The 51,622-nt window shown below is 59.9% G+C and overlaps 5 protein-coding genes across 15 annotated transcripts; 3 read left to right on the top strand and 2 right to left on the bottom strand.

Annotated features, from left to right (window-relative positions):
* The first annotated feature begins 469 nt into the window (after positions 1-469).
* ARF1 (ARF GTPase 1) lies at positions 470-18,557 on the top strand. Of its 3 annotated transcripts, XM_070571707.1 has the most exons (6): positions 492-608; positions 13,976-14,021; positions 16,530-16,713; positions 16,788-16,898; positions 16,975-17,099; positions 17,272-18,557. In XM_070571707.1, the coding sequence occupies exons 3-6, from the start codon at positions 16,566-16,568 to the stop codon at positions 17,431-17,433; spliced, it is 546 nt and encodes a 181-aa protein (XP_070427808.1). In that variant the 5' UTR covers positions 492-608; positions 13,976-14,021; positions 16,530-16,565; the 3' UTR covers positions 17,434-18,557. The 3 variants fall into 3 exon arrangements, with proteins under 3 accessions (XP_070427810.1, XP_070427808.1, XP_070427809.1); XM_070571709.1 differs by lacking the exon at positions 13,976-14,021 and having other exon boundaries at positions 470-608; XM_070571708.1 differs by lacking the exons at positions 492-608; positions 13,976-14,021 and adding an exon at positions 1,132-1,844.
* Positions 18,558-19,400: 843 nt separating this feature from the next.
* On the bottom strand, positions 19,401-23,304 carry C13H1orf35 (chromosome 13 C1orf35 homolog). 2 transcript variants are annotated; one of them, XR_011525752.1, is made up of 9 exons: positions 23,130-23,304; positions 22,792-22,942; positions 22,627-22,672; positions 22,446-22,528; positions 22,259-22,331; positions 21,986-22,077; positions 21,220-21,357; positions 20,186-21,140; positions 19,401-19,755 (listed from the first exon to the last, which is right to left on the bottom strand). XR_011525752.1 is itself a non-coding variant. In XM_070571706.1 (8 exons), exons 1-8 carry the CDS (start codon positions 23,221-23,223, stop codon positions 21,065-21,067), a joined length of 753 nt encoding a protein of 250 aa, XP_070427807.1. In that variant the 5' UTR covers positions 23,224-23,304; the 3' UTR covers positions 19,401-21,064. The 2 variants fall into 2 exon arrangements, 1 of the variants encoding a protein (XP_070427807.1); XM_070571706.1 differs by having other exon boundaries at positions 19,401-21,140.
* Positions 23,305-25,849: 2,545 nt separating this feature from the next.
* MRPL55 (mitochondrial ribosomal protein L55) lies at positions 25,850-29,853 on the bottom strand. Of its 4 annotated transcripts, none has more exons than XM_008542050.2 (4): positions 29,561-29,853; positions 28,747-28,834; positions 26,430-26,631; positions 25,850-26,068 (listed from the first exon to the last, which is right to left on the bottom strand). In XM_008542050.2, exons 2-4 carry the CDS (start codon positions 28,770-28,772, stop codon positions 25,919-25,921), a joined length of 378 nt encoding a protein of 125 aa, XP_008540272.1. In that variant the 5' UTR covers positions 28,773-28,834; positions 29,561-29,853; the 3' UTR covers positions 25,850-25,918. The 4 variants fall into 4 exon arrangements, with proteins under 4 accessions (XP_008540272.1, XP_070427811.1, XP_008540271.1 ...); XM_070571710.1 differs by having other exon boundaries at positions 25,850-26,120; positions 28,747-28,837; positions 29,561-29,850; XM_008542049.2 differs by having other exon boundaries at positions 28,747-28,837; positions 29,561-29,850.
* Positions 29,710-38,255, top strand: GUK1 (guanylate kinase 1). 4 transcript variants are annotated; one of them, XM_070571704.1, is made up of 9 exons: positions 29,757-30,008; positions 30,373-30,453; positions 35,754-35,867; positions 36,051-36,092; positions 36,543-36,639; positions 37,406-37,544; positions 37,629-37,713; positions 37,833-37,918; positions 38,017-38,255. In XM_070571704.1, exons 1-9 carry the CDS (start codon positions 29,948-29,950, stop codon positions 38,050-38,052), a joined length of 741 nt encoding a protein of 246 aa, XP_070427805.1. In that variant the 5' UTR covers positions 29,757-29,947; the 3' UTR covers positions 38,053-38,255. The 4 variants fall into 4 exon arrangements, with proteins under 4 accessions (XP_070427806.1, XP_070427804.1, XP_070427805.1 ...); XM_070571702.1 differs by having other exon boundaries at positions 29,868-30,008; positions 36,411-36,639; XM_070571705.1 differs by lacking the exon at positions 30,373-30,453 and having other exon boundaries at positions 29,710-30,008.
* A 1,030-nt stretch (positions 38,256-39,285) lies between these two features.
* On the top strand, positions 39,286-48,511 carry GJC2 (gap junction protein gamma 2). 2 transcript variants are annotated; one of them, XM_070571697.1, is made up of 2 exons: positions 39,286-39,430; positions 46,222-48,511. In XM_070571697.1, exon 2 carries the CDS (start codon positions 46,240-46,242, stop codon positions 47,494-47,496), a length of 1,257 nt encoding a protein of 418 aa, XP_070427798.1. In that variant the 5' UTR covers positions 39,286-39,430; positions 46,222-46,239; the 3' UTR covers positions 47,497-48,511. The 2 variants fall into 2 exon arrangements, with proteins under 2 accessions (XP_070427798.1, XP_070427797.1); XM_070571696.1 differs by lacking the exon at positions 39,286-39,430 and adding an exon at positions 45,057-45,163.
* Positions 48,512-51,622: the final 3,111 nt, after the last annotated feature.

Below are 51,622 nucleotides of genomic sequence, written 5' to 3'. Positions count from 1 at the left end.
ACTGGACAACTTCTCTGTGGGACCTGCGGCTGTTCGCCCCGGTCGGTTCTCGGGCGTGGGGCCGCGCGGGTCGCGGCGGGCGCCCCTGAGATCCGCTCTCCACGGTGGCCGCCTGCTGGTGGCAACGGAACACCCTACAAGGGGGCTGACGCCCGGAGAGGCTTTCTGTGGCCCTGCCGGGACTCGTGACGACCGCCTGGCCAGGGACGAGGCTGGCACCACGGGCCGCCGCTCGCGCACGGGTCTCAGTCTCCGCACCTGCGAGATGGGCGAGCCGGCTCAACACCGCTCTGCCGAGGAGGCACGCGGCGCAGGCGCAGACGGACTCCGCCCTGGGCGAGGGAGGGGTACGCACGCGCAGCGGTGGGCGTGGCGCGGCCCGGGGTGTGGCCTCGTCCGGTCCCCGAGCCCCCCCGGCCCCGCCCCCCCGCCAGGAGTCTGCGCGTGCGCGCCGCGCCGGAGAGTGGGCGGGGCCGCGGGCGGGCCACCCCGTTCCCCAGCGTCCCTCGCGGCGGCAGGCACTGACGTGGCCGCCGTCAGAGCCGCCATCTTGTGGGAGCGAAACCAACGCCTGGCTGGGAGCAGCAGCAGCGCGGCGGCCGCCGAGGGTGAGGCGGGCCGGGCCGGAGCGGGGGCTGGGGCCCGGCGGGCACGGCCGGGCTGCGCGCGGCCCTGCGCACTGCGGGGGCGGCGGGGCGGTGCGGACCGAGGGGAGGCCGGGCCTGGGGCCAGGGCGGCGCGGGGCCGGGCGGCGGCCGGGAGGGGGTCGCCGGGGCCGGGGCTGCGCGGGGCCCTGTCCACCGCGGTGGCGGGGCGCGGGCGGGGAGGCGGGCCCGGGCGGGGGCCGGGCGAGGCCAGGCCGGGGGGGGGCCGAGGGAGGCCGGGCCGGGGTCGGCGCGCCGCCGGCCCCTAGAGCTCCCGCCGCGGCCCGCGCCCAGAGCGGCCAGGGCTGCGCCGGAAGTCCGACCGGGCCGCGGGCTGCCCCGGAAGCCCCGCTTCCCGCTCCCCCTCGGGCCTCCCGCCTCGGGGGCTCGGGGACCAGGAAACTGAGGCTGCGGCCGGGACGCGGCCAAGGTCACGCGAGGGCCGGGGTTTGAGGCCGGTTCCTGTTTGCTCTGCGGACGGGGCCGCGCGGGCGGGGCCGGGCCCGGGGTCCGAGCGGGGCGCCGGTGGCGTGCTGGCCCGCAGTCCCCGCGGCCTGGACGGGAGCGCTCCCCGAGCGGCGAGCCTAAGCTGCTGGGGCCCGGGCCCCGGGGTCGAGCCGCCTCCCCGCCGGGCGCCTCGCGCTCGCTTGTCGCACGGTCCGGTGCTCCGGCGGATGAGGTCGCAGCTGTTGTGGAGCGCGGACGCCGGTGGGCAGCTCGGACGGCGCCTCAGAGCTGGGCCCCGTGCGCCGGCACGAGGAGTCGTGGCGGAGGCTGCGCTTCGGCTTCGGGCGGCCCGGGAAGCCGCGGTCTAGAGCTGGCGTCGGAGCGGCCGGCTCTAGCTCTTGCCTCAGCACCGGGGGCCAGCGTTTCGTTGTGCCGGCGGTTGGCCGACGGGTCCTGCGTCCCGGCGGGGGCTGTGCCTCGGAAGGAGCGTGAGTCGCGGCGCGCGGTGCCCTCTGCCTGGCTTTTCCCAGCGCCTGGGGCAGGGACTCGCTCAGTCTCCAGCGGCCGCCGGAGCAGCCAAGACTGAGACCTCGCAATGCGCAGCTTCTCTGCCGGGGCCAAAATTCAGCGTGTGCTTGTCGACCGACCGCCGGTTTGTTGGGCGTGCGGCCTCCGCTGGAGGTCTCGCTCTCAGCGGGCGGAGCCGGGGCGCCTCCTCACCGGGTCACTGTCTTCAGGATCGTCCTGCGGGAAGTAAGTCCCTGTCCCCTTGGCGTTAGAAACGTGCGGTTTCCCGTGAGGGCTGTCTTCAGAGAAGGATATTTAGAATTGCACCCCAAGAAGGTTTAAGATAGTTGATCTGGATAGGAGCTGGCTCGCGTGCTGTGTGCTCGTCGTTGAGAAAGTAGGTAGAAAGCAAAGCTGGTCTGTAAACCCTGCGGTCTAGCTGTTTGCTCTGCGTCTTGCACAATGTGAAGCGGACGCGCAGACTTGCGAAGCCGCCTCTGCCGAGGCCAGACCGGTCGGGCTGGAAACTGCAGGAAGGTAGACTTTGACTTTGCTGTTTGCTTGAGTGGAGTTCGCGTGCACCGTCAGCCGCTGTGGGGATCTTCAGTCAATCGATCATACAAAGAAACCTGATGGGAAGAAATCCTTCTGCAAGTTACCTTGGTTTGAGAGGGTTGAATTAATTTTTTTCCCATTCTCACACCAAATGTCGTCTTGACATGTGACTTTAAATCTGCTCTTGATCACAGGTCAGGCTCAGCAGGTGTTTCTGCAGCCTTCTTGAGGGCTGTGTCCTTTACTGAGCAGGTGGCTGTTCAGACCTCGGCTAGCCTGGGCTGCCCATACCGTTTGTGACCATCCTGTGCACCTTGTCCTGTCGATAGTCTCCTCGTTGCCCTTCCAGCCTCCGTGGAACTGGGAGAATGGAGAATGAAAGGAAACAAGGCACGCCTGTCACAGGTGGTTGGGAGGGAAGCTAGAAAAAGTTCCCTCGGTTGGGATCTTAAAATCAGATACGAGCTGATCTGTTGTGCTGTGTGTGCAGCTCACTGGCGTGGATGGTCCTGCGGACGTGTTCTCAGCACCGTGTGAAGTGGTCTTCTGGATACGATTTTGACATAGTAGTGAGTTGGGTATAAGCCTTCCTCCTGGCCAGTAAAGGACAGCTTGGGAGTGTGTGAGTGTGAGAGTGTGGCGGTTGATTCCAGGTGGCATGTAACGTCTCAGTTCATTTTCTTCATCTTGGGTTCTCATCCTCCTGTGATGTTATAAACTCTTTAAAATGTAGTTGCACCACCCCTGTTACAGCTATACAGCTCTATCACTGTTCTGGAAGGCATTATCAGATCACAGGGCCTGATTAGCTGAAAAAAAAGTGGCAGAACTTAACACAGAAACATCGAAACTCCTTATTCCTAGGAGAGTCTCTAAGGCCCTCACCCAGAGTCCTGTCACCCTCGCATCCCTACGTGACTTGGAAAGGATGGGAGGCTGTCTTTTTCAGGGACCTAACGTCCATATCCCTGACCGACGCTTCTTTCCTGGTTTTGCACACAGTGGCAGCAGGAGCAGGGCAGCCTGTCTTGGCAAATAGAAGGGGCAGAGGTGGGGCTCCTCGCTGGTCCTGACTAAAGGGAAGAGACGGAGAAACGGAGAAAAGTGTGAAAGGCAGGCAGATTTTCATGCAGCACCTGGGAGTGGTTCCGTCTGGGAGGCAGACGTTTCTGCACACCTCCGAGGTCCTGAGGGGGCTGAGTATACGGCATGGGCATGGTTACGACCAGGCACTTTTTCAGAAGTTAGAGCACATGGCATATTTTGGAAGCATTGAGTAGTGTTTAATCAGAACTGAATAAGTTTTGCTCCTCGGGGATCCTAACAGGCTAGAAGGATTCGTTCTCAAAGGGCTAGTCATACATAAAGGAGCTAATGTCTTTCAGTTTATGTTATACATCGAATTATTTTTGCAGTGCTGTAATATGGAAGTTAAAGAGGAAACTTAGTGGTTCTAGTTCTCTAAGGTCTTGAAAATGTTTAATGTGAAGTTTTTTGAGTATCCTATCAGTTTGACTTAGGTACAGATGGCCAAGAAAATTGTTTCAAAGGTCTATCTAGACTCATTCACAAAGAGTAGGACTGAAGGCAAAGTTAGATGTGCCAGCATTTTGATCGAAAGATTCAGAACAAAGGATGTCTTTTAAAATTGCTGTTAATTATGTTTTCCTGTGACGTTTCCTGTCGTTTGTAGATGAGTGTGCAGTTCCTGATTAACACATCAAATCCATTAATTTTTATTTAAAATACATCTTTTGTTGATTTTGGTGGTCAAATTTTGCTTAAATTCATTACAGCTTTTAGCCTTTTGCTTCTGTCAAAGTGATACAAGGTCTTGCCAGTTCCTGGACAGATGGATGAAAATGTGTCCTTAGTCACCAGTGCAGGTACCTGAGGGCAGGTGTAGGAAGCATGTGCACGCACCCCATGGTGTTGGACGTGGCTGAGATGCACACGTCTGCCCCAAGTGGCTAACAGGATCTCTACAGAATGTCAGGAGTGTCCAAACTGCACCACACTCATAGATAATTTCAAACCAGCATGAAATTCATTGTTGACTTGATAGGTTTCTCTGGGTATACTGATTTTTAGGAAAAGTGTATTTGTAGACGTGTGTGATTAACCTTTTTACTTTTTAACCCCGACGGGCCCTGATGAGTGTTCTTTTCCTGTCCTTCCTTGGGTGCAGCAGAGGAAGATGGGTGGCGGTGGGGAGGAAGGCAATTTCCAGGCAGAGGAGGCCACTCTGGCGGAGTGTGAGGCCAGGTGGAAATGCAGGGCCAGGGCAGTAAACAGGAAGGGAAGGCAGGCCCAGAGGACACAGGAAAAGGGGTGGGCGCTGAGTGCCGCGAGGAGACCTGTCAGGAGGGCGCAGCGGGACTGGCTGGTTGAGCAGATGTCGGGGTGCTGGGGGAGGTCCTGTGGATCTGTGGGAGAAACAGGAAGCAGCTCCCAGGCAGGGGAGCAGGAGGTGTGGCGGCCCAAGGTGGGAGTGTGCTTGGTGGTTCTGGAGACCTGCCAGGTGCAGGGTGGGTGAGCGGGGGAGGGAAGCCTGCTGGCTGTGCCAGTGGTCCTTGGACAGGCTAGCCCCCAGAAGGGGTATTCCGGAATTTGTGGGAGCATTTTTGGCTCTGTCAAAGGTGGGAGGCAGTACGGGCATTCAGTGGCAGTGCAAGAATGCATTCTGTATGACTTTGACATAGGTAGGTAAAAATCTGTTTATATCTTAAACCTGCTTCCGTTTTTTGTATAAGAAACAGCATTTTTTTTTTGCTTGGTTTTAATAGATGTTTTGAATTTTCCAGGAATGCAGGTACCTTATAAATCAAGGGTGATTGTATTTTGTTATCTGCAGAACCTTACCAAGCGTTGTGTTTTGTTTCGAGGAATGAAAAGAATGGCTTCATGGATACAGTGGGTCCTGAGTGTCTGAGCTGCTGTGTGCGCAGGCAGTGGTGTCCGTTAGCTGGTTCTCTGACCAGGCAGGGCTTGTGGTGTGGTCGTGCCCTGTACCAAGCATGTGTTTTATTGTAAGTAAGTGCCTTCGTTTCCCTCTTACGTCACAGTTGGGGCAACATCATGGCCTGGTGTATGCACCAGTCTTGCAGTCCAGTGTGTGTGTTGATTGTGTTTTCTGCCAGCTTCCCTTCAGGATAGCAGAGGCGGCACTGTGAAAGGCCATGGGGTGACGGCTCTCACCTTTGTAAGGACCCTGACTTGGCACACGGTGATCCTTCTGTTGTCCTACTTCTGGCTTTTCCTGACAGGCTCCTCTCCTGGCCTTGAGAACACCTTGTAGGGTGGAAGCTACAGGCTTTTGGGACACCAGAGGGGAGATAAGGGGGCCAGGGCCAGGGCAAAGGTGGGTCGTGGTGGGGATGCACCTTTGAAAGGGAGAGATGGTGGGATTTGCTGGTAAAGCAGACAAGTTTGGGGATGAGAGGGACAGAGAGAGGAATTGTGGGTGTCCCTAGGGTTAGGGGGTAAGGAACGGGAAGGAAGTTGCCAGCGTTGAAGTGGGGAAGGGCGGGCCCTTTATATTTGAGGGTTAGTGTGGTTTGGACCTCTGGTCACCTGAGGGGCATGACAGGGACTGCTGGGAGCTCTTAAGCATGAGCAGGTGTGTGAACGAGATCTCCATACACCAAGGCTGCCTGGGGTCTGAAGTGTGACCAGAGGTAGGAAGAGGCTGGTTGAGAGGTTGCTGTGGCTGGCCGTCTAGGCTGGACGTGAGAAGATCCCAAGAGGATGGTGGCCCCAGGGCAAGACCAGTTTCTTGGAGGGTGAGGCAGAGGCTGTCCCAAGTCCCCTGCTGAGTGCTGCAAGCTGGCACTGGCTGCTACCCGCCACCCTGACAAGGGGGGTCACAGAGGAAGGGCAGGTCTGCTGGGGGGTAGGGGAGTGCCCCAAAGTGGGGGGATCTAACAGCAGAGACTCTCATCCCCCACTGCACTTACTTCCCTTTTCTGTGTCCACTGGAAGCCAGTCTCTCAGAAAAAGAGATGGGCTTAATTCTTTCTGTTTTGTTTTCAACATGAAAGTTCACCAAAGGCAAAAATCAAGTTCTGGAGACCGGCTTCCTCACTCTCCAAGCCCCTGTGCTGAGAAAGCCTCAGGGGCCTACTGCCTCTGTGCACATTTGAGGAAGCAGCTCGAAGTTGCATTTCCCTTTTCCTCGAGGGTGTGGAGAGGGATCTCAGTGACCCTGGCTCCCCCAGAGCCCCACCCTTGTGCTGGGAGATGGCCCTGCATCTGCACGGTGGCTGCGGGTGGCCTCTTTGAGAACGCATCAGAACAGAAACTGCAGAGGATTTAGCACATCATTTGTGGTGACCGCATGATTAAAGACGAGGAGTGACAAAAACGAATGAGATTTACTTCACAGCAGAAATCAAAATCCTGAGTCCCTTCACTGTGTTCTTACTGTGGGAACTGAAACACCTGACCTTGTGTCCGTCCTCTGTCAGGATCCTGGGGATGGAGGCTTAAGCAGCTGTGGGTGTGTGGATGTGCTTGTGTCTGTGTGCTGAAGCGTCTAGCTGCATTGAGAGGGCTGCAGCGTAACTGGATCGGCCTCGATGCTGCCTGACCCAGAGGCCTCTAAGAACCAGGTGACCTTTAGGGGACATGAAGTGCGCGCAGTGTCCTCCTGCACTCCCCTTTGGTCATCCATCCCTTGGAGTCACTGAGTGTTGCTGGGCCTCTGTTCTCATTGCACAGCTACTCCTTAGGTGAGTGTGGCGACTTAGCCCCACAGTGTGTCGAGGATGTGCCAAGAAGAAAGAGGAAAAAGGGCCAGTTCTTGTGGAAGGGGCATGTGCACCTGGCTTCAGACTTGAGTGAAGGGCTCGGTGGGCATAGCTTGGAGAGTTGGGTGTGGAGAAGGGACTCAGAGCCTGGCCCCAGCGACTTGCTGAGGAGCTCCAAAGCGATCCTAAACTGCAGGTCGTCTGGTTCCTGCAGGGTTGGATTGAAATACATTTCTAATCAACTTCCCAAGGACCGCTAACTGACCTACCTGCAAAATTGGTAAGGGGTTGGTGGTAGGTAGCTCACTTTTCAGGTGTCTGGTGGTTTAAAGTTGCCTGGGGTTTCTCAAATCCTGCTTTGCATTTTAGTCATAAATTACTTTAGTTTTCCCATTTTCACTTTAATTTCTTGTGCATTTTAATGTTTTGGATTGATGCAAATTTGTGTTTTTGGTGTTTGATTTTTTTCCAGGACCAAGTCCTTCAGGCTTAATTGCATTTGGGGTCAGATACAGGATAACTGTGCCCTTACTGCCAGGATGCCCATTAGGGTTCAGGGTGCTGGCTGTTCCATGGTTGGGGACCCAGGCACCCCCACCAGGCCCGCAAGACCTGGAAGCCTTTCTGTCACTGTCGCCCAATCCCACAGGCTAGAATACTCAAATGGGCTTGCATGGCTGCAGGGGAGCCCAGAATGTAGGTTTATTCTGGAAGGCCTCATGCTCAGGGACAAATCAGGGAGAAGATAATACGGAGGCGCAGCCATTGTCTGCCACAAGGACAGCTGTGCAGAGCTGTGAGAGATGCTCCTGGCACAGCATCCGAGTGAGACCTCACCTTGTGTGTCTGCTCCATCCTTGTTTCACTCCAGCTGGAGGCCATGTGATATTTCTGTTCAGTGGTCCCACATGAACTGTTTTCATTTGGGCTAGCCTGTCTAGTCATTTGCTCCCCCCCTGTAGATTTTAGAAAGATGTGTGTTTTGTGAAGTGCTTACAGACAGTTATGTTAAAAAACAATAAGACTTTAAGACTGTGAATAAGGGGGAACTATAAAACATAAATATGTTCACTGATTAAATGCTTTGGTTTTTGTGTGTGTGAGGAGTACTGGCTCTGAGCTAACAGCTGTTGCCAGTCTTCCTCTTTTTGCTTGAGGAAGATTGTCCCTGAGCTAACACCTCTGCCCCTCTTCCTCTATTTGGTATATGGGACCCTGCCACAGCATGGCTTAATGAGCAGTGTGTAGGTCTACGCCTGGGATCCAAACCCATGAACCCTGGGCTGCCGAAGCAGGGTGTGGGAACCCAACCACCACGCCATCAGGGTGGCCCCTTCAATGCTTTGATTTTTGTAGTGAGTGGTGAGGAGGATTAATTGCAGTTGCGCTCTTCCACGCATGCCCTGTGGTTGGTGTGCTTGCGTCATTAGACAACGGACAGTAGCTCTTGGGCGTTCGTGTTACTATAGACAAGAGCTGTATTTGTAAATGAAGCTCATTTCTAGCTGTCGGTTTAAGGATTTCATCCTGAATCTTAAGCTGGCAAAGAGTGATCTAAATTGAATTTCACTGGTTGCCCCTCCTAAGAATCAGACCTGACAGGTATCGCCTTCCTCCTTTGCTGTAGGAGGCAAGGTGCAAAGAGATGATGTGGTTGAGGACTGGCCCTTCCATGTTTAGGGTGCCGGCCTCCGGGTTTCTGGGATTCACCCTCCTTCCTTGCAGGGATGAGAGCTCTGCATAGAGGCCAGCCCTAGAGCTAGTTGATTCCTGCAGAGTGTCCTGAAAGTTTTGTTCTGAAAAGCAAGCAGCCTCTCACTGGCACTCACCTTTAGATGCAGACCAGAATGAAGCAGTTGTGGAACGTGTCTGCATGTTTTTTCCTTCATTCTTTTCCTTCCTCTTGCAGGTTCAGGGTCGGGGTGGGGGAAGGTGGTCAAACGATGCAAACTTCAGTCATAAGATAAATCAGTCATGGGATGTGATGCACAGCATGGCAACTGTAGTTCACAGTATGGTTTTGTGTCTTTGAAAGTTGGTAAGAGAGTAGATCTTAAATGTTCTCATCACAAGAAGAAAATTGAAACTGAGGGGATGGATGTTAACTAGACTTTTTGTTGTGATCATTTCACAGTATATACACATATCAAGTCTTTATCTTGTACACCGGGGACTAATATGATGTATATGTAATTATATTTGAGTAAAATTGAGGGGAGAAAAGAAAGTCAACTTCATGAGACCCGCTGCGTGTCTCAGGCTGAATACTCTCCCTTTTGATCATGTTGTTGATTCATCTTTGCCACAGTTGTGTCAGGCCTGTGAGGTGTATCTGCTTATCACTAGCGTTGGCATGTTCAGTTTTCCTTTTACATGAATTTTCATAAAATAGTGACAAGATGTGATGTTCTACTCAATTCCAGAATGACGTCAGGTATAGAGATGGAATGTGGGGCTAACAGGCAGGGTAATGGTTTGAGATTCAACATACTGATGAGCTGGAGTGCTGAGTTGATGCGCAAAGAGCATTTTGCAGCAGCTTATCATGCGCTCATATCACCCAAGAGAGGAGAGGACCACCTCACCCCCGTAAAATTACATCCTCCGTGCTCTCAGGGATTGATGAAAGCAGGGATTGATGAAAACACGTGTGACGGCCAGAAGGCAGCGGCTCCCTAGTGAAGTGCTCAAGGAGGATGTTTTGTAATGTGTGTCATTGCCTCCAGGAAATCTTCGCTTTGTTAATTCTTCTCAAATTGGGTATTAATACTGAGATTCTAAGGGGCCGGGCCCATGGCCGAATGGTTGAAGTTCGTATCCTCTGCTGTGGCGGCCCAGGGTTTTGCTGGTTCAGATCCTGGACGCAGACATGGCACCATTCATCAGGCCATGCTGAGGTGGCATCCCACATAGCACAACCAGAGGCACTCACAGCTAGAATGTACAACTATGTACTGGGGGCTTTGGGGAGAAGAAAGGGGGAAAAAAAGATGATTGGCACCAGTTGTTAGCTCAGGTGCCAATATTTAAAAAAAAAAAACAGATTATGAGCTATTGAGCTGTACATTTTTACCATGTGTAACTTATACCTCAATAAACTTGACTTTAAAAAAGGCAAGAAGAAAAAAAGCTCTGTCACCCAGCTTTTCATTCGAGTAGGGGATTCATCTGTCTGAACCTCCATTTACAGAGGAGACCAGAGCGCCCATTGAGTCTGCAGCCCAGGGTGGAACCCAAACCTGCATTTTTTGGCTCCGTGGGTCACATTTTCGTTTCCCAAGCTGTGCTCCAGGTGATGGTTTCTTCTTCCTGGTAATTCCCAACAGGTTGGGTCATCTTGAGATATGTTGTTACAGAGATTCTGTTAAACGCACCAGCTCTGATGGTTTCAGAAAATGTGACAAACCTTCTTTCTGCAGAGGCAAGCCACACAACTCTGAATGTAGACGAGGGCTGTCCCTTGCTTGTCCTGAAACCTGTGGGACTCGTTCGGAGACGCAGAGGGCACAGTGGAGGTCATGAGTACATTTCCTTTTCTTCCGCTAGTCCAGTCACATTGGACTCATTTATGGGAGTCGGACGGTGTGAAGTCACGGGACGGGCTGGCTTCCACAGGGAGGCCCGTTCTTGGCCTTGGCCTATAGCTGGGTGGATCCTTGCATGCGGGAATGTGGCCCACCAAGGTGTGTCTTGATCTTAGCTTTAGTGCAGAAGCCACCTGTTGTTTCTGGTCCTACCAGAGAGAGGGAGAAATTGTTCCTCATGGGCCGTGTCTGGTCAGAGCTTTCTGTCTCTGTAAAGAGGCACCCTTCTTGCTCTGTCTGCCTCTTCTGGACTGGTCAGGAGCCAGTGCAGACCTAAGGGGGCGGTATTCTGAGAAAGTCAGTGTCTTCACTGCTCCCTAACACGCAGGATCATTGCAGGATCATTACGATGAACCTGAAAAACTGGTTTTGACTTGAGTACAAGAGATTCTGATGGAGGAAAGGGTGGAATAGGGCCTGGGCTGGGCGTCCTGCAGGTTAGAACCCGTGCCTGGAGGCCATGGCATGACTCCAGTGGTCTCTGTGGAGCATTTTTGGTGTGACAGCTGTTGTGTTGAGTCCGGACCTCTGACAGCAGTGGACGCTGAGGGGACGGGCCAGAGCCACCAGGGTCCCTGGTCCAGGTGCAGGGCCAGTGCTTGTAGCGGGGAGAGACCAAGTGCTGTGTGTGGCTGTGTCATAAACCCAGGATCTCATGCTTATCTCAGTCCTGGTTCTGCCACGAGCATGTCGCCCCTTCCCCCTTGGGGCTCCAGGACTTAGATCGCTCTTTTCTTTTTTAAAGATTGGCACCTGAGCTAACATCTGTTGCCAGTCTTTTTTTTTTCTTCTTCTTCTTCTCCCCAAAGCCCCCCAGTACATAGTTGTATATTCTCGTTGTGAGTGCCTCTGGTTGTGGTATGTGGGATGCTGCCTCAGCATGGCCTGACGAGTGGTGCCATGTCCATGCCAGGATCCTAACCAGCGAAACCCTGGGCCACTGAAGTGGAGCGCACAAACTTAGCCACAGGGCTGGCCCAGATCTCTTGAAAAACCGCGTGGTGAGGACTGGACCACATTGGTAATCAGGGCTTGGCAGCCTGCAGAGGTGGGCCAGGGACATCACAGGTGAACAAGCTGGGCTTTGGGGACTGACAAGGGTGGGTCTCAAGGAGGAGACTCATGGGTTGCTCAGTGCCATGGCCCACTGCTTGCTGAGGCCGACACCCAGGGCCTGGCCTGCCACAGGGCCCAGTTTACCTGTGTCTGTCTGCCCCGTAGGGTTGGGGAGGGTACACATGTTTTCACCCGTTAGTGCCCAGGTTTCTGTGTCGATTTGTATGACAAGATGCTTTAACACTAAAAAGAGTATAAATAGCAGCCCTCCATCTTGCCTACCATGGACAGTCCTGTCACCACCTCACTGTTAGCTCTGGATTTCTAAATGGGTTTGTTGGCTTTGGACCGTGAGTGTTGGCCCTGGACACCACCAGTTCTGGGCTCAGCTCCCCGATACCCAGCGATAACCATAACAGTATCGGGACTGAGTAAAATATTGTTTGCTGCTGAGCCAAGTAGTGACTGGCGTATGTTTTCCCACAGGAAATCTTACAATGACATTTTTGGGTTTGTTTTCCTCCTTGGATTTTTCTATGTACTTGCCATTTTTTCTCCCAATTACCCTAGAACTGTCAGACCCCAAGTTTTAAACCCTGTAGGTAATGTGTCCCCTTTTCCTGGAGCTCCAGCCTGGGCTGGCTGCTGTGCAGGCCTGCCTGTGTCCCCCATGCCCTTGGGGGCTCCCCTCCCCTGTGGCAGCCTTGCGAGGAAGGCATGCATGAGGTGTTGCGTTTCTAACCTCACTTTGTCCGTACTTGGGCTGGCGTAGGACTACAGGTGGAAGCCCTGCCTGCACCTCATCTTGGGCCCCTTGGGAGTGTTTTGACCCCGTGTTCTCCAAGTGGGTCTCTTTCACTCGTTGTGTTTGTACTCAGGCTTCTTCAGTCTGGAGATTTCCCTTCTCCCATTCTGGAACATTTAAGAATTTCTTCCCCATAATTTTCCGTGTTTTTTGTTTTTGGAGCTTCTATTAGTCACATGTTGATTTTTTTAAAAGAACTTTTGTCTTTTTTTTTTTTAATTAAAGATTTTAGTTTTTTCCTTTTTCTCCCCAAAGCCCCCGGTACATAGTTGTATATTCTTCGTTGTGGGTCCTTCTAGTTGTGGCATGTGGGATGCCACCTCAGCGTGACTCAATGAGCGGTGCCATGTCCGCGCCCAGGATTCGAACTGACGAAACACTGGGCCGCCTGCAGCAGAGCGCGCAAACTTAACCACTTGGCCACAGGGCCGGCCCCGAACTTTTGTCTTTTTCTTTAAAAAAAAAAAGACATTACTTTTTGGAGCAGTTTCAGGTGCACAGCATAATTGGGGGAAGGAGCAGAGATTTCTCACGTACACACAGCCGCCCCCTTTATCCACATCCCCACCAGAGAGGTACATTTGTTACAGTTGATGAACTGATATGGGCACGTCATTGTCCCAAGTCCATGGTGCACATCAGGGGTCACGCTGGGTGTGGTGCCTTCTGTGGGTTTGAACAAATGCACAGTGACCTGGATCCACCATCGCAGTATCACACAGAGTGGTTTCACTGTCCGGAAAGTCCTCTGTGCTCCGCCATTCATCCCTCCCTCCCTCAGCCCCTGACATCACTGAAAGGGTCTTGCACGGTCTCCCTGGTTGCCGTTCCCAGAGCGCCACATGCTTGAAATCGTGCAGTGTGGAGCCATTGCAGACGGGCCTCTTTCATGGAGTCCTGTGCACTTCAGCTTCCTCCGTGTCTTTTCATGGGCTCACAGCTCATTTCTGTACAGCGCTGAAGAATCTTCCATTGTCGGGCTGCAGCACAGTTCACTCTCTTATCCATTCGCCCCCTGAAGGACCCCTCGGTGGCTTCCAAGTTTTGGCAGTTATGAATAAAGCTGCTGTAAACATCCGTGTGCAGGTTTTTGTGTGGACGTAAGTTTTCAGCTCCTTTGGGTAAATGCTAAGGGGCATGCTTGCTGGAGTATATGGTAAGAATATGTTTAGTTTTGTAAAAACTGCCGACCTGTCTTCCAAAGTAGTTGCAGCATTTTGTGTTCCAGCAGCAGTGAAGGAGAGTTCCTGTTGCTCTGTGCCCTCACCAGCACTGGCTGGTGTTTTTGGTCATTCTGGTATGTGTGTGGTGGTAGCCTGTCGTTACATTTGCATTTCCCTGCTGACATGTGATGTGGAGCATCTTCTCATATGCTTATTTGCCATCTGTATTTTGTTTGGTGAGATGTCAAGGTCTTGGCTCATTTTTTAACTTTTAAATTTAGTTCAAACTTGTTGAGTTGTAAGTGGTCTTTGTATATTTTGGATAAAAGTCCTTTATCAGATGTGTGTCTTGCAAATATTTTTTCCCAGTCTGTGACTTGTCTTCTCATTCTCTTAACAATATCTTTGCCAGAGTAGAAGTTGTTAATTTTAATCAAGTCCATCTTATCAATTCTTTCTTTCATAGATCTTGTCTTTGGTGTTGTATCTCAAAAGTTGCCCCTATACCCAAGGTAAGAAGTTGGATTTGGCTGTCAGGTCTGCCCTCTGTTTCCTGTGTGCTAATGCCCTGTTCTTGTTTTGTGGGTGCCAGATCTCCACCTTGTTGACGTGGGGGCTTTGTGTGGGTTGGGGGTTTTGTTTGTTTCTTATTGTTTGTTCCTTTTAAATAGTCTCTGTTTTGCTTCCTTCCAAATTCCTTGGGTTTTGGTCTCTCCCATCATGGGCTTCCTAAAGGGACAGGGGGCATAGCTGTTTGTGGGCCTCCAGATGTGAGAATCCGTAGGTCATTGGTTTGCAAGGTAGCATGCCTCCCTGTCGACGTCTCTGCATCCCTCTGTTTCTAGCACTGGGTGCTGGGAGCGGAGTCAGAGCCCCTGGTTCAAGTGCTCCAAGAAGGTCCCTTCCCTCTCCTGCAGGGCTGAGGACTGGCATGCTGTCAGACCCTGCCAACGCTGCATTAGCTTCTGGATTTGTCTCCCCCTTTTTTCTGTCCTTGGGGGTTAGGCATCACTTTTGTTTTTTTCTTGGTAGTGATTTCAGGAGTGTACTGAGATAAATGTGAGTGTTCAGTCCATTCTGTGTTCCATAATTTTTCATCCTCTATATTTAGGAAAATAGGCTGTCTGCAGAAAAGGACACATTATAGTAAAGATCTTTTAAAGTTTTAACATTTAATTTTTTGGATAGGTAATATTGTTCAAAACCAGAAAGAATAAAAACGTGCCAAAAGGACACTGAACCCAGCAGGAAGGGGCTCCACTGGGCACATGTGGGCCATTGGAGCATCTGATTTGCAGTGGGGTGGCTGGTTCTGACCCACTGAGTGAAAGAGGGATGCGTGAGCTTGCGCCCATCCTTACGGTAGAATGCTGACCAACAGCTACAAAGAGTGACCTGTAGGAAATCAGCATTGGACAAGTCGCCATGGTGGTAATTCAGCCAGGAAGTGTCAGGATGAAGCTAGAGGGCAGAAGTTTGATGAGGAATGGGATGCACATGTAGTCACCCAGTGCTCATTGACGACTAGGGTGGAAAGTAACTTAACAGTGGAGACCTGGCAACTCCACCTGAGCCCCTCATCAGAGACAACGAGGTGGGGGTATGGGCGTGCCTGCGCTGGGCCCATATCGGCATCTTCCAGGGACTGGCCTCTGATCCCAGCAGTGACCGTCCAAAGTCCACAGACGAGAGGTCGCAGTTACTTCTGCAGGCAGGTGCGCAGGGCCAGGCTCCTTCCTGGCTTGGACAGTGGCTCCTGCCAGCACCCTCTCTGAGGGGCAGGTGCCCGCGCTCTCCTCCTACCTGCTTGGAGCACGTGCTCTGTGGCTCAGTTTTCTTCCAACACCCACACAGAGCTCTCTCTTTGAAGGCTGCCCACCCCTGGCTACTTGGCTTCACCTTAGGTGCTAAAAATCCAGATTCCTAACAATCAGCATTTGAGAAAGTGACTGTTTTTCCCTAAGGCCTTGACTGGAAATAAAAGAGTTGAGGAGTGGAAGTGTTGGAGCTTGCAGGGGCCAGGCCTGGGCAGCTCCAGTGCCCTGGGGGCCATCTGGGAGAGGAGACCCCTCCACGAGCCCCACTCTCGCGGCCGTGTTTGCTTGTCCCTCCCTGCTGGTCTGGGGCCAGGCTCCGACCTTGGGTCCAGCCAGCTCAGTGGTGTCTGCGTTTCTGCTGAATGAGGGGAGCTTGGGGTGAGAGTGCAGCCTGGACCTGGTGTGTGTGTTCTCACGTAAGGCCGTGCGGGCCTGCCCCTCTCTGGGAGGGATGGCAGTGAGCACAGCTGGCAGGAAAGCACCCAGACAGGTTCTCCTGGGGCCACTGCTGTGGGCTCACTTGGGAGTTAATGCCTGGTGTGCTGCCTGCAAGCCTGGGTTCTCAGTCCCAGTCCTGCCTGCAGGGTAAGCGCTGAGCTCTCAGCATGTTAGTCAAGTCAGCCTGGGCCTGTGCTGGGCCGGGACGGGGGTCCCTAGCTCCCCATGCATTAGGCATCTTGAGTTTGGGCCGTGTTCCACTGGACTTGGGGGGCAGTTGGGAGACACAGTCAGTCCTTGGGGTGGTTGTTTCTGGCCCCTTGGAAAGCTCTTTGTTAGACTGTGGAGGATCTGGCATGTATCTGAAAGCCACAGCTGTCGCAGGGTAAACAGCCCTTCTTCCCGAGTGTCTCTCATTGTGCCCCACAGCGGAAACTTGAGTGGGACTTAGGGGCAGGTTGCAGTGTGGCCTTGGGCAACACTTCCTGAGATGGCAGCAGCTGTCTCAAATTCCAGTCAGTCCTGTTCCTAAGATTCCCAGACTCTCCCTTCTAAGGGTTATGTGGGAGTTCAAGACGCTTTCTGTTGCCAGGAACTGGAATTTCGTCAGCTCCTGCCCTGTGAGCTTTCAGGAGGAGGTAGCAGGGTGTCTGTCCATCAGTCTGTCCGTGGGTGGGAGTACAAGGCTGGGTGGTTTCCGAGTTGCTCCTGTGGTGCCGGCTCTGGGGAGCACAGAAAGAGACCCCGGACTCCCTGTCTCTGCAGGTTTCTCTGGCCAGTGTTGCTCCCACCGTCTGCAGCATGGGGAATATCTTTGCGAATCTCTTCAAGGGCCTTTTTGGCAAGAAGGAAATGCGCATCCTCATGGTGGGCCTGGACGCTGCGGGGAAGACCACCATCCTGTATAAACTGAAGCTGGGTGAGATCGTGACCACCATCCCCACCATAGGTGAGAGGCTGGGCTGCTGGGGGCTGTTGGGCAGCTCCAGGGCAGGGGGGCTCACCTTGGCCATGCTCCTGCAGGCTTCAATGTGGAGACCGTGGAGTACAAGAACATCAGCTTCACTGTGTGGGACGTGGGCGGCCAGGACAAGATCCGGCCTCTGTGGCGCCACTACTTCCAGAACACACAAGGTGAGGGTGGGCCCGTGGCCTGTGGGAGAGGGCAGGGCTGTCCTCGGTGCCTGCACTAATGCCTGCTGCCCTGCAGGTCTCATCTTTGTGGTTGACAGCAATGACAGAGAACGTGTGAACGAGGCCCGCGAGGAGCTCATGAGGATGCTGGCGGAGGACGAGCTCAGGGACGCTGTCCTGCTCGTGTTCGCTAACAAGCAGGTATGCATGCATGCACACATGCGTGACCAAGCCACTCCATGTGCTGGTGGTGGGCGCACATTGGGCTGGTGACCAACCATAGGGGACTTGGGGGTCTGAGGGGTCACAGGTTGAATGAGGAGGAGTCCGCATGTCCCACTGACCCACAACTGCTGTGCACCCCTCCCACCAGGACCTCCCCAACGCCATGAATGCGGCCGAGATCACAGACAAGCTGGGCCTGCATTCTCTGCGCCACAGGAACTGGTACATTCAGGCTACCTGTGCCACCAGTGGGGACGGGCTGTATGAGGGACTGGACTGGCTGTCCAATCAGCTCCGGAACCAGAAGTGAGCCGCACTCCTCTCCCCCCCTCACTCCCTCCTTCTGCCCTCGCTTTACTCTCATGTGGCAACGTGCCCCTGTGGTGTGAGTGCCCGGAGCTGTCTCCACGGTCGGTCACAGTGTGCTTCACCATGCTGTAAATGTGCAGACGCAGCCTGCAGCCGGGTTATTTAATGTAAATAGTTCTTGTTTCCGACGAGGCAGTTTCTGGTACTCCTATGCAATATTACTCAGCTTTTTTTATTGTAAAAAGAGAATCAACCCACTGTTCAGTACTGAGAAGGGACTTTAGGCACAGGGGGCCTCCAGGAGTCGCTGTGTCAGACGAGCCCGACGCTCCTCCTCTGGGCTTTAGATCTGTGTTGAGATCCACTTTGGTGGTTGGTTTTTAACCCAAACTCAGTGCATTTTTTAAAATAGTTACAAATACAAGGAGAACATGAGCACACAGAGGAGAGACGTGCCTGGTGGGGTTTCTGCAGTAATGGCCAGGTCCAGTCCACCCGTGGTCTGTCCCCCGAGAACGTGAGCCGGCAGAACCAGCCACGATGCACTCTGCATGTCACATAGGGCCCCTGCGACTCACTGTCTCGGGTCATCCCGCATCCCGTAGCGTTTGTGCTTGTGCTGACACGGCTGCCCAGGGGACGGATGGGCTGAGCACTGCGGCTGCTGCTCACCAACCCTTTGGAGGGACCCGGCCTTCCCTTGGGTCGGTGTGGGCGCTCTGGTGGTAACACTCTGGCCGGAGCAAGAGCCCTATGGTCCCCGTGTGTGCTCCAGGGCATCTGGGGTCTCACCAGCGGGAGCACGTGCAGGCCGGTCATCCTAGAGCCCCAGCCCCTCGGAGCCCCCGTCCACATGTGCTTTCACTCCCTCAGCCTGCAGGGGTCAGATTTGCCATCAAAACGACGACCTCTACTTTTTTCTTTTGTATTTTGATAAACACTGAAGAAGCTGGAGCTGTTAAACTTTATCTTGGGGAAACCTCAGAACTGGTTGATTTGGTGTCGTGGAACCTCTTACTGCTTTCAATACACGATTAGTAATCAACTGTTTTGTATACTTGTTTTCAGTTTTCATTTCGACAAGCACTGTAATTATAGCTATTAGAATAAAATCTCTTAACTATTTCACGGCGTGCCACTGACCTGCAGCCCGCCTCCTGTCACAGGGGTATGATTGGCGGGGGGGGGGGGGGGGAGGTTGAAACGGGGTGGCCACCTGCTCATGACTTGGGGAGTGTAGCCAACCGCTGATGCGCCCCAGGGGGAACTCTCTCTGCCCATTCCCCCCAGGATCTGCCCCCCGCCCCACCAAGTGAGGGAGGACCCTTCCTGTGCGCTCCCCCTCCCAGGCTCGCCTTGGCTGAGGACAGGTGTGTTCCAGAGCCCTTGTGGGGCCCTCCTTGTTGGTTTCCCCACTGGCAGTCCAGGCGCTGGTCCTGGTCCGTCTTGCTGGTGCCACACTGAGGGACAGCAGGGTCATCACATGAGGTGTGCCTGAGAGGCCAGGCCCAGGGCTCGTGTGTTGAGGCCCCCCCGCCCTTCCTCAATATCCACACATCCACCACCCTCCCTCCATGGCACCTCCAGGCCAGCCACCTGTGCCCACGGAGGGGCAGGGCCCCCTGGCTGAGCTCCAAGTCACTGCCCTGGGAACCTTCACCACAGGGGTACCCTGTGCCCTGCTGGGTGCTTGGCACTGCCAAGGGTTCGAGGACTCAATTCCATGTGGGGGCTTCCCCACACGAACAAGCAGCTTTTGGACACCGACTCAGTTCTGACACTGCCTACCCTCTAGATAGATTCAGATCCAACAAGTACAGGGCTCAGGTTCACAAGACGACCCTCCAGTGCAGGATGCCAGTGGCAAGGCCAGGTTGTCACCTGTACTTCTGAGTGACTGCCTTTAAATCCGAGGTTCCCACAACCCCTCTTCAGATTTGATTAACTTGCTAGAGTGGTTCACAGAACTGAGAAGCACATTTACAGTTTATTAAAGGATATGATAAAGGATACAGATGAACCACCAGATGGAAGAGATGCACAGGGCAGGTCTGGGAAAGGGTGCCGAGCTTCCACGCCCTCTCTGAGCACACTGTTCTGCCAACACCTCCACGTGTTCACTGACAAGAGGACCGATGAGCCATCTTTCGGGGTTTTCTGGAGGCTTTGTTAGAATCATAACTAAGTTATTGGCCTTTGGCAACCGATTGAACCTCAAGCCCCCAGAACTCGGGGTGGGACTGAAAGTTCCAATCCTTTGATCACATGGCTGGTTCTCCTGGCAACCAGCCCCGATCCTTGAGTGGGGTCCAAAAGTCACCTCCTTTAACAAAAACAAGAAATTCCAAGGGTTTGGGGAGCTGTGAGCCAGGAACTTGGGACAAAGACTTCACCTTTATGAGAAACGTCTCGGCCATCTGACCGAATACATCGTACTTGTTATAAATTGCAGGATCACAGCTCCCCTCTACCATGGGCCGCCTCCCACTCCTTGAGAGCCGTCCCTCTGACCGGGAGCCCTTCTCGGTGCCCCTGCTCCCACTCATGTGGCCATCACAGGCAGAGCCAAGGTCCAGGTCTCTCTTTCCCCTGGGAAGCAGCCCACCCTGTGCACATCCCCTGCCCTGGCCCAGGCCAACTGGCCTGAGGTAACTCGCTTCTGTTGACAGGTTGAAAACCAGTGCCAGGATACTAGACAGAAACGTCTTCATTTGCCACTTCTTTTAAAATCAGAACCAAAACAAGGAATATACTTAGGAAGGACGAATCCAGCCTCGGTTTTGTGTTTACTCCAAGTCATCTGTAAGATTCGGTTTTCATTTCTTCTGTGGACAGGGCTGTGAAGGGCCACAGATGCCTCCCAGCAGAGGAGACAGGAGGCCAGGTGGAAGGGGCTGGCCCTGCAGCCTGGAAGCAGCCAGCAGACCAGACTGAGGAGGCAGATGGGGGAGGTGTGGGACAGTGGGCAAGAAGTCCCTTGGTGGCCTGGGGGGATGAGGGTGGCTCCAGGCACAAGTCCACCTGAGTCCCCACCATGACCTAAACACCCTGTCTGGCCATCCACCCTCTCCACGCTTACCCACCTCGGAGAGACCCACCTGCAGCTCAGCACGTTCTGGCCCCTCTGCCCACCCTGCTGGCCACACATGATGACCCAGGGCTCCTGGTAGACCTGAAGTCACTTTCAGGGCCAGGCCCACATGGGACCTCAGGATGCCAACCACCAGGACAACTACCCCCTCCAACAGAACGTCAGATGGTCTCACTGGAACCCAAAGCAATCTCCCCATTTTCACCCTTCGCCTTCTACTGTGACAGGTAACAATGACCTTCCCTGAAATACAAGACATTTTCCCCTTAAAATAAGTTTATTTACATACAAAGAGTGAGTCAATGTGAAGAAAAACTTAAGTAGCCCTACTTAGCCACAGCTAAGCTGCTCAGGGGACCTGGGGTGGCTGAACCTCCCAGGCAGGCAGGGCCTCCCCGGGTGGGTCTGGGGCCAGCTCAGGGCTCAGCCACCTCTCCTCCTTCAGGGCCCCCATGTGCTGGCTATCCAGCTCCCTGGGCCGGAGGCTTCACTGAGGGTGGCCCCTCCAGGGCTGTGTGGTGGGGGTGGTCCGGGCAGGGCCTCAGTCACTGTCTTGCCGTCGCCGCCTCTTGCAGCAGGGCGAGGAGGAGTCCGAGTCGTGCCTGCGGTGTCCGGGCCTGGGGAGACCAGGGGATGCCGCCAGTGTGAGGGCTGCCTGCCCATCCTGCCCGCCCGCTGAGCCAGAGCTGTGCCTACCGGGCAGGAGTCGGGGGCTTCGAGGAGGCTGCCCCAGCCCTGTGCTGTTCTTTCTTCCTCTTCTCTTTCTTGTGTTTCTTCTTCTCCTTCTTTTTCTTTTTCTTCTTCTCTTTCCTCCTCTTCCTGTGGCTCTCGGGGCTGCAGGGGTATACAGTGCAAGGAGGAGCCGCTCCAGCTTTGGGACTCACCAGGGGGCAGGGCCCATAGGTTATGTGCTGGTTTCCATGACAGCCCTTGACTACATGTAGCTATCACTTTCACATCACCAAGCAAAGCTCCTCAGTACAACCTGAGCGAAGGGCTGCCGTGGTGGGCAGTGCAGATACAGGTGTCCCCATGGTGGCAGATTTCTGCCCAGAAGCACCAACCCAATGGTCTCACGGCCCTTCCAGTCTTCCCTCCCACCCAGCTTGCCTGCACCCCCCGTGACAGGCACTAAGCCTCCCCACACACACCACAGGCCACTCCTGGGGCCACCGGGACAATAGTAAAGGGTGGGGGCCCCCTGAGACCTGGCTCCAGTGTCCCCTCTCTGGCGACCTCCACCAGGGTCCTCTGCCTTGCTGGCCCCTGACCCCTGCAGCTCTCACACAGTGGGGCCACCTACCCCTGCTATGCGCTGGGGAGCAGTCATGGAACCACTCCCGGCTCAAGACCCCGAGGGGCTCTCCAGAAGGAAAAGAGCCAGAGCTGGGAACCTCACTAACGCAAGGAACAGTAAAGTGCAGACAGAACCCCGGTTCTGTTCTCCTGGGAGGCCCCTTACCCCGGCTCTGGCTTCTCCTCCGATCGCTGCTTCTTCCTGGCAGAAGTGGAGGCCGGGGAGGCCCCTGGTCGACTGCTCTCGACACGGTGGTGCTGCCAAGGAAAGCCACTCTAGAGGCGTGCGGGGCACCGAGATGCCGACCACGGAGAACCAGCCCCGGTTTCCAGGGCTAGGAAGCTGGGAGCCCCCGGAGAAGATGACCCGTCCCTACCCTCAACAAGAAGAGGTACCCAAATCCCCCCCACAGGATCGCGGATGTTTGGGGGTGAATACCGTGAACACGGAGAGCCCCAGCTTAGCAGCCTCCTTGTCTTCTCGGGACAGCGCCACTCGGCCTGCAGAGCCACTAGAGGGACACGAATGAGACCCGCCCCACGGTGAGAATGCCAGCCCCCACGGTGAGGCCCCCCCAGGCTTCCGCTGCGCATCCTGAGTCCCGAGAGGACGCCCGGCCCCGCACCTGGAGCTCCCCAGGCCCAGGAGCCGGTCTACTCCCTTCTCCTCAGGGTCGCCTCCTTCTCTCTTACAGACCTCGACAAAGTCCTGCAGGGAGCGAGGGAGGGCGGCGGGCAGGGCTCGCAGCAGCGCGGGGTCAGCCCCTACCCCTGCCCGCGCCCCCTCCCAGAGGACCCAGCCCTCACCTCCTTGCTCAGGCCCGTGGGCTGCTTCCTCACGTTCTTGTAGCCTCTGCGGGGGCCGCGCGCGAGCTTCAGGGGGCAGCGGGCCTCACCTCGGCCCCCGCCCCGCCCCGCAAGCACCCTCCCCGCGCCCCCGCCCCGAGGTCCCTCTCACCCCCGCGCACTCACAGAGCCGCCATGAGCGCCTCCTGCTCCGCCTGCCTCACGGCCGCCAGCTCCTGCTCCCGGCTCAGTCCCGCGCCGTCCGCCCGGCCCTTGGCGTACCAGGTGAGGTCGCGGCCCTTCTGCCAGCGGCCCACTGGGGCCATCAGCGAGTTTCCTGCGGGACGGAGCGCCGAGGACTGGGCCCGCGCCCACGGCCCCGCGTGTCGCCCACCCCACGCGTCCCAGGCCCCACGCGTCCACGGACATCCGCACCCACCGCCCCCTGCGTCCCCGGCCCCCGCGTCCCCAGCCCTCCGCGCCCACGGCCCCCCCTGCGTCCCCGGCCCCCGCGCCGCGCTCACCCAGGTAGTTCTCCCTTTGCTTGTCGGTCTTCACATCTTCCCAGCTGAACTGGTCCTGCCCGCCGCGCACACCGCCCCGGCTGGAACCGAACATGGTGCCCGGCCGCCCGCCGTCCCCAGGCCTCCCGCCCCCGGCCGGCGGCGCCCTCTCCGCTCCCGCGTCGCGCGCCGTGACGTCACGCCCGCGCCGGCCCCGCGCGCCTGCGCACCGCCCCTGCGTCCCGGAGGGCACGGAGGCTGCGGCTCAGCGCCTGCCCGCGAGGCGGCTGTCATGGACGGTCACGTGCGCGGTGACGCCGGGGGCCGGGCGGGCGCTGGGGAGCGCGGACGGCGGCCAGGGCTCAGCGCCGGGGACACGCCGGGGTCCCTGGTCCCCGGGCGGTGTGGAGAAGGGCGGTGTCGCCCGGGTTCCCGCTGCCGTCGTCGAGGGCGCGGCGCGTCCCGGCGATGACGGCCCGGAAAGCTCGGCGGGGCTGCGGCCCGCGGGCACCGGGCAGGGTCTCGGAGGTACCAGGACAGGGTGTCGCACAGCTGCTGTAATCCCTACGCTACGTGCAGGCGCACACTCACAGCCTCGGCATTGCCCGGGGAGTGGGGAGGGAAATGAGAACAGGCGGTCCACCCCTCTCCGACCCCCCTTCTCGGACTCCCCCTGCTGCCTTTTGCGTGCTTTGGGGCTCCCAGCCGTGTTTGTCGTGCCCTACCACTGAGCCCTCTGGGGGTGGAGGTAAGGCTTCCCCACGTGTGGCCCGGAGAGCACAGCCTCGCCTGGTGGGCGTCCAGACTGGGGACTCCAGACCTGCCCCTGCCCTTGCCCTGCATGGCACAGCAGGTCAAAAGCCACAGGCGTGCCTTCTGCGGGGCCGCAGCTCAGGAAGACTCACAACCGAGTCACTTCGCAGGGCAGAAGGAGCCTAGTGTTGGAAGGAGGGTGTGGGGCCCCAGGTGATGGCAGCTGGGTGGGTGAGCCAGGTCCTAGAGGCAGCGCTGTGATGTTTGACAAGGACTAGATACTGGATGAGGGGAATGAGCAAAGGACGGGGGAGGAGCAGGGTGCTATCAGTGGCTGGGATCTGGACACTGTGGGTCCTCAGCCTAGGCAACATTTGAAGTCCCCAAGGCAGGTTAAGTGACCAGGGTCAAGGGCAGACCTAGGAGGCCATCAGGAGTCAGGGGCTCGGGGCAGCATCAGGAGGTCCCCACGGACTAGAGGGAGCTGGCACAGACAGGATTCTGTTTGACTGCTCTGCTCAGGCTCCCCGAGCCCTCCAACCAGGCCTTGGGCCTGTGTCTGTCTCTACATCACCTGGTTCTGGCAGGAACCTGGCTGTCAGTTCACCCAGAAGCCCCACCCTCAGTATCTCATCGGGCGCCTCATCTCCCTTGGACAGATGATCACCAGCCTTTCAGCAACAGTTGCATTAGGTGGGTTTAGCTACAACTACTCTCCCATCCAAATGAGCCCTCTTAGTACCTATCACCAACCCCACCCTAGCTCTGGGCTACAAATCCCCACTGTCCATGCGGTACTCAGTCTCGCCCACTGCTAGATCCCCACAGTGGCCCCTGCACTCATGGCTGTGCCCCCACCTTGAGCAGTCTGCCTTGCCGTCTTTAACAAGCATCATGAACAATCTGGTCCTGAACAGCAAGTGGTCCTGAACCACTGCTGGGCGTCTCCCCCAGAGGTGAATGGGGGGTGGCAGCTGAAGGGATGAGGGCTCCAGGGAGGTCTTCCAAGTGGGAATGAGGCAAGAACTGCAGGAGGGATGTCCCTGAGCAGGTGAGAGCAGTGATGGGAGGGCCGGCAAAGCCTGGAGGGCACAGACGCAGGGGCAGTGGATGTCCCCATGCAGCTGCACGTGGCTGCTGTGCTCAGTGGACCAGCAGGACTTGGGCTGCAGGAGGAGTCCAGAGGTGGGTGCTCAGCCCAGCATCCTTCGCCGCCAACAGAGATGAGATGCAGTCACCTCCCACAGGCTGCTGGCTCCTGCCTCCCTGGTTGTGTCTGGAACGCTGTCCCGACTGTCTACATGGCGGTGACCTGCAATGGGCTCTCAAACTTACAAGAACAAGCCTGACAACCAGGTCCCACGATCAACACCCCAGGCCTGGCTGGGGCAGCTGCACTTAGAAAGGTTGGGAGTTACCCCCTCAGGTCTTGCAGGAAGCCCAGCCAGGGTGAAACCGACCCTTGGAACAAAAAGTCTTGAGGGGACCGTGGAAGGCTGGCTCATTGCAGCTTGCAGTGGGCTGCAAACTGAGCAGAGTTAACCACAGGGGCTGGCGGCTTCCCTTGGCCCCTCTGACGGGGAGCAGTTTCTGGCTGTGTCCCAGGTAGGGCTGAGGGAGCCCAGGGAGGGACAGGGCAGGCCAGCTGCAGGCTGGGCAGGGCATCCTTGGATCCCAGATACCCTACTTCTCCCACCCACTTCCCACAGCCGCTGTACCTGGCCAAGAGAGCCCCAAGTGCCCTGAGGCTGAAGGCAGCACTGGGGGCAAGAGGGAGCTGACTCAGGGTCGTGGGTGCTTCCTGCAAAGGGAAGAGCACCCATCACCTCAGTCTCATTTCTCTTATGTCGATGGCTCACGTGCCCTTTGGGCTTCATCCTAAAACCACGAACTGACCCAATACTAGGCCCTCTAGTTGGCTGAGTCACAGAGAGCCCCCTTGGGGCTGGGGCCAGGGCACACAAGAAAGAAAGACAGGCAGAGGCAGCTTCCTGGACACATGATTTAAAGACATGCCCCCTCCAGTGTCCCCAGGCCAGGGCAGCTTGCAGGAGTGGTCACTTTTTGGTCCAAAACCGCTTGTACCGCTCCACGTCAAAGTCATCAGCAAGCTCTGGCTGCTGCTCCTTCTCTCTGAGCTGGGCCTCGCGTTTCCGGAATCGTGCCCGCCTCTCCTCCGGGGACAGCGCGTCCAGGTCCACAGGCATCTGCAGGGAGGGCAGGCGGGCACCAGGATATGCTCCTGTGTCTCCTGTTCTCCTCCAACGCAGGAGTCAGGGTCAGGAGGCCTGTGGGGTTTTCTCTCCCTTCGAAGCTTTGACTCTTTAAAGAAACTTTTTCTGCTTGTGCTTCCAGGACTTGGTTTTTTTTTAAATGCACAGCTCCCTGCTGCTGTGCTATCTCAGTGTGTGGAGTAAGCTCCAAGACCGCCTCCTCCCTCTTCAAATAATCCTTGTTCACGCAACAATCCTGCTCCATGACCCATGCCCCCCCACCGCCCCGTCCAGCTGTGAGGTTTCAAGCCCACTAGGACCTGCACCCCAAGGAATGCAAGGGAGGGACGCTTACCCCCAGCATCCGTCGAGGCTCCCGGTAGCGGATGTGGATGGTGGAGCCGTCCTGCTTGACCAGGAGCACAGGGTAGAGGCGTGCGTAGGTCTGCCGGCGTACGCGTGTAAGCGAGGCTCTGCTGCTGTCAGCCCTCCAGGAGGACGTGTGCAGGTGGCGGCCCGTGGGGGTGGCCCCTGTCACCGCACACTGCCACAGGAGGCTGCAGACACACATACACTGGTCAGTGGCTAGTGCTCGGACCACAGCGCCCATGTGGCCCAGGCCAACCAGCTCCTATGGGGACAACTGGGGACCCAGGCTGGGGCAGGATGTGGTCAGAGCAGCTCCTCCACCACATCCAGGAAGAGGCCACGTGGTGAGCACATGAAGCTCCCAGACGGCAGAGAACAGAGGTGGACAGCTGTCTCCAGTCAGGCTGGACCATGCAGCTCAGGAGCTGCATACAAGCATGGAGAAGAAAACTGACTTCTGGGAGAATGCAGACCCGGCATCATGGGCTGAACATTTGTGTCCCCCAGATTTTTGAGTGTTGAAGCCCTGACCCCCAATGAGATGGCGTCCCCCAGGAGGGGGCCTTTGGGAGGTGATTAAGGTTAGATGACGTCACAAGAGTGGGCCCCCAGGGTGGGACTGTTGCCCTCATAAGAGAAAAAACCAGAAATTGTTTTCTTTGCTGTATGAAGATACAAGAAGGCAGCTGTCTGCAAAGCAGGAAAAGACCTCACCAGAACCTGACCCTGGTGGTGCCCCGATCTCAGACCTCCAGCCTCTGGAACTGTGGGAGATAAGCCACTTGGCTTGCAGCTTCTGTTGGGGCAGCCTGAACAGACCAAGACACCCAGAGTGCTCTTGGCTTCTGAATGTGGCAGACACTGGCCCTCCCACACATGGCACAGCACGTGCTCTGAGGGAACAGGAGATGACAAGGCGAGGCGGGCCTGTTCACACTGCTCTGTCCAGACACGTGTCCCCGCACCTGTCTCTTGCCTACCTGGGGCCTCATCCTGGCCTTGCCGTGACCCCAAAGTCCCTTCCAGCCTGCTTTCATGCAAACGTGGATTCACACCCCCAGGCTATTCATACCCACAGTATGGGTTTGGGGAAAAACATGTCTGAACGATTGCCAAAACTCCCTAGAATTGTTGGGCACTCCAGAAGTCGCCTCACTCCCCCAGCATTCTTTTGGACACCCATGGCAGACAGGTGTCCTGAATACTTGCCACGTGTCTCCCCTCTACATCATGTGGGCAGTCAGGTCCAGCACAGACCATCCCAATGGCCTCCTGCCTGGTCCCCGTTGCCACTCTAATCGAGTCCTCGTACTCTGCAGTGATTCTAAAGCCCACTGCTCACACATTTCAGCAGCTCTCACCTGGCTTTCAGGACCTCTCCCTCCGCAAGGCAGCCTGCCCGAGCACAGAGCCCCAACCTTTGGTGGAGCTCCTGCACTGCCCATCTCTAGTATTTCCCAGACAACACCTTGGGCTGAGGGCTCATCTCCTCCACTAGACCTCAATGGCCTTGGGGCAAAGAACCGCATCCTGTTTGCTGTGAAGTCCCAGATGCCTAGCTGAGCACTCAATAAATCTTGGCAAAATGAATCCAGTCCCCTTCCTCAGAAGTGGGAGAAGAGAAGAAAGGGGGGGCTCCAGCGCCAGATGAGCCTGCAGTCAGCCGGGCAGGGCCCTTGCCTGAGCAGTGCCAGAGAGCCCAGGCACAGCCACTCCCCAGAACGTGGGCTCAGTCTCGGGGGCTTCCAGGAGGGACTAAAGCCGACCTCTGGGGAGACAGCGGATGTTCTCCCACCATAACAGTGATTCCACGTGCACCCTTCCCAGGATGAGGCCTGCCCCATTTTACACTAACCTATGGCTCTAGGAGCCACAACCCTCTCCTCACGTTCCACAAACCAACACCAGCTCTGCACTCCTTCTCTTTTCTGGCAGCGCTGTCCTTCTCGTTCTGGGTAAGCCAAGAGGCGAGGGGAACAGGCGGGTGGAGAGGCAGTTCTGGTGGGAACAGCAGGAAGGCTGTGGCTTCCTCCAGGGACCCAGAGCCTGTTGGGCTGCAGACCCTGAAGAGGAAGGTGACCACCTCCACTACTGTCTGTCTGGTGTTAGGTACTCACTCGCTTTTGTTCTTTCCTCTATAGCCTGTCAGAGTGTCTACATGTAGACACTCATCTGTGTTGTCCAGATGGAAACACGGGCTCAGGTGGCTTCCCTGAGGGAGCACAGCCCTAAGGCTCCTGAGTCAGCACTCCCATGAGTGGCCCCATGACAGCGATCCCGGGGGCCTGGAAGTCTGTTCTTACCGAAGCAGGCTGCCGGCGGCCGCCATTCCTCCCGAGAGCCCCTGCCACAGGCGGAGGCCCAGGCTCAGTCACTGGCCCAGTGTGCGACCTGCTGGGAAAGGAAACAACACATTTTTAAAAAGTAGCCTTTCCATTTAATTGTTTCTCATCAAACCCCAGCTGTGAGCGAAGCCACACACCTGAGCACGTCCCCAGCAGATGTGGTACCACGGGGTCATCACCAGCCCTTCCCAGCAACATATTAGGCTGTCGGCCCAGCGTGGCGTTAGAATCACCTGTGGGACGCACAGGCCCTAACCCCAGACTCTGACTCAGGAGACCTGTGCCAGGGCCCGGCCCACTCGGGCTGGTCACCAAGTCAGGGAAGCCGTCTGAGGGTGACCTGCACCGCCAACGGGGAGACTGGCTCTATTTCCCAAAGTCATTTAGTGCTCCCAAAACCCAGGGAGGTAGAATTACGAAAGGGGAGCCGAGGCCAAGCCTGCTCCTACTAGGCCCTGACTCTCAGGGAAGCGTCGGTGCCGAGTTCTCCGCGGGGACAGCCAGGAGGTTCTGAGGTCTCGGACACTGAGACTGCGCGAAACCAGCCCTCGCGGCAGACCCGGGCAAGTTTGCCCGGGCGCCCGCTCTCTGTCTGGGCAGGGCGGCTGCAGGCCTCCCTCCGCCGCGGGAGGCGACTCGACCGGAGGACGAAACGTTGTGACCCTCCCCAGAGGATGCCCGCCCATCCTCTCGCCCTCGGAGCCGGCGGCGGGGCCCGACCCTCTCTTGGGGGAGCCCTCCCCGCCCGCGCGACGGCCTTCCCTGCACAGACCTGCCACGCTCACTGAGCCCCGGAGCGGCCGAGAGGACCAGCCCGGCCGCCACGGGCCGAGCGGGAGTGGGACTGGCCACAGGCGCGCACAGGGTCACCGCCGTCTCAGCTCCCGCTCCTCCTGCGGCGTCGCTGCGTCGCGCTGTGTTGACGTACAGCCCCGAGGGGCGGGGCGAGGTCGGCGCGGCGTGACGTAGGACTAAAGAGGCAGTGCGGGGCCGGCGCGGCGCTGATGTACGTCCTCGCGGGCGCAAGCGAGCCGGCGCGACAGTGACGTAAGCCCCGAGGGCGGAAGCGATCCGGCGCGGCGCTGTGACGCCAACCGGCGAGCGGAGGCGGGCGGGCGCGGCGCCATGACGTAGTCCCCGCGGGCGGTGGCGCCCCCTCATGCTGCGGCGCCCGCTGGCCGGGCTGGCGGCGGCCGCCCTGGGCCGGGCTGCCTCGGACGGTGAGTGGTGGCCCTCCGGCGTGGCGGAGGCCCGAGCTCGCGGGCTGGATCGCCGGGTGGGCGCCCCCGCTCGGGGGTTGGGGGGTGCGTGGGGCCATGCGCGAGGCCTGCGCTCCTGCTAGCCGCGACACGGCCGCGCGCCCCTGGGTTCCCGGGGCTCCTCCCGGGAGCAGAGCGGGCACGAGGCGGCCCGCGCGCGTGCTCGCAGAGGGGCGTGACCCTGCGGACGCCGCTTCGTGCGCCGCCGGGCGCCTTCGTGGGCGCGTTTCTTACCGAGATTAGGAGCCGCGTCCCGGTGTCAGTCCTCGAAGCGTAGGACGTTCTCGGGGCACGCGGAGCTCCAGACAGCCTGAGAACCCCGCAGCCCGAGGACTTCATGCTGGATGCCCTTGGACCGTGCAGGATGCGGAGGGGCGGAGAGTGGAGCCGCCTGTGCCCCCCCAAGGTGGGCATGGCGCAGAGCCAAAACCCCTGGGGTATCGGGGTTCCAAAGGCCTTTAGGTGGCTGCCTGACGAGCGTGATGTGGCGGTCCCGCGGGGCCGGCCAATTCGTGGGGCGTGTGGAAACGTGTGGTGTCTTCCCCGAGCTCAAAGCGTGCAGCAGAGACAGCAATTGGGAAAACCTGTCGGTGGTCCAGCTCTCGCGTCAGCTTTGGTCCGCTGCAGATTGTAAACCCAGAGGGTCCTGGGTAGGTGGAGCTGGCTGCTCTGAGCGCCCCGGGGACTGGTGCGGGTTCCTGGCAAGCCTTGTGGCCCAGTGCCGCCGAGCAGTGCAGACGCGAGTGCGCAGCCTAAGAGCGTCGTTGGTGGCAGGCTTGCCTGACTCGTGGGTGTGGTCAGTGATGGTCAGCTTGCCTGAGGCCCAGAGATGGTAGTCTAGGGTTGCTGGAGCTGCCTCTCTGTTCTTAAACGTCTTTCTGGGAGCAGTGAGAGGGAGCAGCCTCTTTCCAGGTGCTGATTCTGGTAGGAGCAGGTGGATGTGCCACCTCACCTATTTTCAGTGTGGTTTTATGCAGGGAAGAGGAGAGTGGAAGCTGAGGCGGTAGTAGACCAACATGATGTGGGGCCCACAGGTCGGGAGGAGGGAGGCAAGACAACCTTGTGGTGAGCCTCGGCGAGTCACCTGGGCGGCATGCCCACGTGAGTATGGACTTTTGTGACACCCACTCGGGCCTCCCAGGTCTTGGCTTGTTGTGAGGGACCCTGAACTTTCTCCTGCACCTGGGGAGGGACCCAGGACCGGTGTGGTTTCCTGTCTGACCACTGACAAGTGGAACTTCCTGCCAGCTGAGCCCTCACTCTGTCCTTGCACACAGAGCAGCCCACACACGACCCAGCTCAGCACCACACATGAGAGGTACCGTCTGCCTGGCCTTTGCTTTAGGTTCCAAGTTTGTGTCCACCCAGCCCTTGATCTCTGGCTGGGACAGGTGGGATCAGCAGTTTCCCTGAGCAGCAGATTCTGGGTGTTCTGACAGAAGACGCGCTTCCTTTTCAGGAACCAAAGTTCTCACCTAAACTCTGTTTTTTTTGTGACGCCCTAAACTGTTATCCTGCATCATCTGTGGTACGTTCAGGGGTAGCTCGGAAACATGTCCGGAAGATCTGAGGAAGCTCAGAAAAGAAGGGGGTGTTGTGATGTGGTTGGCAGTGGAGGGAGGTGACCCCAGCCCACGAGGAGGAAAGGGAGAGCAGTGCAGGGACTGCAGTGCCCCTGTAGTCGGGCTCTGGGTCCCTCCCTGACCCTGCCCTTGCCGGGCTTGGTTTCCCCGGAGTCCCTGCCCGTGCCTCAGTTTCTTCTCTGAGTCTCTTCTGGTCTCTGCATGTGCTGGGCCTCTGTTTTCTTTTTCTGTGAGAGCTAGGGGCCTGGACTCCTTCCCGCCCTGTGGTTCTCATGCCCTGGTCTCCTCCTCCTCCTCATGCTCTCTGCTCTTTCTCGTGAAGTCAGAGCTGAGGACTTCCTGCAGGATCATATCCTGGTTCTTCTCCTTGGTGAGAAGAGATGCAGACACAGCCGTGCAGTGCCCTGACAGGCTCAGGTCCTCCTCGGGTGGCTTCTTCCTGTGCTTTAGAGGGCCCTGCTTTCTCTCTGCTACAGTGCAGTCCTTGCCCCGCTGTGGGGAGGAAGTGAGGAGCAAATTGCTGGCTGCTTTGTGGCTGTCCCACCTCAAGCCACTCCCGAAGGCTAAGTGGTTTCTCAGGGTCACTTGGCTGGGACATGTCCCACACAAGGCGCCCTGTGGCCAGGGCCAGGGTGTTTCTCCTGACCCACCCGGCCTGTGTGGGGCGTAGGGCACAACTGGCCATCCTGGCCCAGATCCGTGGCTTGTGCTTTACAAGAGGCTGGCAGGACTTGACTCTTTTTCCTCTGTGTTGTGTGTGGCTGTGCCTTGTCTTGCTGTCCAGTGGAGGAGTGGGGATGGAGGTGGGGGTGGTGGCAGCACCTGGCTCTCAGGTAGGACAGGGTAGGACAGCTGGTAGAAAGCAGAAGAAGGAGATTCTGCCCCCAAACAGGAAGCACTTGAGGAAAGCCGCCCAGAACTGCTCAGGGAGCTCCTTATGAGGGGTGCCAGCACAGAGCATTCTGGAGCACGCGCTCACGCCAGCAGACTCCTATGGAAGTCACTTGCGTCCCAGATCCTTGCTGCAGTCTTTGTGAGTTTTCTGATTTCTCGTCAGGCAGCTGGGGCTTGGGGTTGTGGGATAAGCAACGAGTAGAAGACACAGGACTCTCCTGGCTGGATGATCCTTCTGACCTGCACGTTCCAGTCAGTTCTGCCAGGCACTGGGACCAAGGTCAGGCCCAGCAGTGTCCAGTGCACTTGAGGATCACTGCGGCCACTAGGCCTGGAGCTCTGTCCCGTGCTGCGTGCTTTGTCGAAGATGGTTCTAGTGCGGGCGCTGTCTCTATGGTCACTGGATGGAGCCCTGTCCCCAGCACTCCCGGTGCACCTTTCACAGGGCCAGGCCGCCCCATGTGGGCTGTGTGGTGTGGTCCCTTGTGCTGGGCAAGCCGACCTCAGGGAGCAACTCTGCTTGTGGGCCCCATGAGGGCAGGACTCAACATAGACGCCTTCAGCCGGGCCCAAGGCCACTCAGCCCCACCACCGCGGGACAGCGGTACCAGGCGATTGTCCCCCACCACAGCACGTCAACCATGGTATAGCCCTTGGAGGAGGGTTGGCACTGGGGAGGCCTGGGGCTGGGCCTGAGGGGCAGGCGGCGGCACAGGAGGGCACCCCGTGGAAGCAGACTGGGGGCCATGGCAATCCAGAGCTAGGAGGGAGTGAGCACTGCGCTCTCAGCCGATGCCGTATGTGGACACTGCTCCTCACTGCGCTGTGCAGGGGAGGGATGGCAGCCAGCCAGCATCGAGGTGCACGGTTAGGAGTGAGCACACGCAGCCTGCCCCAAGAGGCTGTCAGGTGCTGGGACTTCCGTGTGGCATGTGGTCCTGAGCGAGGGTGTGTCTTCCTTGTGTAGGTGTGCAGCCTCTGGATAGCTGCGGCCAAGAGCTTTGGCCGAAACCGCAGGGTGGGGGACTGGGCAGGGACCGCCAGAGAAGCGTGTAGGGTCCGACCGGCGTTGCCTGGGAGCAGTCTTGGGGAAGGAGCACTGGGCTCTGCTGGTGCGGCTGCAGGGTGCTTGTGGGGGTGCCCGGGTGCACGGAGGAGTGCAGCGTTCTTGAGGGCTTCTGCACAGGCCCCAGCAGGGATGTCCTTGCAAAAGTGCCTCCCCATGCGGTCCCCAGTCAGGATCCCTTTGCATCCTCCACTCCCTAGAGGTGGACACCCCGAATTGGGTCCGGGGACCCCAGCCGCACCCACCGGGTTGAGGTTGTGCTCTGTGAGTGAGGCTCTGGCAGGCCCACTGGTCCACCTCCCCGTGTCTGCTCCGGGCTGCTCTTCCCTTCTCCTGGAGGAGCTGGTGTTCCTGCAGCACCGACACTGCCAAGGCCTGAGGGTCTGCCTGGTGCGGGGTGTGGAGGTATGTGCTGCAGTGGCGGCTCAGCGCCGTCTGAAGCGGGTAGTGTGGGGCGCACACCAGTGCCCTTGGCCTCTTTGCGGGGCGCTCTAGGAGCAGCAGCCCTCTTAGGGACCTGGGGCCCGGTCCTCTCCTCTGCCCTCCCGCATCCCTGCCCCCACCCCACTCCGCTCTCCAGCTCCCCAGTCATTCTGGGGAGTGGGCGGGGTCCGTGGACCTCAGTCCTGCAGGAGGAGAGGCTCTGGGCAGGGCCACGGCTGGAGAGGGTCTCTCCTCAGGCCCTCAAGGGGAGGGGCTGCACTCTGCTGGCAGAGCTGGGTACAGGCGTGTGCAGGTGTGAGTGGCAAGTGTGCACAAATGTGTGTGGTGTGTGCACATGCTGTGTGTGCGCATGAGTGTGTGTACGTGTGGTGTGCAAGCACATGGGGCGTGTGGTGTTGGTGTGTGGATGTGTGCAATGGCACACGTGTCTAGGTGGGAAAGCTGGGACGCCAGAACGGGGTTTGTCCATCGGGCTGGTGGCTGGGTACAGACAACATGCTCTTGTGTCAGGAAGCTTGGAAGAGGCAGAGGAGCTCAGAGTAGGTCACTCAGAGGTGACGCTGAGAGCCATGTCCCTCTGGGTCCCTTCCTCCTGCGTCTCGAGCAGGGGATCGCATCTGTTCCTGGGACGTGTGTGTGGCGTGACGGCCCCAGAATAGCGGTGCTTTAGCGAGATTATCCGGGTTGGCCTACATCGAGGATTAGGAAAGCATGCCTGCCCGGGGGCGTCCCTCCTGGGCCCCTCCACGGGTCTGCTGGCCACAGACTGCACCTTGGAGACCTCCTGCACCCCAGGCAGCCCTGCGGGACCTGGCCAGCCTGGGGAGCTGCTCCAGCTCACCGTACACCCTACCAGGGTCTCCCTCTGGGACAGGGTGCGCCCCATCCCCCTGCCTCTCCCCCAGCGTGGCGTCTGCCTCAATTCCCGCCTCCTGAGGCTCACAGCACCCTGCCCCAGAGTCTGTACCTGGCCTTTGGCCCATCATGCTCACGTGGCTGGGTTTCAAGGCGAGAAGCAGCCTTCCCTCTGGGCGCTGAGTGGCAGGGTTGGGTGCCCTGGGAGGGGCTTGGTGCTCAGAGCCCAGAGCAGGCAGGGATTACCACCTACCCTGGCTCATCCAGAGCAGCTCCGAGCTGAGCACCAAGGTGGGTCCTGTGTGGGAGCACTGGGGGTGGGCAGGCTGGCGCTGTGCTGACACCCCCCGAGCTCCCCTGCTCCTCCCACCCTCGGTGTCACAGCCTGTGGCAGGTGTCTGAGCCCTGTGCTGTGGGCTGGGGCGTGGCCTCTGCTGCCCTCCTGCTGGCTTCCCAGCACCTGAGTGTCAGAGAGGTCGGTCAGCAAGCTGTGGTCCTTTGAGGTCTGCCCCCTGCTTCTGATGGAAGTTCCCAGAACAGGGCTGTGGTTCCTCTGATCTTGACTGAGGCTGCCTCTGGGGCATGGTGCCAGGAAACACAGGGTGGAGACCCAGACATGGCCCTCCAGGAGCTGAGGGCGGGTTCGGAGTGGACGGTCCGGGGAGGCACCGGGTGGCTGAGCTGTTAGCGGGAGTATCCAAGGGGAGGTGCAGCTCAGCCTGAGTCCAGCTCAGCCAACTGCCTGGCTCTGCCCGGTTCCCGGGGTGAGCCGTGGCGACGGAGGGGAAGCCCGCAGCCGCCCACCCACTTCCACAGGGAGTGGGTCCTGCCATCCCGCTGAGGCTTGCCCCCCCTTGTCCACAGGGATGTCGGGACCAAGGCCCGTGGTCCTGAGCGGGCCGTCCGGGGCCGGAAAGAGCACCCTGTTGAAGAGGCTCCTGCAGGAGCACGGCAGTGTCTTCGGCTTCAGCGTGTCCCGTGAGGCCCCGGGGCAGGGAGAAGGGCCTGCAAGGGTCTCGGGAGTGCTGGGGTGGGGCCGGGGCCAGGCCTCTGCTGACCTGCCCTGGAGGCCCTCACACCCGTGGGTGACAGGAGCCGGGCCCAGGGGTGGGACGTGTGGGCTCTGGGTGTCCCGGCTCAGTCATGGATGCTTGTTCCTAGACACGACAAGGAACCCGCGGCCGGGAGAGGAGAACGGCAAAGGTGAGCTCACCCAGTGGCCCTTGCCCGCCTGGGTCTGGAGCCACCCCCTGCCAGCAGTGGGATGCACCAGGCCTCTGGGGCCTCATCTTCCCATTGATGGATGGTCCCTCCCCAAAGGTGGATGGGCTTCCTTAGGCAGCAGGCTTCAGAGCACATGCCTGGCCAAGTCCATGCGGGAGGCCAGGCAGGAGCCCTGATACAGCAGAGGTGCTGCGGGGCATTTTCCTTAGCATGCCGGCTGCCCTCTACAAGGCCATGCAGTTGAGTCATAGCTGTGTGTCATTTGGAGCTCTCTGACATCACAAGCATCTTCTCTAGTCTTAGTAGGGCTTCTGATCCTGCCTGATGCACAGCACAGAAGTCTCTGCAGCCTCCCCGGTGGCAGCCGGTGGTCTCCAGTCCTGGTGTCCTGGCTGTGGGCAGCCTCGAGCAGCTCTTCCTCCTTTGCAGATTACTACTTTGTGACAAGGGAGGTGATGCAGCGGGACATTGCCGCTGGTGATTTTATCGAGCACGCTGAGTTCTCAGGAAACCTATACGGGACCAGGTGGGCCGCACCCCAGTCCTCCTCCCAGACCTCTTGGGGACCTGGCGTCGGCAGGCCTGGGCCAGGGTCTCTCCGTGGCCTGGGGCAGAGAGGGGCTTCTCTCTACCGGCTGTCTGGACAGTCAGGCGAGGGACCCAGCCCTGCCAGTGGTCACGTTGGGCAGCAGTCGGCTCAGGGCACCCCTCCTGACCCAGCCTCACCTGGTGTGTGGCGGGGACTCAGGCCCTGGGCCTCACAGGGCTGCAGGCCACACTGCAGCCCCTCCCCTCCAGCCAGTGGACCCCCAGAGCAGGACCTAGCAGCTCCTCCCCCTGGCTGGCAAGGCCGGAGCGGCGCCTCAGCACATACAGCCCGGCACAGCTGTGTGCAGCCTGTCCCCCAGCCTCCTGTGGACCCTGCGTGCTCAGCCCCAGGTGCAGCTGCTAGGGGCGGTGGCCCCTCAGGCAGTCACTAGGGCCTCTGCTCTCCTTCGACGACAGGTGCCCAGGAGCCTTGGGCTGCACAATGACAGCCAGGTCCTCCTGCTCCTCCTCACCATCGCCCCAGCCACCAGGGACTCCACGTTCAAAGGGGGCTCAGGGAGTCCTGTTGGAAACAGAACAGACGCTGGGGGCAGAGTGGTCCCCTGCAGGCGTCCCCAGACAGGCCAGAGCTGGACAGGGGAGGCAGGACCCCAGAGACAGGCAGTGATGATTCTGCTGAGGCTTTTGGAGGCTATGAGGGTCCAAGGAGCCCCCGCTGAGCAGCCCCTCCTGCTGTCCCCCAGCAAAGCGGCCGTACGGGCCGTACAGGCCATGAACCGCATCTGCATCCTGGATGTGGACCTGCAGGGCGTGCGCAACATCAAGAAGACTGACCTGCGGCCCATCTACATCTTCGTGCAGCCGCCCTCACTGGAAGTCCTGGTGAGGTGGGGCCTGTGGGGGCGGGGGGCGGGAACCCATGGAGTGTGTGGGCCAGGGGCCAGGCTCTGACCCCTTCTGTCTCAGGAGCAGCGGCTGCGGCAGCGGAACACCGAGACGGAGGAGAGCCTGGCCAAGCGGCTGGCCGCCGCGCGGGCTGACATGGAGAGCAGTGAGTGTGGCCAGGGGCCCCGGGCCCTCCCCTGGGGGTAGGGCGGGCACGGCTGGTCCCCAGGAGGGTCCCCCGGCCCTTCTGTCCCCAGAGCCTCCTCTGACCCTGCCCCACCCCAGGCAAGGAGCCGGGCCTGTTTGACTTGGTCATCATCAACGACAGCCTGGACGAGGCCTACCGGACCCTAAGGGAGGCGCTCTCCGAGGTGGGCTCCCTGGGGCTCTGGCGCACTCAGGGGAGCGGGTGGAGCGGGCCGTGGCAGCCCTGGGCAAGGGCGAGATCTCCCTCCTCTTTCTCCGGCAGGAAATCAAAAAGGCCCAGGGGACCGGCCGCTCCTGAAAAGGCTCACGGCCGTCTGCCCAGGCGGCCTGGGGCCTGGTGCCCACCCAGGCGGGTGCTGCGCTCGCCTCAGCTGGGGCCAGGGTGGGTGCTGCCCAGCACTCGCCCCTCACCATGGTGGAGGACCCCTGCTTCCCCGCCCCTGCCCCCTGCCCAGCCCTCCTGTGGGACCTGGCCCCGTTCTAATAAAGAGCTGCTGGTTAGAGTGTCTGTGAGCCCATGCGTCGCGGCCCTGGGCAAGGTAGTGTGGGGCCCCTCCACACCACACCCGCAGTGGAGCTGCTCCTGAGCTGCACACTCCTCCGCTGGGGCTTCCGCAGCCCGAGCTTCGTGTCAAGGAGACCCATGGGGGCTGCCTTGCCCGTGTCACTGGGTGGCTTCCCCACGGCTGGGCTGCTTCCTGCCTGGAGTCCAGGGGTGGGCAGGGAGCGGCTGGGGGAGAAAGGCCTGGGGCTGTGTCCTGCCTCAGCCATCCCCCTCCTGGTCCTTGAGCTGGGCCAGGGTGGCTGAGGGACAGACATTGCTGGCCCAGCAGGGGGCTGAGCCTGCAGAAAATGGGCACTTGTAGGCCTGGCCCGGCCAGATGCTCCAGGAGAGGCCAGTCCAGGGAGGACATGGGGGCCTCTGGTCCTGGGCCAGGAGGCTGTGGGGTCCCTAAGGAGACTCCTCCAAGGGTCAGTGGGGCCACTCATCCTCACAGGCCTTGCAGGGGCGTGCTGTGGTGCCCATGGGCTGCCACTGCATTTCTGGGCTCAAGATGATCCTGGGCCTGGACGGGAGGTGCCCTGTGTGCTAGAGCCTGGCCTGTTCCTTTGCCTCCCCATGTGCCCCTCCAAGGCCGCTCGTCTCAGGCCAGAGCAGTGGGTGGGGTGGGGGGTGGGAGGCAGGGGCATCTGCCCAGCCCTAGCTGGGGCTTCCTGTGCTAGGGCTCAGGAGGATGGTGGATACAGACAGGAGGCGGGCGGCCCAGGCGGAAACAGCCGGGGAGGCTGGGCCCCGTCCAACAGCCCAGATGCACAGAGGAGGCTGGCGGGAGCTGAGCCTAGATGTGGGATGGTGGCAGAGGGATGCTGGACAGCCCCCCAGGCCTGAGGGCAGGTGAAGTGGGGCCCCGCTGCCTCTGACCTGCTGTGCAGCTGGCGGAGGCAGCTTACTTCTCTGGGCCCTGTCCAGCCGCAGGGACAATCAGGGATTCAGACCCCAAGCCTTGAGGGGAACAATGGAGCCTTGAAGGCCCTCCCTCCGCATTGTGCTTGGTGGTGAGAGGTGGCCCGCGGCCGGACTCTGCGCTCAGCTGGGCGCACACCCTCGGGAGGACCAGTATCCAGCCGGCAGGTGGAAGGGCTCAGAGAGACTCACACTTCCTGGCCTGGAAAAGGTACAGTGTTGCATGGAGACCCTCCCCTCTGGGCCCGGGGTCCCAGCCGTCCAGGCTCGCCTCTCCTAGAACGGTGCATCTCAGGAGATGACAGGTGCTGGGCCTGGCTAGGCCACTGTCTGTTCTGAGGGTCTGTCCATCTCAGGCCCAGTGCCTTCATGGGCAGGCCCTGACTGCTGGGTGTTCGGGCGGCAAGACCTGAGGGAGGAGGAAGAGGCAGAAGTCTGGGCCCCAGCCGCGGGGTTTGTTCAGACCCGGTGGTGAGCAGGGGAAGGGGAGCGCACCCAGCACCGCCCCCAGCAGCTGGGGCCCCTCAGGCGGTGCAGGACGGGCCAGCCCACGCCAGCTAGGCAGCTGCAATGTGTCCAGAGCCTGGGGCCTCAGGCTGCTCAGGCCTGGGGGAGGCTGGGGAGCCCCACCTCCCACACATGGGCAGGTGGCTTGGGTGGGCACACCTGCCTCCTGTCCATGCTGCTCTTGGACCGGTCTCGTCCGGCCTCACTGTGGCCTGGGCTTCCTTCTCTTAAATCCTCTGGGGTACCTGCTAGGTCTGAGGTCCTCGAGTCTGGGCCCCAGGAGTCAGCAAAGCAGAACAGACTCCTGTTCTCCAAGAGGTGCCCCCAATGTGTCACAGACGTGAGTGAGGGGCCCACGTGGGGGTTGTGGGCAGCAGCCAGTGGAGGATGGGGTGTGGAGTGGGTGGGCGGGGTAGCCAGTGACCTGCACAGGGGAGGGCCGCGCCTGCCTGGGCCTGTGGTGCATTGGGCTGTGGGGGGAGCAGGGGGTGCGGGAGGGTGTCCCAGGCAGGATGGGGCACCCGGGGCCGCGACAGGAGGGCTAGCAACATGGTGCCACGTGCTGAGAAAGGTGGGGCGCAGGCCACGTGGCCCTGCTAAGGGCGGTCTTGGCAGTGTGGGGGTGTGGGGCAGCACGTGGGGGGTCCTGGTGTGGCCTCCCCTGCCCCTCTTCTGAGCCTCTGCAGCAGCAGCCCCAGGCCCAGACCACCCCCCACCACCCCACCACCCCAACGGCAGGAAGGCCCCTCACCTGCAGGGTTCCTGGCTGGGGCTGAGCAGAGAGGGGTCCCTGTGTCTTCAATAGGTTCCCTACCCCCTCAGGGTCCCCCGAGGACACAGCCCAAGGCCACCGCGGCCACAGAGGGCAGCAGTTGCTGCCCATCCAGCCACTGGCAGCTCTGTGGTCCCTGGGAGGGAAGCCTCCCACCCTCCCCAGAGCTCAGCTGTCGCTCAGGTCCCTTCATCCTCGGCATCTGCTGAGCACCTGTGTGACGGAGCAGCTCACCCGGGAGGGCTTAGAGGGGGCTTCCGGGAGGAAGGCCCTGCAGGGTCGGGGGGTGGGGGTGGGGGGAGGTAGGGAAAGCGTGTGCGCGCCTGTGTGTGAGAGGGAGTCAGACGTGGACAGGTCAGCTCTGCGGTGGGTGGGAGAAGGTCAGGAAGGTCAGGAAGGTTCAGAGGGGCCTGTGAGGATGGGGCTTTGCTCTGAGAGCCCGGGGCTCCCTGGGACCCACCCAGGAGGTGTGAGGACCCCGCCTTGGGCTGCTTGCAGGGAGAGAGCCTGGGGGGAGCCTGGGGGTCTGGGCTGGAGGCTGGAGGCGTGAGACTGGTGGGTGTCCACACTGAGTGGGAGGCACTCTGTGCTCTGGAGCTGCTAGGGGCAGGAGGATGTGGCACAGGGTCCCTAGCCCTGGGGTTAGGGTCCTGGGTGGCTGGTGTGCACACCCCCACTGGGCAAGGGGGTCCAGGCAGAACACGGCTGGAGCATGCAGGACGGGGTCCAGGGGCCGTGGAGGGCCGTGGAGGGCAGTGGAGGACAGAACCCCATAGAGCCACTGCAGAGCAACCAAGTTGAGGCCGGGTCGGTGTTTCCTCTGTGCTGGACGTGCAGCAGGGAGGCTGAGGGTGGGCGAGCGCTGCGGCCCGCCCTCTACTTGAGGACTGTTCCCCTCCAAGCCCCTCGGCCGGTGGGTGGGCTGCAGCAGGAGGGAGGAGCCCTGGGTGGGTGTGGGGCAGGCCTGGGGCTCTGAGCTGAGCCCACTGTGACTCCTGGGGCTTGGGTGTGGGTGAGGGGCCGCCCCATGTCCTCAGGGAGGGGAGGAGGTGCCCGAGATGCTGTGCTGTCATGCCCGAGGGTTTCCAGGGAAGGGCCCCCCTGGCCACTGGGTGAGCTGAGCATGGTGACAGGGGAGGGGGGTCGGCCCGTGGGCAGCCCCCCTCAGCCAGAGGAATCCCGCTGCCCAAGGGGGCACGTGGGAGGAAGCGGGGCCAGGATGGGAAGGAAATGGCTGGGCAGGCCCTGGCTCCCAGCCCTTGACCCCCCAGGACCTTTGTTCCGACCCAGGGGTGAGAGGGACTTGGAGGGAGAGAGCCCTCTGTCCCTCCTGCAGAGGCCACTCTGCCAGTGCCAGGACCGGGTGTGGCAGACCTGGCTCACCCCAGGACTGGCCATCCTGGCGCCCGCTGGAGCCCAGGTGTCTGCTGTGGCTGCCCTGTCCCCAACTCCACACCCTTTGCTGACTGCTCCTAGGCCTTCCTCTCCCACACCCTGACCCCCAAACGTCGTCCTGGATCCCTAGTGGCCACTCACTCTGACGCGGGGCTGTGGGTGAGAGTCCCTCTGAATCAAAGTCCCTGCGGATGCCGGCACACCTCCCCTTCTGCGGCCCTACAGAGCCTCTCCCACCCACCTTTGTGTTGAGGTCCCCCCATGCCCTGAGGCCAGGACAGGGCACCAGCCAAAGTCCCTGCTCCATGCTGTGACTTCAGACAGAAGTGCGCGCGGGGGGTGGGAGACGAGCAGGGGAGGGGCTCCAAGTAACTGGCAGAAGCTTTTCCAAAGAAGGTCTTCACTGACAACACTCGTGTTTACAGAGGGGCTGTGGGGTCCAGGCAGAGTCCACATGCCCCCACATGCCCCACACCCCCAAGCCCAGGTCCCCCGTGGCTCGCTCCTCACAACACACCAGCATCGAAGCATCCTCAGCAACCAGAGCACACACTGCCCTGGTCCCTCCTCCTCCCTGTGTCCATCTGTCCCTCTGTCCATGCCTGTGTCCTCTGTCCCTGTGTCCATCTGTCCCTGTGTCCATCTGTCCCTGTGTCCATCTGTCCCTGTGTCCGTCTGTTCCTGTGTCCTGTGTCCATCCCTATGTCCGCTGTCCCTGTGTCCATCTGTCCCTGTGTCCTCTGTCCCAGGCCCCTCCAGAGTCCCAGGGGCGCCTCTCCTGGACCACTCCGGGCCGTGGCCGTCTCCTAGACTCCGCTTGTCTGTTGACCTTGATGGGTGGTATTTCATAGGAGCCCCATTAGGGAGTCTCTTGTTGTCTCATGCTGGCTGGGTGAGGGCTGGAGGAAGGCCCTGCTCATCCTAGCAAGATGCGCTCCCCGCCTGGCTGCTCACGGCACCGGGTGGACCTCAGCCCCCAGGCGAGTATTGTTCTGGTCCCCTGCCTCCTGCCACAGCCCCAAGGAGCATCACATCCCCTGTGTGCCGCTGCGCCTGCAGGGGTCATTCACGGCTCCCTCCCCCGTTTAGTCATCTACTCAGTCATTTGTGTCAGTGTGGACGCATACTTGTTTCATACCTGGGTTAATGACGTATGCCAACCTGTAATACTACGTTATTCACTCAATTGCCAAAATTGACCCAGCTTTGGATGCTGGGGAGCTCCTTCCGTGAGCTCCCGCGTCCCTTTGAGATGCCCATCGGTGAGTGTGTGTGAGTGTGCAGATGTGCACGCACCTGTGTGCCACCACTCCTGACTGGCCCTGTGAGAGTTCCTGCTGCCAGCAATGCTGCTGCTCCTGGAGAGTGGGACCGAGGTGTGCTCGCTGTGTGGGGCCTTTTCCCCAGGGGGCCTTTCACTGACACGAGGGAATACACACCCGTGTGTGTGCACATGGATATGCACATGTCTACACTGTTCTCTGTGTCCGTGCCCATGTCAAGCTGAATGCAGTTCAGACTCACGTCTCCCAAGCTGACCCACGACCACGTGGGGCGTTCCGGCCCCTCCCCTCGCCTGCCTGTGACCCCCCACGCCCTGACATCCTGGGCCACCTCCCATCCTGTGGTGGCTCAGTCCGAGTGCTTGCATAGTGGGTGGCGGGATGCGGGGGAGCCTGCGGCGCAGGCTGGAGGAGGGCCCGGCAGGCACCGTGCAGAGCCTCCAGCAGGGCTGGGCTCAGCCTGTGTGGGAGTAGATAGGGTGCAGGTGGGGCCAGGCATGCTTGGCGTTTTACTCCAAAGCCAACCAAGTCCCGGGAGCGCGGGAGGCGGGTCAGTGGGCCTCCAGAGTGCCTGGCGGAGCAGGTCCAGTCCAGGGTTTGCTGATGGAGCCCAGGAGGTGCGGGCCAGAGAGCTGTCCAGGATAGGCCCAGCTGTGCCGGAAGCCGCTTTGGAGGGAGGTTTGGGGATTGGTCCGGGGAGCTGAGGGTGCCTGCAGGCATCCACATCGGAGCTTAGGAGCAGCACTGCTAGAGATGTGGACTGGGGGCCCCGCGACCAGCCCCAGGGCTCTTCCAGGCCAGAGCTAGTCATCACCAGCCCCTGACTGCAGGAAGATGGTGCCCTGCCTGCATGTGTGATGCAGGCCCTGCACACGTGTGTACACAGCACGTGGGTGTGGGCCCAGGTTCTGAAGAGCCAGAGCCTCTGCCCTCCCTCCAGCACCCCCCCCCCCAGGCTGCCTGAGCTTCCCCAGGCGCTGGGGCAGGAGGAGAGGCTCGCCCCTCCCCACTGCTGTCACCAGCTCGGACCCTTGGAGCTGACCGCCTGCAGACCCACCCTCTCCTCCTTCTGCATTCAGTCTCTGAGCTCTGAGCACAGGTGGGGGGCCCCGGGGCAGGGTCTGCCCAGTGCCATGCTAAAGCCGATCTTCAGAGTCCCCTGCGTGTATCTGGTCTTGAGTGTGCGAGAGCATTTACACTGAGGGAATTGGCAAACACTACAACCAAGCACCCCCCACCCGCCCGCCCCTGAGCCAGGTGTTAAATCTGACTGCACACCACCCTCAGCCCCCAGGGGCCCGGACCCTCCTCCTCCATTTCTCCACTGGGCTCCGTCTTGGGAGGGGGAGGGGGGCGCTCTGCCGTCCCTTTTCTGGGTTCTTTGCGGGGGACCGTGGGCCTCAGTGGCCTGTGATGTGAGAGTGTCGACGTCAGGGGCTAGACAGGTCCTGGAAGAGAGTTGAGGTTAGGCTGGAGGAAGAGCAGCCAGCCCAGGGCCGTGAGGGGGTCCAAGCCCCTCCTGCAGGAATGGCAGGCCCCCGTGTGTCCACAGCGCTGGAGGGCTGGGCATGTGCCAGTCTGTGGGCATCTGTGAGTGTGCATGTGCAAGCCTGCATGCATTTGTGTACCTGAGTCCACGTGCAGGGTGATTGTGTGCACGTGTGTTTATAAGTGTGTGTGTGTGCATGTGAGTGCATGCGTACACCTGCGTGTGTGTGTGTCTGTGCATCTGTGAATGTTTGCATGTGTGTAGCTCTGAGAGGGGCGCTGCACACAGTTGTGAGGAAGTGGGGTCACTTCCCCAGGAACCCTGGCTGCCCCTTCTTCCTGCCCCCAGGAGAGCGGCCCCAGCTGCATAAAGAGGGCCTGCAGCTCTGCCGCTCCATCCCACACCTGCCCAGGCTGTCTCCCAGGCCGGTTCCAGGAGGGAGGGGGCCAGACACATCAGGCACTCAGGGGTCTCCTGCCCCAAACTACCCAGGAGCAGGTACTGGCCTTGGCCGTGAAGGAGGGGGGCGGGCGTTGGAAGGCAGGAGCCCCCTCCCTGGAGGCACGTGAGGACGGGGGCGCGTGGCCCTGCCTGCAGAGCCCCTTCTCCTGGGCAAAGGACCACCCAGGGCTCAGCTGGTCTGGCCTGTGGTGGGACGTGGTGAGTGGTGCCGTGGCTGTCCCTGAGTGTCCCAGGTACCTTACGGTGTCTGTGCACCTCGCTGAACACGGTCCTTTCCTGGGCAGACACCTGGCCTCACCCTGCCCCCAGCCGACATCTTGGCTTTGAGGACACGAGGGTGCCCCAGGGAGTGTGGCAGCAGTCCCTGGTGCAGCAAGATGGGGACAGGGGCAGGGGTGTATGAAGAAGCACGAGGGTCCTTCGTGGAGGCGGAGGGACAAGAGCCCCTGTGCAGGGTGTGGAGGAAAGCAGGCAGGGCACACTGTTGGTGAGCCTGGGGGCATGGGGGCTGGAGCTGGGGGGTGGGGGTTGATGGGGCACTGGAGTGGCCTACGAGCTGGGGAGGGGGAGGGCTTGGGGGCTGGGCAGGCCGGGGGCCTCTGGGATGCTGGGAATTGAATTCCATGGGATCCTTTCCAGCGACCTGGGCGCTGCAGAGAGTGTGTGGGGTGGAGACCGCAGATACATCTGGGCTGAGGCTGCATGGCCTCGAGACTCTGAGCGGGGCTGGCCTCAGCTTCCTCGGCTGACCCACGAATGTGGCTCACGCAGCAGACTCCCTGTGCTCCTAGGCTGGGGCCGGGTCCCTGAAGGGGAGTGGCTTGCACCAAACCAGGCTTTCCTGGGGGTCTGGGAGAGGGCAGGAAAGGCTGGCACGGCTCCAGGCCACGTGGACCTGGGTCGGGTCTGGGGGCGGGGCGAGGTGGGTGCTCAGCGGGAGCGAGGCGGCCTGTCCTCTGCCCGCGGGGCCCCGGCCTCTCCCTGCACCCATCCCACGAGCAGGGTCAGGACCTGGGCGGGGCCACGCTCCTGGAGGCGGCGAGTTCCCCGCTGGGCCTGACCCGGCCCGGGTTGAGCTCCTCGTGGTCCTGCAGGTCCTGTCCCCAGCCCCTATGACCAACATGAGCTGGAGCTTCCTGACGCGGCTGCTGGAGGAGATCCACAACCACTCCACATTCGTGGGCAAGGTGTGGCTCACGGTGCTGGTGGTCTTCCGCATCGTGCTCACAGCCGTGGGCGGCGAGTCCATCTACTCGGACGAGCAGACCAAGTTCATGTGCAACACGCGGCAGCCGGGCTGCGACAACGTGTGCTACGACGCCTTCGCGCCCCTGTCCCACGTGCGCTTCTGGGTCTTCCAGATTGTGGTCATCTCCACGCCCTCCGTCATGTACCTGGGCTACGCGGTGCACCGCCTGGCCCGCGCCTCGCTTCACGAGGGCCGCCGCGCGCCCCGCCGCCGCGCGCCGCCGCCGCCGCCCCCCAACCCCGGCTGGCCCGAGCCCGCTGGCCTGGCCGAGGAGGAGCCTATGCTGGGCCTGGGCGAGGAGGACGAGGAGCCGGGGGTGGCCGAGGGGCTGGGCGACGAGGACGAGGCGGAGGACGTGAGCGCGGCCAAGGGCACGGGCGGGGACGCCAAGGGCGCGGGGGCCCCAGGCCCAGCTGGGCCCCACGACGGGCGGCGGCGCATCCAGCGCGAGGGCCTGATGCGCGTGTACGTGGCCCAGCTGGTGGCGCGCGCCGCCTTCGAGGTGGCCTTCCTGGTGGGCCAGTACCTGCTGTACGGTTTCGAGGTGCGGCCTTTCTTCCGGTGCAGCCGCCAGCCCTGCCCGCACGTGGTCGACTGCTTCGTATCGCGGCCCACCGAGAAGACAGTCTTCTTGTTGGTCATGTACGTGGTCAGCTGCCTCTGCCTGCTGCTCAACCTCTGCGAGATGGCGCACCTGGGCCTAGGCAGCGCGCAGGACGCGGTGCGCGCCCGTCGTCCACCACCCACGGTCTCCGGCCCCGCGCCGCGCCCACCGCCCTGCGCGCTGCCCGCCGCGCCCGGCCTGGCCGGCCCGCCCGACTACAGCCTGGTGGTGCGCGCGGCGGAGCGCGCGCGCGCCCACGACCAGGACCTGGCTGGCCTGGCGCTGCAGGCGCTGCGAGACGGGCGCGCGCTCGGGGACCGCGACAGCCCGCCCTGCCCCGGCCTCCCCACGGCCGCCCGGGGGCCACCGAGGCCCGGCGCCCCCGCCTCCGGGTCGGGGAGTGCCACGTCGGGGGGCACGGGCGGCGGCCAGGGCCGGCCGGGCGCCAAGCCCAGGGCGGGCTCCGAGAAGGGTAGTGCCAGCAGCAGGGAGGGGAAGACCACCGTGTGGATCTGAGGTCCCGCCCTCGCGGCTCTCCAACTCCCTCCGAGCCAGCGCTCGGGGTCGGAGCCCTGGGTGAAGGCTGGGGACTGGACGAGCTGGGCGCAGAGCACAACCAGCCCTCCGCCTCCTCCTCCTCCTCTTCCTCCTTGGCCCACCGCCTACCCTCCTGGGAGGACAAAGGCAGCCCTGCTCTGCGCCGCTGCCCCTCCCTCCTGAGCCCCCTCTCTGCCAGGAGAGGAGGGGGAGGGAGGCCTGGGAACCACAAAGGGTCTCCAGCTCTGATCCAAAACCTGAGGGCGGGCGGCACAGTGGCTGGGGCACTGCCCACCCCCTTTCCCACGAGCCTCACTGAACCCTGGCCACGGCCTCAGGACAAGGGGTCTGGCCAGGCAGGGCTCCTCACCCCACAGCGCGCTCCCCAGCAGCAGCTCCTATGTGATGCCCAGGGGTGTCTGGCCAGGGCATTGGGAAGTACTGTGTTTGTTCCCCCTCCCTGCAGCTAAGGGGGCTTCTCCCCAGCACCCACCCCCAGCTGGCGGTCTGGTTCCTGCAGAGCTGGAAGCAGTCCCAGGTCTTCCTCCTAGAAAGGGAAAACGAGGCCCTGGAGGTGGGACCCCAGTGCCCAGCCCGTCTGCACCTCCTCGTGGGTGGCTGTGCTGGGCCCAGAGCCGAGCTGCCTGGTCCTCCTCCGGCAACTGCGGGGGCCTGCGCTCTACTCAGTTCCCTGCCCAGACAGAACTGGGGCAAGGCCCTGGAGGGGCCTAGGGTGGACGGGTCCACGTCCTTTGAGACTCTGCGCCCACTGGGGCAGCCCTTTTCTCTGGGACACACTTGAAGTTCCGCCAAGACGCTAGCCACCTTGAGGGTGGTGGCCTTGTCAGGTGGTGGTCAGGGCTGTGGCTTTGCTGTGCTGGGGGACGACGCTCCGTGGCTCCCAGCTACGGCCTCTGTGCCTTCCAGCCCCCTCCCTAATTCAGACACAGCATCCAAAACAAAGGAAGTAAAATAAAACTGACTTGTTTACGACCGTGTGTGCATGCACGTGTAGTGTATCTGTGCCTGTGGTGTACACACGTGTGGTGTTGGTGAGTATGCATGCATGTCTGTGCATGTGCATGTGTGTTCGTGTAGTGTGTATGCACATGTGTGTGCCTGTCCATCACTGGCCTCTGAGGAGACACGGCTCCCCTTCAGGCAGGCTGGGAGAGCAGGGCCGAAGCCCAAGCCCCCGCAGCTCCTCAGACTCGCTGGTGCTGGTCAGTGCCAGGCAGCAGCCAGGAAGGGCACAGCCCAGCACACAGATGGCGAGAGCAAAGAGCTCGGCCAGCTCGCACCAGAGCCCAAGCTCAGCCTGCAGCTCAGAGGACAGAAGGGCAGTCCAGTCTCAAGCCCCAACACTATCTGGACGCTGGCCAAAGCCTGCAGCCTGACGGGGAGAGGTGGGCACAGTAAGGGGATCAGCTGCTGCCAGCATGGAGCCACATCGGTCAAAACTTTGGGGACCCCAGCTGTCTACCAGCCTTCCTCAGGCCCAAGGCAGGCCCTGACAGCCACTCCCAGCCAACAGACTCTCTCTGGGTCCCGGGGCCAAGCTCCAAGCCTGGGCTGAGCCCCAACCCTAAACTTAGCCTTCTGGTCAGAAGCCAACTGCGTGCTGAGTCCCTCTCCTCCATGGGGCCTGACTAGCTGAGCCCTGCCCCCAGGTGAGCCCTGCCCCTGAGTGAGCCCTGCCCCGAGGTCAGCTCTTGCCCCAGGTGAGCCCTGCCCCCTGGTGATCTCTCCCCCTGGGTGAGCCCTGCCCCCAGGTAAGCCTTAGGCCCAGGAGAGCCATGACCCCAGGTGAGCTCTGCCCCCTGGTGAGCCCTGACCCCAGGTGAGCCTTAGGCTTAGGAGAGCCCCCTCACAGGTGAGCCCTGCCCTCACGCAGTCCTGCACGGGGATGCTGGCAGTTTCAGAGGGAGAGAAAATCCAGATCTGGAGCAGGGACTCACTGCCCACCTCTCCAGTAGAGGGAGGTCTGCGAATGTGCCAGCCCCGGAGTGGGGACTGGGGGCTGGGGCCGTGCGGTGGGTATGGTGCTGTCTGGCCTGGTGAGTGGCAGAGCTGGCGGTGGACTCCTGCTGATGAGGATTTTTAGGCTGCTTAATTTTAAAATGGTTTATGATGAGGATTTTTAGGCTGGTTACTTTTAAAACTGCAGATGAGAAGCAGGCTCCGAGGACTGGAATTTTGCTTGCCCTTTTGAGAGACATTTGCGTTTGTGAAGGAAGGGGAGGTGACCTTGTAGGGACCGGAAATTGGCCACCCCAAGATATGTCTCTTTGGCATCAGGATTGTTTGGGGCTGATTGCTTTTGATAAACTGGGACAGGGAAGGAGGCTCTGGAGAATGGAACTTGCCCTTGTTGAGACACATTTACATTTGTAAGGTAAATCTCTATCTGTAAAAGGTGCCTCCCTCTCTGTACCAGGAAGAAGAAGAGAGATGACCTTGTCCCTAGAAGCTCTTAATGGGGAAGGCAAGAACTTAAGTTGGTTGCGTCTGGCAATCTCATGTAACTGGTTTAGGGTGGCGGCTTCTGACCTTTCTAACCTTTACTTAATCCGATTTTATTCTTCTCTAAAAGTCATGGGATCACCCAATGACCAGACCCCACCTGCACTGATACCATTTTAACTTTTTTTCATGTTCTTTCCTTTGTCTTGTAAAGAGATGAATCATATACCTATGCCTTAAATTTAGCCCTAACCCTCAGCTCGGGGCAGCAGCAGGAGCTCTGACTGCCCCCGGGTCCTGTCCCCACGCACCAGCTCTGCCTGCCCATGGGCTCTGTCCTCATGCCAGCGGGGGCAGCAGAAGCAGCGGCAGCAGAAGCTCTGACTGCCCATGGGTCCTGTCCCCATGCTATTCTAGTCTCTAAATAAAAGAGCACTACTGCCAGATCTTAAGAGTCTAAGAAATCTTTCTTTCGACTCCTCGGCTCACCAACCCCGCATCACTGCAAGGCAGCGAGGTTGGCCGGCACCCTGCCGCAGCCCCTCCACGGCCTCCCTGTCAGCCTCCTGGGGCCGGGTCTCCCCTCAGTGGAGGCCCTGGAGGACTTCAGGACCTTGGGGGGTCGGGGGCAGTCCGAGCTGGCCAGCTGGTGACTTTGGGGTTCAGAAACAGCCAGGGGCCGGTGAGGCCTGGTTGAGGATGCAGGTGCCCACCCCAGCAGCGCCTGGAGGCTGACCTCGATCTGAACTCAGCCTGCCCGCTTTGGGGCCATAAGGCCCCCCTGATGTGGACAGGTCCATGAGAGGTGGGAAGTGGGGTGCAGACTCCCCTACATCTGCCTGAAAAGAAGCCACGAAGCCGGCTGATGGGACGGCCCGGGCAGGTGTGTGCTGTGTGTGCTCAGGGAAGAACCTTCTGATTCCACTCAGCCTTCGTCCAGGGCAGGCTCCCCCAGCCACGGAGAGGGAACTTTAGGTCAAGCTTCAGGCCCTTTGGTTGGGATCACAGCCTCTCCCACGCGGGCTGAGCCAGTGCAGCCGCAGCCCAGGGGTCTGGGCCGGGCCAGCTCAGACTTCCTCACTCACTGAGCCAGTGGTCTTGCTGGGGCCTCTTGGAGACACCACCACCCGTGGAGACCTGGGGAGCCTTGGTCAGCTGGCCCCCTGGCCACACAGGAAGCCTCCCAGCCCCTCCCTGGCCTCTGCAGCCGCTGCCCGCTTCTTCTACCACGTCTAGCATCCGCCGCAACTCCAGCAACCGTGAAGCCCGTCGAGTCTCTCATCTTTGTCCGCTACTCCTCAGTGGTGCAGGTACAGTGTGCGGCAGCTGGGTCAGTGAGGGGATGACTCTGTCGGGCTGCTGGGGGCTGGCGTGCTGTGTGTCTGAGCACAGAAGGCAGATGGAGCTCAGGCAGTGGGTCCATGCCCAGTGGTCGGCCCAACACCAGTCTAGATGTCGCAGTGAAGGTGTGTCTTTTGTTTGTTTAGTTCTTTAGCTGAGGAAGATTCACCCTGAGCTATTATCTGTGCCAGTCTTTCTCCACTTTCTATGTGGAATGCCGCCACAGCATGACTGGCAAGCAGTGCAGGTCTGTGCCAGGGATCTGAACCCAGGCTGCCGAAGCAGAGTGTGCCAAACTCAA

The sequence above is a fragment of the Equus przewalskii genome, chromosome 13, assembly GCF_037783145.1.
Source record: "Equus przewalskii isolate Varuska chromosome 13, EquPr2, whole genome shotgun sequence".
Classification (NCBI taxonomy): domain Eukaryota; kingdom Metazoa; phylum Chordata; class Mammalia; order Perissodactyla; family Equidae; genus Equus; species Equus przewalskii.
The sequence above is the reverse complement of the archived record's forward strand: the minus strand, read 5'-3'. Positions and strand labels throughout refer to the sequence as shown.

What these genes read in the sequence shown, in the direction of transcription:
- C13H1orf35 (XM_070571706.1), bottom strand. Translation starts at nt 23,223, where the DNA reads ATGTTCGGTTCCAGCCGGGGCGGTGTGCGCGGCGGGCAGGACCAGTTC. An exon ending in GCAAAGGGAGAACTACCTGG is followed by an intron (nt 22,943 to 23,129) that starts GTGAGCGCGGCG and finishes TCCGTCCCGCAG; the next exon opens with GAAACTCGCTGATGGCCCCA. An exon ending in GAGGAGAAGCCAGAGCCGGG is followed by an intron (nt 21,358 to 21,985) that starts GTAAGGGGCCTC and finishes ATACCCCTGCAG; the next exon opens with CCCCGAGAGCCACAGGAAGA.
- ARF1 (XM_070571709.1), top strand. Translation starts at nt 16,566, where the DNA reads ATGGGGAATATCTTTGCGAATCTCTTCAAGGGCCTTTTTGGCAAGAAG. An exon ending in GACCACCATCCCCACCATAG is followed by an intron (nt 16,714 to 16,787) that starts GTGAGAGGCTGG and finishes ATGCTCCTGCAG; the next exon opens with GCTTCAATGTGGAGACCGTG. An exon ending in TCGTGTTCGCTAACAAGCAG is followed by an intron (nt 17,100 to 17,271) that starts GTATGCATGCAT and finishes CCCTCCCACCAG; the next exon opens with GACCTCCCCAACGCCATGAA.
- GUK1 (XM_070571702.1), top strand. Translation starts at nt 29,948, where the DNA reads ATGCTGCGGCGCCCGCTGGCCGGGCTGGCGGCGGCCGCCCTGGGCCGG. An exon ending in GCCGCCTGTGCCCCCCCAAG is followed by an intron (nt 30,454 to 35,753) that starts GTGGGCATGGCG and finishes CCTTGTCCACAG; the next exon opens with GGATGTCGGGACCAAGGCCC. An exon ending in CTTCGGCTTCAGCGTGTCCC is followed by an intron (nt 35,868 to 36,050) that starts GTGAGGCCCCGG and finishes GCTTGTTCCTAG; the next exon opens with ACACGACAAGGAACCCGCGG.
- GJC2 (XM_070571697.1), top strand. Translation starts at nt 46,240, where the DNA reads ATGACCAACATGAGCTGGAGCTTCCTGACGCGGCTGCTGGAGGAGATC.
- MRPL55 (XM_070571710.1), bottom strand. Translation starts at nt 28,772, where the DNA reads ATGGCGGCCGCCGGCAGCCTGCTTCG. An exon ending in GCCGCCGGCAGCCTGCTTCG is followed by an intron (nt 26,632 to 28,746) that starts GTAAGAACAGAC and finishes GTGTGTCTGCAG; the next exon opens with CCTCCTGTGGCAGTGTGCGG. An exon ending in AGCCTCGACGGATGCTGGGG is followed by an intron (nt 26,121 to 26,429) that starts GTAAGCGTCCCT and finishes CCTGCGTTGGAG; the next exon opens with GAGAACAGGAGACACAGGAG.